Here is a 72089-nt window from a genome sequence, read left to right on the forward strand (position 1 = left end):
GACTACGGCAAAAAGTGAAATGATGTCCAATAAAAAACAGAAAGAGGCACTTGAAGAAACTGCTCTCTGACATGTCCATTCTTTTCACAGGGTTAAAGCTTACTCTACATTTCCCAGTTTGAAAGTCAGTCTTTGAGGGTTCTGCAAAGAGATAGTAAGAGGCGACCAAGGCCTGTGTGAGGCAAGGAAATGTCTTCCATCGAAAATCAGAGAGAAGGTTTCTGCACAACACTTTTGTGATGTTTGTATTAATGTCATAGAGTTAAACCATTCTTTGGATTGAGCAGTTTGAAATCACTGCTTCTGTGGAATCTGAAAAAGGACATTTGGAAACGTTCTTTACAATATCCTGAAAAAGAACCTCAGAGAGAAACCAGAAGGAAGCTTTCTGTGAAACTGCTCTGTGTCATGTGATTTCCACTCGCACAGTTAAGCTTCTCTTTTCATTGAGCTGTATCATAACACTGTTTTTGTGTAGTCTGCAAAGGGATACTTTGGAGGGCTTTCAGTCTTATGGTGAGAAAGGAAACACCTTCAGATAGAGACTGGAGAGAAGCTTTCTGAGGAGCTGCTTTGTGACGTGTGCACTACACTCACAGAAATATACTTTTCTTCTCCTAGAGGATTCGGGAATCCCTTTTGAAGAAAAAGCCATCAAGAGATATTCGGGAGTATAGGGAACGCTAAGGTGAAAAAGGAAATATCCTCAGACAAAATCAAGAAAGAAAATTTCTGTGAAACTGCTTCCTGTTAGATATATTCATTCGTCTTGCATAGTTAAAACTCAAATTATATTACGCAGTTTGGAAACTCTGTCATGCAGAGATCAATGAAGGGACATTCGGAAGAACATTCAGGCCTATGGAGAAAGAGGAGATATCTTCAGATAAACACTGGATAGTAGCTTTCTGAGAAACTACTTTGTGATGTATGCATTCCACTCAGGGAGTTATATCTCTTGTCTCACAAGGCAGTGTTTGAACACTGTTCCTGTGAAACCGAAAAACTGATATTTTGTAATGCATTAGGACTATGGCGAATAGTGAAATATACTGAAATAAAATCGATGCAGAAGCGTTCCAAGAATCTGCTCTCTGGTATGTGCATTCACTTCACAGAGTTAATGCTTTCTCTATGTTGCCCTGTTTCAAAACTCTGTCTTTGAAGAATCTGTGAAGGGATTTTTAGTGACGCCTGGAGGCCTGTGGTGAGTGAGGAAACGTCTTTGGATGAAACCTGCAGAGAAAGATTCTGAGCAACTGCTTAGCGATGTGTGTATTCGTCTCCTACAGTTAAATAATTCTTTGGATTGAACAGCTTGAAATCAGTGTTTTTGTGGAATCTGAGGAAGGACTTTTGGGAACGATCCTTAGAATATGGAGAAAGAAATATCCTCAGATAAAAACCAGAAGGAAGCTTTCTGTGAAACTGCTCTCTGTCGTCTTAATTCCTCTCACTCAGATAAACCTCCCTTTTCTTTGAGCAGTTTTCTAGCCCTGTGTATGTTTAGCGTGTGATGGGATATTCGGGAGCACTTTGAGGCTAACGGTGAAAAAGGAAATATGTTCAGACCGAAACTGGAGAGAAGCTTTCCAAGGAACTGCTTTGTGACGTGTGCATTTCAGTGACAGTGTTATACCTCTCTTCTCATACAGCATCAGGGAAATGCTTTTGGAGATCAGATACCAACTGATATTTGGCAGCATGTTGATGTCGATGGTGAAAAGGGAAATAGCCTCAGACAAAAACTGGAAAGAAGCTTTCTAGGAAACTAGTCTGTGATATGTGAAATCATCTCACATAGATAAAGCTTTCTTTACATTACGCATGTTGGAAACTGTCATGGATGTATCTACGAAGGGACCTTCGGGAGCACATTCAGAACTGTGGTGAAAAAGGAAGTATCTTCAGATAAAAACTGGAAAGTAACTTTCTCTGAATCTGCTTTTTCCTATGTTTATTCATCTCACATAGATGAAGCTTTCTCTACATTATGCAGCTTGGAAACTCCCTCGTGGATGGATCCACGAAGGGATATTTGGGATCACTTTGGGCTTCCGGTGAAATACGAAATATGTTCAGATAAAAACTGGACAAAAGCTTGCTGAGAAACTGCTTGGTGTTGTGTGCATTCCACTCAGGGAGTTATAACTTTCTTCTCATAAGGCACAGTTTGAACACTGTTCCTGAAAAACCAAAAGACTGATATTCGGAGCACATTCAAGACTATGGCAAAAAGTGAAATGTCGTCCTATAAAAATCAGAAACACTCGAAGAAACTGCACTCTGACATGTCCATTCTTTTCACAGGCTTAAAGCTTACTCTACATTTCCCAGTTTGAAAGTCGGTCTTTGAGGGATCTGCAAAGGGATAATAAGTGGAGACTGGAGGCCTGTGAGGTAAGGAAATATCTTCCATCGAAAATAGGAGGGAAGGTTTCTGCGTAACTCTTTTGTGATGTTTGTTTTCATCTCTTAGCGTTAAATCGTTCTTTGGATTGAGGAGTTTGAAATCACTGTTTCTGTGTAATCTGTGAAAGGACATTTGGAAATGCTCTTTAGAATATCCTGAGAAAGAATTAACCTCAGAGAGAAACCGGGAGGAAGCTTTCTGTGAAACTGCTCTGTGTCACGTGAATTCCGCTGACAGAGTTAAGCTTCTCTTTTCATTGAGCTGTATGATAACACTGTTTTTGTTTAGTCTGCGAAGGGATATTCTGGAGGGCTCTGCGACTTACGGTCAGAAAGGAAACGTCTTCAGATAGAGACTGGAGAGAAGCTTTCTCAGGAGCTGCTTTGTGATGTGCGCATTCCACTAAAGGAAATATACTTTTGTTTTCCTAGAGGATTCCGGAATCCCTTTTGGAGAAAAAGCTACAAAACAGACCTTCAGGAGTATAGGGAAGGCTATCGTGAAAAAGGAAATATCCTCAGACAAAAACTGGTAAGAAATTTTTGTGAAACTGCTTTGTATTAGATATATTTATTCATCTCGCATAGTTAAAACTTTAATTATTTTACGCAGTTTGGAAACTCCATCATGCACAGATCCACAAAGGGATGTTCGGGGGCACACTCAGACCTACGGTGAAAGAGGAGGCATCTTCAGATAAAACCTGGATAGAAGCTTTCTGAGAAACTACTTTGTGATGTATGCATTCCACACAGGGAGTTATACCTCTTTTCCCACCAGCAAGTGTTTGAACACTTTTCCTGTGAAACCGAAAAACTGATATTTCGGAATGCATTGAGGACTATTGCGAATAGTGAAATATACTGAAATACAATCGAGTAAGAAGTGTTCCAAGAATCTGCTCTATGATATGTGCATTCACTTCACAGAATTAATGTTGTCCAGCTTCGAATCTCTGTCTTTGACGAATCTGTGAAGGGATATTTAGTGACGCTCGGAGGCTTGTAGTGAGCAAGGAAACATCTTCCAATGAAACCTGCAGAGAAACGTTCTGAGCAACTACTTTGTGATGTGTGTATTCATCTCTTAGAGTTAAACCGTTATTTGGATTGAGCAGCTGGAAATCACTGTTTCTGTAGAATCTGAGGAACGATATTTGGGAACGATCCTTAAAATATGGAGAAAGAAATATCCTCAGGTAAAATCCAGAATGAAGCTTTCTGTGAAACTGCACTGTGTTGTCTTAATTATTTTCACTCAGATAAGCCTCTCTTTTCATTGGGCAGTTTTGTAGCCCTGTGTATGTTTAGAGTGTGATGAGATATTCGTGAGTACATAGAGGCTGATGGTGAAAAAGCGTATATGTTCAGACCGAAACTGGAAAGAAGCTTATTGAGGAACTGCTTTGTGACGTGTGCATCAGTCAGTGTTATACCTCTCTTCTCATGCAGCATCGGGGAAACCCTTTTGGATAAACACGTACCAAGAGATATTCGGGAGCATGTTGATGCCATTAGTGAAAAGGGAAATACCCTCAAAAAAAACTGGAAAGAAGCTTTCTAGGAAACTACTCTGGGATATGTGTAGTCATCCCATATAGGTAAAGCTTTATTTATATTACGCAGCTTGGAAACTGTCATAGATACATCCACGAAGGGACCTTCCAGAGCACATTCTGGACTATGGTGTAAAAGGAAATATCTTCAATTAAAAACTGGAAAAAAGCTTTCTGTGAATCTGCTTTTTGATATGTTTATTCATCTCACAAGCATGAAGCTTTCTTTACCTTACACACCTTGGAAACTTCCACATGGATGGAACCATGAAGGGATATTTGGGATCACATTGGGACCTATGGTGAAATAGCAAATATGGTCAGATAAAAACTGGAGAGAAGCATTCTGAGAAACTGCTTGGTGATATGTGCATTCCACTCAGGGAGTTATAACTTTCTTCTCATAAGGCACAGTTTGAACACTGTTCCTGTGAAAGGAAAAGAGTGATGTTCGGAGCACATTGAACAAGAAGGCAAAAAGTGAAATGGCGTCCAATAAAAAAGAGAAAGAAGCACTCGAAGAAGCTGCTCCCTGAAATGTCCATTCTTTTCACAGGATTAAAGTTTACTTTACATTTCCCAGTTTGAAAGTTGGTCCCCATCAAGCTACCAATGAGTTTCTTCACCGAATTGGAAAAAACTGCTTTAAAGTTCATATGGAACCAAAAAAGGGCCCGCATTGCCAAGACAATCCTAAGTCAAAAGGACAAAGCTGGAGGCGTCACGCTACCTGACTTCAAACTATACTACAAGGCTACAGTAACCAAAACAGCATGGTACTGGTACCAAAACAGAGATATAGACCAATGGAACAAAACGGAGTCCTCAGAAATAATGCCACACATCTACAACCATCTGATCTTTGACAAACCTGACAAAAGCAAGAAATGGGGAAAGGATTCCCTATTTAATAAATGCTGCTGGGAAAATTGGCTAGCCATAAGTAGAAAGCTGAAACTGGATCCTTTCCTTACTCCTGATACGAAGATTAATTCAAGATGGATTAGAGACTTAAATGTTAGACCTAATACCATAAAAACCCTAGAAGAAAATCAAGGTAGTACAATTCAGGACATAGGCACGGGCAAGGATTTCATGTCTAAAACACCAAAAGCAACGGCAGCAAAAGCCAAAATTGACAAATGGGATCTAATTAAACTAAAGAGCTTCTGCACAGCAAAAGAAACTACCATGAGAGGGAACAGGCAACCTACAGGATGGGAGAAAATTTTTGCAATCTACTCATCTGACAAAGGGCTAATTTCCAGAATCTACAAAGAACTCAAACAAATATACAAGAAAAAAACAAACAACCCAATCCAAAAGTGGGGAAAGGATATGAACAGACATTTCTCAAAAGAAGACATTCATACAGCCAACAGACACATGAAAAAATGCTCAGCATCACTGGCCATCAGAGAAATGCAAATCAAAACCACAATGAGATACCATCTCACACCAGTTAGAATGGCAATCATTAAAAAATCAGGAAACAACAGGTGTTGGAGAGGATGTGGAGAAATAGGAACACTTTTACACTGTTGGTGGGATTGTAAACTAGTTCAACCATTATGGAAAACAGTATGGCAATTCCTCAAGGATCTAGAACTAGATGTACCATATGACCCAGCCATCCCACTACAGGGTATATACCCAAAGGATTATAAATTATGCTACTACAAAGACACATGCACACGTATGTTTATTATTTTTTTATTTTTTTATTTTTTTTTGAGATGGAGTCTCGCTCTGTCGCCCAGGCTGGAGTGCAGTGGCCGGATCTCAGCTCACTGCAAGCTCCGCCTCCCAGGTTTACGCCATTCTCCTGCCTCAGCCTCCCGAATAGCTGGGACTACAGGCGCCCACCACCTCGCCCGGCTAGATTTTTTGTATTTTTTTTTTTAGTAGAGACGGGGTTTCACTGTGTTGGCCAGGATGGTCTCGATCTCCTGACCTCGTGATCCACCCGTCTCGGCCTCCCAAAGTGCTGGGATTACAGGCTTGAGCCACCGCGCCTGGCACACGTATGTTTATTGTGGCACTATTCACAATAGCAAAGATTTGGAATCAACCCAAATGTCCATCAGTGACAGACTGGATTAAGAAAATGTGGCACATATACACCATGGAATACTATGCAGCCATAAAAAAGGATGAGTTTGCGTCCTTTGTAGGGACATGGATGCAGCTGAAAACCATCATTCTTAGCAAACTATCACAAGAAGAGAAAACCAAACACTGCATGTTCTCACTCATAGGTGGGAACTGAACAATGAGCTCACTTGGACTCGGGAAGGGGAACATCATACAATGGGGCCTATCATGGGGAGGGGGGAGGGGGGAGGGATTGCATTGGGGATTTATACCTGATATAAATGATGAATTGATGGGTGCTGACGAGTTGATGGGTGCAGCACACCAACATGGCACATGTATACATATGTAACAAACCTGCACGTTATGCACATGTACCCTAGAACTTAAAGTATAATAATAATAAAAAAAAAGATTGGTCTTTGAGGTTTCTGCGATGGTATTGTAAGTGGCGCCCGGAGGCCTGTGTGAGGCAAGGAAAGGTCTTCCATCGAAAGTCGGAGAGAAGCTTTCTGTGCAACTATTTTGTGATGTTTGTATTCATCTCATAGCGTTAAATGATTCTTTGGAATGAGCAGTTTAAAATCACAGTTTCTTTATAATCTGAAAAAGGACATTTTGAAACGCTCTTTAGAATATCCGGAAAAAGAAATAACCACAGAGAGAAACCAGAAGGAAGCTTTCTGTGAAACTGCTCTGTGTCACGTGAATTCCGCTCACACAGTTAAGCTTCTCTTTTCATTGAACTGTATCATCACACTGTTTTTGTTTAGTCTGCGAAGGGATATTTTGGAGGGCTGTCTTTGAGGCTTACGGTGAGAAATGAGACGTCTTCAGATAGAAACTGGAGAGAAGCTTTCTGAAGAGCTGCTTTGTGACGTGTGCATTCCACTCACAGAAATATACTTTTCTTTTCCTAGAGGATTCTGGAATCCCTTTTGGAGAAAAAGCTACCAAGAGATATTCTGGAGTATACCAACGATTATGGTGAAGTTGGAAATATCCTCAGACAAAAACTAGAAAGAAGATTTCTGTAAAACTGCTCTGTGTTAGATATATTTATTCATCTCGCATAGTTAAAACTTTAATTATATTACGCAGTTTGGAAACTCTGTCATGCCTATGTCCGCTAAGGGATGTTCAGGGGCTCATTCAGGCATACGGTGAAAGAGGAGATATCTTCAGATAAAAACTGGATAGAAGCTTTCTGAGAAACTACTTTGTAATGTATGCATTACACTCAGGGAGTTATACCTCTTTTCTCACAAAGCAGTGTTTGAACACTGTTCCTGTGAAACCGAAAAAGTGATATTTTGGAATGCATTGAGGACTATGGTGAATAGTGAAATACACTGAAATAAAATCAAGGAAGAAGCGTTCCAAGCATCTGCTCTATGATGTGTACATTCACTTCACAGGGTTAATGCTTACTCTGTGTAGCCAAGTTTAGAAACTCTGTATTTGAAGAATCTGTGAAGGGATATTTAGTGACGACCGGAGGCTTGTGATGAGCAAGGAAACGTCTTCTGGTGAAACCCACAGAGAAACATTCTGAGCAACTGCTTTGCGATGCATGTATTTGTCTCTTAGAGTTAAATAGTTCTTTGGATTAAGCAGCTTGAAATCACTGTTTCTGTATAATCTGAGGAAGGATATTTGGGAACAATCCTTAGAATATGGAGAAAGTAATATCCTCAGGTAAAATCCAGAAAGAAACTTTCTGTGAAACTGCTCTGTTTCGTGTTAATTCCTCTCACTCTGTTAAGCCTGTCTTTTCATTGAGCAGTTTTCTAGCCTTGTGTATGTTTAGCGTGTGATGGGATATTTGGGAGCACATTGAGGCTAATGGTGAAAATGGAAATATGTTCAGACCGAAACTGGGGAGAAACTTTCCGAAGAATTGCTTTGTGACGTGTGCATCCCGGTCACCATGTTATAACTCTCTTCTCATACAGCATCGAGGAAAGCCTTTTGGAGAAACAGGTACCAGGTGGCATTCGGGAGCATGTTGAAGATGATGGTGAAAAGAAAAATAGCCTCATACAAAAACTGGAATGAAGATTTCTAGAAAAATACTCTCTGATATCTGTAATCATCTCACCTTGATAAAGCTTTCTTTATGTTACACAGCTTGGAAACTGTCATGGACAGATCCATGAAGGCACCTTCGGGAGTACATTCTGGACTATGATGAAAAAGGAAATACCTTCAGAGAAAACTGGAAAGAAGCTTTCTGTGAATCTGCTTTTTGCTATGTTTACTCATCTCACACAGATGAAGCTTTCTTTACATTACACAGCTTGGAAACTCCCTCGTGGATGGGTCAGTGAAGCGATATTTGGGATCACATTAGGGCCTATGGTGAAAGAGAAAATAGAGTCAGATAAAAACTGGAGAGAAGCTTTGGGAGAAACTGCTTCGTGATGTGTGCATTCCACTCAGCGAGTTATGACTTTCTTCTCATAAGGCACAGTTAAAACACTGTTCCTGTGAAACCAGAAGAGTGATATTCGGAGCACATTGAAGACAATGGCAAAAAATGAAATGTTGTCCAATAGAAAACATAAAGAAACACTCGAAGAAATTGTACTCTGACAAGTTCATTCTTTTCACAGCGTTAAACCTTACTCTACATTTCACAGTTTGAAAGTCGGTTTTTGAGGGTTCTGCGAAGGGATAGCAAGTGGCGACCGGAGGCCTGTGTGAGGCAAGTTAATGTCTTCCATGAAAAATCGGAGAGAAGCTTTCTGTGCAACTCTTTTGTGATGTTTGTATTCATATCATAGAGTTAAATCATTCTTTGGATTGAGCAGTTTCAAATCACTGTTTCTGTGGAATCTGAGGAAGGACATTTGGAAACGATCTTCAGAATATCCTGAAAAAGAAATAACCTCAGAGAGAAACCAGAAGGAATCTTTCTATGAAATTGCTCTGTGTCACGTGAATTCCGCTCACACAGTTAAGCTTCTCTTTTCATTGAGCAGTATCATAACACTGTTTATTTTTAGTCTGCGAAGGGATATTCTGGAGGGCTTTGAGGCTTACAGTGAGAAAGGAAATGTCTTTGGATAGAAACTGGAGAGAAGCTTTCTGAGGTGCTGCTTTGTGACACATGCATTCCACACACAGATATATACCTCTCTTCTTCTAGGGGATTCCAAACCCCTTTTGGAGAAAAAGCTACAAAGAGATATATGGGAGTATAGCGAAGACTATGATGAAAAAGGAAATATCCTCAGACAGAAAATGGAAGGAAGATTTCTGTGAAACTGCTTTGTGTTAGATATATTTATTCATCTCGCATAGTTAAAACTTGAATTATATTATGCAGTTTGGAAACTCCGCCATGCACAGATCAGTGAAGGGATATTAGGGAGCATATTCAGGCCAATGGTGAAAGAAGAGATATCTTCAGATAAAAATTGGATAGAAGCTTTCTGAGAAACTACTTTGTGATGTATGTATTCCACTCAGGGAGTTATACCTCTATTCTCACAAGGTAGTGTTTGAACACTGTTCCTGAGAAACCGAAAAAGTGATATTTGGAACGCATTGCAGACTATGGCGAGTAGTGAAATATACTGAAATAAAATCGGGGAAGAAGTGTTCCACGAATCTGCTCTATGATATGTGCATTCACTTCATAGAGTTAATGCTTACTCTATGTTGCCCAGTTTCGAAACTCTGTCTTTGAATAACGTGAAGGGACATTTGTGATGTCCGGAGGCTTGTGGTGAGCGAGGAAACGTCTTCCGAAGAAACCTGCAGGGAAACGTTCTGAGCAATTGCTTTGTGATGTGTGTATTCATCTCCTAGAGTTAAACAATTCTTTGGATTGAGCAGCTTGAAATCATTGTTTTTCTGGAATCTGAGGAAGGACATTTGGGAACGATCCTTAGAATATGGAGAAAGAAATATCCTCAGAAGAAATCTCGTAGGAGGGTTTCTGTGAAACTTCTCTGTGTCGTCTTAATTAGTCTCAATCCGTTAAGCCTCTCTTTTCATGGAGCAATTTTTTAGTTCTGTGTATGTTTAGCATGTGATGGGATATTCGGGGGCACTTTGAGACTAACGGTGAAAAAGGAAATATGTTCAGACCGAAGCTGGAGAGAAGCTTTCCGAGGAACTGCTTTGTGACGTGTGCATTCCAGTCACAGTGTGATATTTCTCTTTTCATACGGCGTTGGAGAAATCCTTTTAAAGAAACAGGTACCAAGTGACTTCGGGAGCATGTTGATGCCGGTGGTGAAAAGGGAAATAGCCTCAGACAAAAACTGCAAAGAAGATTTCTAGGAAACTACTCTGTGATATGTGTAATCATCTCGCATAGATAAAGGTTTCTTTTCATTATGCAGTTTGGAAACTGTCATGGACGGATCCACAAAGGGACCTTCGGGAGCATATTCTGGACTCTGGTGAAAATGGAAATATCTTCTCATAAAAACTGGAAAGAAGCTTTCTGTGAACCTGCTTTTTGTTATGTTTATTCATCTCACATAGATGAAGCTTTCTTTACAATACACAGCTTTTAAACTCCCACGCGGATGGACCCGTGAAGGAATATTTGGGATCACATTCAGGCCTACAGTGAAATAGGAAATATAGCGAGATAAAAAATGGAGAAAGCTTTCTGAGAAACTGCTTGGTGATGTGTGCTTTCCACTCAGGGAGTTGTAACGTTCTTCTCATAAGGCACAGTTTGAACACTGTTCCTGTAAAACCAAAAGAGTGATATTCGGAGAACATTGAAGACTATGGCAAAATTGAAATATCGTCCAATAAAAAACAGAAAGAAGCACTCGAAGAAACTGCTCTCTGACATGTCCATTGTTTTCACAGGGTTAAAGCTTACTCTACATTTCCCAGTTTGAAAGTCGGTGTTTGAGGGTAGCGTGAAGAGATTGTAAATGGCAACCGGAGGCCTGTGTGAGGGAAATAAATTTCTTTCATCGAAAATCGGAGAGAAACTTTCTGTGCAACTCTTTTGAGATGTTTGTATTCATCTCATAGTGTTAAATAATTCTTTGGATTGAACTGTTTTAAATCACTGTTTCGGTGGAATTGGAGAAAGGACATTTGGAAACGCTCTTTAGAACATCCTGAACAACCAATAACCTCAGAGAGAAACCAAAAGGAAGCTTTCTGTGAAACTGCTCTGTGTCATAATTCCTCTCACTCAGATAAGCCTCTCTTTTCATTGAGCAGTTTTCTAGCCCTGTGTATGTTTAGCGTGTGATGGGATATTCGGGAGCACTTTATGGCTAATGGTGAAAAAGGAAATATTTTCAGATCGAATTTGGAGAGAAGCTTTTTGAGGAAATGATTTGTGACGTGTGCATTCCAGTCACAGTGTTATACCTTTCTTCTCATACAGCATCGGGGAAACCCTTTTGGAGAAACAGGTACCAAGTGATATTGGGGAGCATGTTGATGCTGATGGTGAAAAGAGAAATAGCCTCAGACAAAAACTGGAAAGAAGCTTTCTATGAAAGAACTCTGTGATATGTGTAATCATCTCACATCGATAAAGCTTTCTTTACATTACACAGCTTGGAAACTGTCATGGATGTATCCACGAAGGGACCTTCAGGAGCACATTCTGGACTATGGTGAAAAAGGAAATGTCTTCAGAGAAAAACTGGAAAGAAGCTTTCTGTGAAGCTACTTTTTGCTATGTTTCCTCATCTCACATAGATGAAGCTTTCTTTACATTGCACAGTTTGGAAACTCCCTCGTGGATGGATCTGCGAAGGGATATTTGGGATCACATTCGAGCCTATGGTGAAATAACAAATATAGTCATATAAAAACTGGATGGAAGCATTCTGAGACTGCTTGGTGATATGTCCATTCCACTCAGGGAATTACAACTTTCTTCTCATAAGGCACAGTTGGAACACTGTTCCTTTGAAATCAAAAGAGTGATATTCAGAGTACTTTAAAGACTATGGCAAAAAGTTAAATGGCTTCCAATAAAAGCAGAAAGAAGCACTCGAATAAACTGCTCTCAAATATCCATTCTTTCCACAGGGTTAAAGCTTACTCTACATTTCCCTGTTTGAAAGTCAGTCTTTGACAGTTCTGCAAAGGGATAGTATGTGACAACTGGAGGCCTGTATCTAGCAAGAAAATGTCCTCCATCAAAAATTTGAGAGAAGCTTTCTGTGCAAGTATTTTGTGATGTTTGTATTCATCTCATAGCATTAAATGGTTCTTTGGAATGAACAGTTTGAAATCACTGTTTCTGTATAATTTGTAAAAGGACATTTGGAAACACCTTTTAGAATATCCTGAAAAAGAAATAACCACAGAGTGAAACCAGAAGGAAGCTTTCTGTGAAACTGCTCTGTGTCACGTGAATTCCACTCACACTGTTAAGCTTCTCTTTTCATTGAGCTGTATCATAGCACTGTTTTTGTTTAGACTGTGAAGGGATATTTTGGATGGCTTTGAGGCTTACGGTGAGAAAAGAAACGTCTTCAGATAGAAACTGCAGAGAAGCTTTCTGAGGAGCTGCTTTGTGACGTGTGCATTCCACTCACAGAAAAATACCTTTCTTTTCCTAGAAGATTCTGTAATCCCTTTTGGAGAAAGAGCTACCAAGAGACATTCAGGAGTATATGGACGGATATGATGAAAAAGGAAATATCCTCGTACTACAACTGGAAAGAATATTTCTGTGAAACTGCTTTGTGTTAAATATTCTTATTCATCTCGAATAGTTAAAACTTTTCTTATATTATGCAGCTTCTAAACTCCGTCCTCAATGGATCCGCGAAGGGACATTCGGGAGCACATTCAGGCCTATGGAGAAAGAGGCCATCTTCACATAAATACTGGATAGAGGCTTTCTGAGAATCTACTTTGTGGTGCATGAATTCCACTCAGGGAGTTATACCTCTTTTCTCACAAGGCAGTGTTTGAACACTGTTCCTGTGAATCCAAAAAAGTGATATTCGGGGCACATTGAGGACTATGGAGAATAGTGAAATATACTGAAATAAAATCGAGGAAGAAGCATTCCAAGAATGTGCTCTCTGATATCTGCATTCACTCCACAGAGTTAATGCTTACTCTATGTAGCCCAGTTTCAAAACTCTGTCTTTGAAGAATCTGTGAAGGGATATTTAGTGACACCCGGAGGCTTTTGGTGAGTGAGGAAACTCCTTCCGAGGAAACCTGCAGAGAAACGTTCTGAGCAACTGCTTTGCGATGTGTTTATTCATCTCCTAGATTTAAGCCATTCTTTGGATTCAGCAGCTTGAAATCACTCTTTTTGTGGAATCTGAGGAACAACATTTGGGGACAATCCTTAGAATATAAAGAAAGAAATATCCTCAGATAAAATCCAGAAGGAAGCTTTCTGTGGAACTGCTCTGTGTCGTCTTAATTCCTCTCACTCAGTTAAGCCTCTCTTTTCATTAAGCAGTTTTCTAACCCTGTGTATGTTTAGTGTGTGATGGAATACTCAGGAGCACTTTGAGGCTTACGGTGAAAAAGGAAATATGATCAGACCGAAACTGGAGAGAAGCTTTCCGAGGAACTGTTTGTGATGTGTGCATTCCAGTCACAGTGTTATACTTCTCTTCTCATACAGCGTCAGGGAAACCCTTTTGGAGAAACAGGTACCAAGTGATATTTGGGAGCATGTTGATGCCAATGGTGAAAAAGGAAATAGCCTCAGACAAAAACTGTAAGAAAGCTTTCTAGGAAACTCCTCTGTGATATGTGCAATCATCTCACATAGATAAAGCTTTCTTTACATTACGCAGCTGGGAAACTGTCATGGGCGGATCCATGAACGTACCTTCGGGAGCACATTCTGGACTATGATGAAAAACGAAAGTCGGTCTTTGAGGCTTCTGCAAAGGGTTAGTAGGTGGTGACCGGAGGCCTGTGTGAGGCAAGGAAATGTCTTCCATCGAAAATCGGAGACAAGCTTTCTGCACAACCCTTTTTTGATGTTGGTATTCATCGCATAGCGTTAAATCTTTCTCTGGATTGAGTGGTTTGAAATCACTGTTTCTGCGGAATCTGAGAAAGGACATTTGGAAACGCTCTTTAGATTATACAGAAAATAAAAATAACCTCAGAGAGAAACCAGAAGGAAGGGTTATTTAATCTGATCTGTGTCACATCAATTCTGCTCACACAGTTAAGTGTCTCTTTTTATTGAGCTGTATCATAACACTATTTTTGTTTAGCCTCTGAAAGTATATTCTGGAGGGCTTTGAGACATATGGAGAGAAAGGTAACGTCTTCAGATGGAACCTGGAGAGAAGCTTTCGGAGGATCTGCTTTGTGACGTGTGTTTTCCAATCACAGAAATACACCTTTCTTCTCCTAGTGGATTCCGGAATTCATTTTGGAGAAAAAAATCTGCCAAGAGATATTCGAGAGTATAGCGAAGACTATGGAGAAAAAGAAAATATCCTCAGACAAACACTGGAAAGAAGATTTCTGTGAAACTGCTTTGTGTTATAAATATTTATTCATTTCACATAGTTAAAACATTAATTATATTACACAGTTTGGAAACTTTGTCATGCACAGATTTGCGAAGGAATGTTTGGTAGCACATTCAGGCCTACAATGAAGGAGGAGATATCTTCAGATAAAAACTGGATAGAAGCTTTCTGAGAAACTACTTTGTGATGTATGCATTCCACTCAGGGAGTTATCTCTCTTTTCTCACAAGGCAATGTTTGCACACTCTTCCTGTGAAACTGAAAAAGTGATATTTCGGAAAGCATGGAGGACTATGGCGAATAGTGAAATATACTGAAATGAAATCAAGGAAGAAGTGTTCCAAGAATCTGCTCTCTGATATGTGCATTCACTACACTGAGTTAATGCTTATTCTATGTTGCCCAGTTTCAAAACTCTGTCTTTGAAAAATCTGTGAAGGGATATTTAGGGATGCCTGGAGGATTGTGGTGAGTGAGGAAATGTCTTCCCATGAAATCTGCCGAGAAACGTTCTGAGCAACTGTTTTGTGATGTGTGTTTTCGACTCATAGAGTTAAACCATTCTTTGGATTGAGCAGCTTGAAATCACTGTTTTTGTGGAATCTGAGGAAGGACATTTGGGAACAATCAGCAGAATATGGAGAAAGAAATATCCTCAGGTAAAATCCAGAAGGAATCTTGCTGTGAAACTGCACTGGGTCATCTTAATTCCTCTCTGATATGCCTCTCTTTTCATTGAGCAGTTTTGTAGCCCTGTGTATGTTTAGCATGTGATGAGATATTCGGGAGCACTTTGAGGCTAACGGTGAAAAAGACATAAGTTCAGACCGACACTGGAGAGAAGCTTTCCAAGAACCTGCTTTGTGACCAGTGCATTCCAGTCTCAGTGTTATACCTCTCTTCTCATACAGAGTTGGGGAAAACCTTTAGGAGAAACAGGTACGAAGTGATATTCGGGAGCATGTTGTTGCTGATGGTGAAAAGGGAAATAGTCTCAGAAAAAAAAACTGGAAAGAAGATTTTTGTGAAAATGCTTAGTGTTAGATATATTCATTCATCTCGCATACTTAAAACTTTAATTATATTACGCAATTTGGAAACTCCGTCATGCACAGAACCGCAAAGAGATATTCAGCAGCACATTCAGGACTACAGTGAAAAAGGAGATATCTTCAGTTAAAAACTGGATAGAAACTTTCTGAGAAACTAATTTGTGATATATGCATTTCACTCAGGGGGTTATACCTCTTTCCTCACAAGGCAGCGTTTGAACAATGTTCCTTTGAAACTGAAAAAGTGATATTTCAGAACGCATTGAGGACTATGGGGAATAGTGAAACATACTGAAATACAATCGAGGAAGAAGCGTTCTAAGAATCTGCTCTCTGATATGTGCATTCATTTCACAGTTAGTGCTTACTCTATGTTGACCAGTTTCAAAACTCTGTCTTTAAAGAATCTGAGAAGGGATATTTAGTGTCACCCGGAGGCTTGTGGTGAGTGAGGAAACGTCTTCCGATGAAACCTGCAGAGAAACGTTATGAGCAACTGCTTTGTGATGTGTGTATTTATCTCATAGAGTCTAACCATTCTTTGGATTGAGCAGCTTGAAATCACTGTTTTTGTGGAATCTGAGGAAGGACATTTAAGAACGAAGCTTAGAATATGGAGAAAGAAATATCCTCACATAATATCCAGAAGGAACTTTCTGTGAAACTGCTATGTGTTGTCTTAATTCCTCTCGCTCAGTTAAGCCTCCCTTTTCATTGAGCAGTTTTCTAGCAATGTGTATCTTTAGCGTGTGATGGGGTATTCAGGAGCACTTTAAGGCTTACGGTAAAAAAGGAAATATGATCAGTCTGAAACTGGAGAGAAGCTTTCCTAGGAACTGCTTTGTGATGTGTGCATTCCAGTCACACTGTTACACCTCTCTTCCAATACAGCATCGGGGAAACCCTTTTGGAGAAACAGGTACCAAGTGATATTCGGAAGTATGTTTATGCTAATGGTGAAAAGGGAAATAGCCTCAGACATAAGCTGGAAAGAAGCTTTCTAGGAAACTACTCTGTGATATATGTCATCATCTCACATAGATAAAGATTTCTTTACATTACGCAGCTTGGAAACTGTCATGGATGGATCCACGAAGGGACCTTCATTAGCAGATTCTAGACTGCTGAAAAAGGAAATATCTTCATATAAAATGTGAAAAGAAACTTTCTGTGAATCTGCTTTTTGCTATGTTTATTCATCTGACATAGATGAAGCTTTCTTTACATTACGCAGCTTGGAACCTCCCGCATGGATGGATCCACGAAGGGATATTTGGGATCACCTTCAGGCCTATGGTGAAATAGGAAATATAGTCAAATAAAAACTGGAGAGAAGTTTTCTGAGAAACTGCTTGGCGTCATGTGCATTCCACTCAGGGAGTTATAATTTTCTTCTCATAAGGCACAGTTTAAACACTGTTCCTGTCAAACCAAAAGACAAATATTCGGAGCACATTGAAGATTATGGCAAAAAGTGAAATATCATCCAATAACAAACAGAAAGAAGCACTCGAAGAAACGGCTCTCTGACATGTCCATTCTTTTCACAGGGTTAAAGCTTACTCTACATTTCACAGTTTGAAAGTTGGTGTTAGAGGGTTGTGGGAAGTTATCGAAAGTGGCAACCAGAGGCCTGTGTGAGGAAAGGAAATGTCTTTCATCGAAAATCAGAGAGAAGCTTTCTGCGCAACTCTTTTGAGATGTTTCTATTCATCTCATAGAGTTAAATCATACTTTGGATTGAACAGTTTGAAATAACTGTTTCTGTGGAATCTGAGAAAGGACATTTGGAAACGCTTTTTAGAATATCCTGAAAAACAAATAACCTCAGAGAGAAACTAGAAGGAAGCTTTCTGTGGAACTGCTCTGTGTCACGTGAATTCCACTCACACAGTTAAGCTTGTCTTTTCATTGTGCTGGATCATAACACTGTTTTTGGTTAGTCTGCGAAGGGATATTCGGGAGCGCTTTGAGGCTTCTGGTGGGATAGGAAACAAATTCAGATAGAAACTGGAAAGAAGCTTTCTGAGGAGCTGTTTTGTGACACATGCATTCCACTCACAGAAATATACGTTTCTTCTCCTAGAGGATTCCGGAATCCCTTTTGGAGAAAAAGCTACCAAGAGATATTTGGGAGTACAGCGACAACTATGGTGAAAAAGGAAATATCCTCAGATAAACACTGGAAAGTTTTCTGTGCAACTGCTTTGTGTTAGATATATTTATTCATCTCGCATACTTAAAACTTCAGTTATATTATGCAATTTGGAAACTCCGTCATGCACAGATAAGCGAAGGGTCATTAGGGAGCATATTCAGGCCAACGGTGAAAGAGGAGATATCTTCAGATAAAAACTGGATAGAAGCTTTCTGAGAAACTGCTTTGTGATATATGCATTCCACTCAGGAAGTTATACCTCTTTTCTCAGAATGCAGTATTTGAACACTGTTCCTGTGAAAATGAAAAGGTGATATTTCAGAACGCATTGAGGACTATGGCAAGTAGTGAAATATACTGAAATAAAATCGGGGAAGAAGTGTTCCAGGAATGTGCTCTCTGATATGTGCATTCACTTCACACAGGTAACGCTTTTTCTATGTTGCCCACTTTCGAAACTCTGTCTTTGAAGGATCTGTGAAGGGATATTTGTGACACCCGAAGGCTTGTCATGAGCGAGGAAACGTCTTCCGATAAAACCTGCAGAGAAACATTTTGAGCAACAGCTTTGCGAAGTGTGTGTTCATCTCCTAGACGAACCATTCTTTGGATTGAGCAGCTTGAAATCACTGTTTTTGTGGAATCTGAGGAATGACATTTGGGAATGAACCTTAGAATATGGAGAAAGAAATATCCTCAGGTAAAATCCAGAAGGAAGCTTTCTGTGAAACTGACCTGTGTCGTCTTAATTTCTCTCACTCAGATAAGCCTCTCTTTTCATTGAGCAGTTTTCTAGCCCTGTGTATGTTTAGCATGTGGTGGGATATTCGGGAGCACTGTGAGGCTAATGGTGAAAAGGGAAATATGTTCAGACCGAAACTGGAGAGAAGCTTTCCGAGGAACTGCTTTGTGAATTTTGCATTCCAGTAAGTGTTATACCTCTCTTCTCATACAACGTTGGGGAAACCCTTTTGGAGAAACAGGTACCAAGTGATATTCAGTAGATTTTGATGCTGATGCTGAAGAGGGAAACAGCCTCAGACAAAAATTGGAAAGAAGCTTTCTAGGAAAGTGCTCTGTGATATGTGAAATCATCTCACATAGATAAAGCTTTCTTTACATTATACAGCTTGGAAACTGTCATGGAGGGATCTATGAAGGGACCTCAGGAGCACATTCAGGACTATGGTGAAAAAGGAAATATCTTCAGATAAAAACTGGAAAGAAGCATTTTGTGAATCTGTTTTTGCTATGTTTATTCATTTCACATAGTTGAAGCTTCCTTTACATTATGCAATTTGGAAACTCCCTAGTGGATGGATCCGTGAAGGGATATTTGGGATCACTTATATCTCTTTTCTCTCAAGGCAGCGTTTGAACACTATTCCTCTGAAACTGAAAAAGTGATGTTTCGGAACGCATTGAGGACTATGGGGAATAGTGAAACATACTGAAATAAAATCGAGAAAGAAAGGTTCCAAGAATCTGCTCTCTGATATGTGCATTCACGTCACAGAGTTAGTGCTTACTCTATGTTGACCAGTTTGGAAACTCTTCCTTTAAAGAATCTGTGAAGGGACATTTAGTGTCGCCCAGAGGCTTGTGCTGAGCGAGGAAATGTCTTCCAATGAAACCTGCAGAGAAAAGTTCTGAGCAACTGCTTTGTGATGTGTGTGTTCGTCTCATAGAGTCAAACCATTCTTTGGATTGAGCAGCTTGAGCTTGAAATCACTGTTTTTGTGTAATCTGAAGAAGGACATTTGGGAACGATCCTTGGAATATGGAGAAAGAAATATCCTCAGATAAATCCAGAAGGAACCTTTCTGTGAAACTGCTATGTGTCGTCTTAATTCCTCTCGCTCATTTAGGCCTCCCTTTCAATTGAGCAGTTTTCTAGCAATGTGTGTGTTTAGCATGTGATGGGATATTCGGGAACACTTTGAGGCTTACAGTGAAAAAGGAAATATGATCAGCCGAAACTGGAGAGAAACTTTCCGAGGAACTGCTTTGTGACATGTGCATTCCAGTCACAATGTTATACCTCTCTTCTCCTACAGCTCGGGGAAACTCTTTCTCCTACAGCTCGGGGAAATAGCCTCAGACAAAAGCTGGAAAGAAGCTTTCTAAAATCTTCTCTGTGATATGTGTAATCATCTCACATAGATAAAGCTTTCTTTACATTATGCAGCTTGGAAACTGTCATGGACGGATCCAAGAAAGGGTCTTCATTAGCACATTCTAGACTGTGCTGAAAAAGGAAATATCTTCAGATAAAAAGTGAAAAGAAGCTTTCTGTGAATCTGCTTTTTGCTATGTTTATTCATCTCACATACATGAAGCTTTCATTACACTATGCAGCTTGTAAACTCCCTCGTGGATGGATCCATGAAGGGATATTTGGGATCACATTCGTGCCTATGGTGCAATAGGAAATATAGTCAAATAAAAAGTGGAGAGAAGCTTTCTGAGAAACTGCTTGGTGTCGTGTGCATTCCACTCAGGGAGTTATAACTTTCTTCTCATAAGGCACAGTTTGAACACTGTTCCTGTAATACCAAAAGACTGATATTTGGAGCACTTTGAAGACTATGGCAAAAAGTGAAATGTCATCCAATAAAAAAACAGAAAGAAACACTCGAGGAAACTGCTCTCTGACATGTCCATTATTTTCACTGGGTTAAAGCTTTCTACATTTCCCTGTTTGAAATTCTGTCTTTGAGGGTTCTGCGAAGGGTTTGTAAGTGGTAACCAAAGGACTGAGTGAGGCAAGGAAATATCTTCCATCGAAAACTGGAGAGAAGCTTTCTGGGCAACCCTTTTTTGATGTTTGCTTTCATATCACAGAGTTAAATCATTCTTTGGATTGAGCAGTTTGAAATCACTGCTTCTGTGGAATCTGAGAAAGAACATTTGGAAACACTTTTTAGAATACCCTGAAAAAGAAATAATATCAGAGAGGATCCAGAAGGAAGCTTTCTGTGAAACTACTCTGTGTCACGTGAATTCCACTCACACAATTAAGCTTCTCTTTTCATTGATCAGTATCATAACACTGTTTTTGTTTAGTCTGTGAAGGGATATTCTGGAGCACTTTGAGGTTTACGGTGAGAAAGGAAACATCTTTAGACAGAAACTGGAGAGAAACTTTCTGTGGAGATGCTTGTGACGTGTGCAATCCACTCACAGAAATATACCTTTCATATCATAGAGGATTCCGGAATTCCTTTTGGAGAGAAAGCTACCAAGAGACATTCGGGAATATAGGGATGGATATGGTGAAAAAGGAAATATTCTCAGTGAAATACTGGAAAGAAGATTTCTGTGAAACTGCTTTGTGTTAGATATACTTATTCATCTCGCATAGTTGAAACTTTTCTTATATTACACATTTTAGAAACTCCATCATGAATGGATCTGCGTAGGGATATTCGGGCGCACATTCAGTGCTATGGTGAAAGAGGAGGTATCTTCAGATAAAACCGGATGGAAGCTTTCTGAGAAACTACTGTGTGGTGTATGCATTCCGCTCAGGGACTTATACCTCTTTTCTCACAAGGTAGTGTTAGAACACTGTTCATGCGAAACAGAAAAAGTGATATTCAGGGCACATTGGAAACTATGGTGAATAGTGAAATATTCTGAAATAAAATCGAGGAAGAAGCATTCCAAGAATCTGGTGTCTGATATGTGCATTCACTTCACAGAGTTAATGCTTACCCTATGTTACCCAGTTTTGAAACTCTGTCTTTGAAGAATGTGTGAAGGGATATATTTTGATGCCTGGAGGCTTGTGTTCAATAAGGAAACATCTTCCGATGAATCCTGCAGAGAAAGTTAATGAGCAACTGCTGTGCAATGTGTGTATTCGTCTCATAAAGTTATACCATTCTTTTTATTGAGCAGCTTGAAATCACTGTGGCATCTGAGGAATTACATTTGGGAACGATCCTTAGAATACGGAGAAAGAAATGTCCTCAGTTAAAATCCAGAAGCAAGGTTTCTCTGAAACTACTCTGTGTCATCTTAATTCCTCTCACTCAGTTAAGCCTCCCTTTTCATTGAGCAGTTTTCTAACCCTGTGTATGTTTAGCATTTGATGGGATAATCCCGAGCACTTTGAGGTTATCGGTGAAAAAGGAAATATATTCAGACCGAAACTGGAGAGAAGCTTTCAGAGAAACAGCTTTGTGATATGTGCATTCCAGTCACAGTGTTATACCTCTCTTCTCATACAGAGATGGAGAAACCCCTTTGGAGAAACAGGTACCAAGTAATATTAGGGAGCATGTTGTTGCTGACAGTGAAAAGAGAAGTAGCCTCAGACAAAAACTGGAAAGAAACTTTTCAGGAAACTACTCTGTGATATGTGTAATCATCTCACATAGATAAAGCTTTCTTTATATTACACAGCTTGGAAACTGTCATGGACAGATCCACGAAGGGACCTTCTAGAGTATATTCTGGACTATGGTGAAAAATGAAACATCTTAAGAAAAAAACTGGAAAGAAGCTTTCTTTGCATCTGCTTTTTGCCATGTTTACTCATCTCACATAGATGAAGCTTTCTTTACATTATGCAGCCTGGAAACTCCCTTGTGGATGGATCCATGAAGGGATATTTGGAATCACATTCAGGCCTATGGTGAAATAGGAAATCTAATAAGATAAAAACTGGAGATAAACCTCCTGAGAAACTGATTGGTGATGTGAGCATTCCACTCACGGAGTAACAACTTTCTTCTGATAAGGCACAGTTTGAACACTGTTCCTGTAATCCCAAAGGGTGATATTCAGAGCACATTGAAGACTATGGCAAAAAGTGAAATGACGTTCAATAAAATACAGAAAGAAGCACTCGAAGACCCTGGTCTCTGACATGTCCATTCTTTTCACACGGTGAAATGTTACTCTACATTTCCCAGTGTGAAAGTCGGTCTTTGAGGGTTCTGCGAAGGGATAGTATGTGGCGACCAGAGGCCTATGTGAGGTTAGAAATTGTCTTCCATCAAAAATCGGAGAGAAGTTTTCTGCGCAACTCTTTAGTGTTGTTTGTATTCATCACATAGAGTTAAATCATTCTTTGGATTGAGCAGTTAGAAATCACTGTTTCTGTGGAATCTGAGAAAAGACATTTGGAAACGCTATTTAGAATATCCTGAAAAAGAAATAACCTCAGAGAGAAACCAGAAGGAAACTTTCTGTGAAACTGCTCTGTGTCCTGTGAATTCCGCTCACAAAGTTAAGCTTCTCTTTCCATTGAGCTGTATCCTAATTCCGTTTTTGTTTAGTCTTCGAATAGATATTCTGGAGGGATTTGAGCCTTATGGCGTGAAAGGAAACGTCTTCAGATAGAAACTGGAAAGAAGCTTTCTGAGGAGGTGCTTTGTGACTAGTGCATTCCACTCACAGAAATATACAGTTCGTCCCCTAGAGGATTCCGGAATCACTTTTGGAGAAAAAGCTACCAAGAGCTATTCGGGAGTATGGCGACAACTCTGGTGAAAAAGGAACTATTATCAGACAAAAACTGGAAAGAAGATTTCTGTGAAATTGTCTTGTGTTAGATATATGTATTCTTCTCGCATAGTTAAAACTTTAATTATAATACGCACTTTGGAAACTCCGTCATGCACAGATCCGTGAAGGGACGTTCGGGAGAACATTCAGGCCTACAGTGAAAGAGGAGATATCTCCAGATAAAAACTGGATAGAAGCTTTCTGAGAATCTACTTTGTGATGCATGCATTCGACTCAGGGAGTTATACCTCTTTTCTCACAAGGCTGTGTTTGAACACTGTTTCTGTGAAACCGAAAAAGTGATATTTCAGAATGCATTGAGGACTATGGCGAGTAGCAAAATACACTGAAATAAAATTAGGGAAGAAGCGTTCCAAGAATGTGCTCTCTGATATGTGCATTGACTTCACAGAGTTAAAGCTTACCCTATGTTGCCCAGTTTCGAAACTCTGTCTTTGAAGAATCTGTGAAGGGATATTTAGTGACGCCCGGAGGCTTGTGGTGAGTGAGGAAACGCCTTCCGAGGAAACCTGCAGAGAAACGTTCTGAGCAACTGCTTTGCAATGTGTGTATTCGTCTCCTAGAGGTAAACCGCTCTTTGGATTGAGCAGCTTGAAATCACTGTTTTTGTGGAATCTGAGGAAGGATATTTGGGAACCATCCTTAGAATATGGAGAAAGAAATATCCTCAGATAAAATCCAGAAGGAAGCTTTCTGTGAAACTGCAATGTGTTGTCTTAATTCCTCTCACTCAGATAAGCCTCTCTTTTCATTGAGCAGTTTTCTAGCCCTGAGTATGTTTAGCATGTGATGGGATATTTGCGAGCACTTTGAAGCTAACAGTGAAAAAGGAATTATGTTCAGACTGAAACTGGAGAGAAGCTTTCCGAGGAAATGCTTCACTCGTTTGTGATGTGTGCATTCCAGTCACAGTGTTAAACCTCTCTTCTCATACAGCGTCGGGGAAACCCTTTTGGAGAAACAGGTACCAAGTGATATTTGGGAGCATGTTGATGCCGATGGTGAAAAGGGAAATTGCCTCAGACAAAAACTGGAAAGAAACTTTCTAGGAAACTACTCTCTGGTATCTATAATCATTTCATAGATAAGGCTTTCTTTAAATTACACAGCTAGGAAAATGTAATGGACAAATCCATGAAGGGACTTTTGTGAGTACATTCTGGAATATAGTGAAAAAGGAAATATCTTCCGATAAAACCTGGAAAGAATTTTTCTGTGAATCTGCTTTTTACTATGCTTATTCATCTCACAGAGACGAAACATTATTTACATTACGCAGCTCGGAAACTCCCTCGTGGATGGATCCCCGAAGGGATATTTGGAAACACATTCGGGCCTATGGTGAAATAGGAAATATTGTCAGATAAGAACTAGAGAGGCTTTCTTAGAAACTGCGTGGTGATGTGTGCATTCCACTCAGCCAGTTGTAACTTTCTTCTCGTAAGGCACAGTTTGAGCACTGTTACTGTAAATCCAAAAGAGTGATATTCGGAGCACATTGAAGACTATGGCAAAAAGTGAAATGTCCTCCAGTAAAAATCAGAAAGAAGCACTTGAAGAAACTGCTCTATGACGTGTTCATTGCTTTCACATGGTTAAAGCTTACTCTACATTTCCCTGTTTGAAAGTTGCTCTTTGATGGTTCTGCAAAGGGAGTGTAAGTGACAACCGGAGGCCTGTGTCTAGCAAGAAAATGTCCTCCATCGAAAATTGGAGAGAAGCTTTCTGTGCAACTATTTTGTGATGTTTCTATTCATCTCATAGCGTTAAATCGTTCTTTGGAATGAACAGTTTGAAATCATTGTTTCTGCATAATTTGAAAAAGGACATTTGGAAATGGTCTTTAGAATATACTGAAAAAGAAATAACCTCAGAGAGAAAGCAGGAGGAAGCTTTCTGTGAAACTGCTCTGTGTCCCATGAATTCTGCTCACACAGTTAAGCTTCTCTTTTCATTGAGCTATATCATAACACTGTTTTTGTTTACTCTGCGAAGGGATATTCTGGAGGGCTTTGAGGCTTACGGTGAGAAACGAAACCTCTTCAGATAGAACAGGAGAGAAGCTTTCTGAAGAGCTGCTTTGTGACGTGTGCATTCCACTCACAGAAATATACCTTTCTTCTCCTAGAGGATTCCGGAATCCCTTTTGGAGAAAAATCTACCAAGATATATTCGGGGGTAGAGCGATGACAATTGTGAAGAAGTAAATATCCTCAGACAAAAACTGGAAAGAAAATTTCTGTGAAACTGCTTTGGGTTAGATATATTTATTCATCTCACATACTTAAAACTTTAATTATGTTATGCAGTTTGGAAACTCCGTCATGCCCAGATCCGCAAAGGAACCTTCGGGAGCACATTCAGGCCTACATTGAAAGAGGAGATATCTGCAGATAAAAACTGGATAGAAGCTTTCTGAGGAACTACTGTGTGATGTATGCATTCCACTCAGAGAGTTTTACCACTTTTCTCACAAGGCAGTGTTTGCACACTGTTCCTGTGCAACCGAAAAAGTGATATTTCGGAAGGCATTGAGGACTATGACGAATAGTGAAATATACTGAAATAAAATCGAGGAAGAATCGTTAAAATAATCTTCTTTCTGATATGTGCATTCATTTCACAGGGTTAATGCTTACTGTATGTGGCCGAGTTTCGAAACTCTGTCTTTGAAGGATCTGTGAAGGGATATTTAGTGACGTCCGGAGGCCTGTGGTGAGTGAGGAAACGTCTTCTGATGAAACCTGCAGAGAAACGTTTTGAGAAACTGCTTTGCGATGTGTGTATTCATCTCCTAGAGTTAAACTGTTCTTTGGAATGAACAGTTTGAAATCATTTTTTTTTTTTTTTTTTTTTTTTTGTGTGGAATCTGAGGAAGGACATTTGGGAACGATCCTTAGAATATGGAGAAAGAAATATCCGCAGGTACAATCCAGTAGGAAGGTTTCTGTGAAACTGCTCTGTGTTGTCTTAATTACTCTCACTCCATTAAGCCTCTCTTTTCATTGAGCAGTTTTCTAGCCCTGTGTATGTTTAGCATGTGATGGGATATTCGGGAGCACATTGAGGCTAACAGTGAAAAAGGAAATATGTTCAGACAGAAAGTGGAGAGAAACTTTCCGAGGAACTGCTTTGTGACGTGTGCATTCCAGTCACAGTGTGATACCTCTCTTCTCATACAGCGTCAGGGAAACCCTTTTGAGGAAACATGTACCAAGTGACATTCGGGAGAATGTTGACGCCGATGGTGAAAAGGGAAATAGCCTCAGATAAAAACTTAAAAGAACCTTTCCAGGAAACTACTACTCTGTGATATGTGTAATCACCTCACATAGGTAAAGGTTTCTTAACATTACGCAGCGTGGAAACTGTCATGGACAGATCCACGAAGGGACCTTCGGGAGCACAGTCTGGACTATGATGAAAAAGGAAATATCTTCAGATAAAAACTGGAAAGAAGCTGTCTGTGAACCTGCTTTTTGCCAGGTTTATTCATCTCACATAGATGAAGCTTTCTTTACAATACCCAGGTTGGAAACTCTCTACTGGATGGATCCGCAAAAGGAAATTTGGGATAACATTCGAGCCTATGGTGAAATAGGAAATATAGTGAGATAAAAACACGGAGAAGCTTTCTGAGAAACTGCTTGATGATGTGTGCATTCCACTCAGGGAGTTATAACTTTCTTCTCATAAGGCACAATTTGATCACTGTTCCTCTAAAGCCAAAAGAGTGATATTCAGAGCACATTGAAGACTATGGCAAAAAGTGAAATATCATCCTATAAAAAACGGAAAGGAGCACTCAAGGAAACTGCGCTCTGACATGTCAATTCTTTTCACAGGGTTAAAGCTTACTCTATATTTCCCAGTTTAAAGGCAGTCTTTGAGGGTTTTGTGAAGGGATCGTAAGTGGTAACTGGAGGCCTGTGCGAGGGAAGGAAATGTCTTTCATCGAAAATCGGAGGGAAGCTTTCTGCGCAACTCTTTTGAGATGTTTCTATTCATCTCATAGAGTTAAATCATTCTTTGGATGGAACAGTTTGAAATCACTGTTTGTGTGGAATCTGAGAAAGGACATTTGGAAACGCTCTTTAGAATATCCTGAAAAAGAAATAACCTCAGAGAGAAACCAGAAGGAAGCATTATGGGAAACTGCTCTGTGACACGTGAATTCCACTTACACGGTTAAGCTTCTCTTTTCATTGTGCTGTATCATAACACTGTTTTTGTTTAGTCTGAGAAGGGATATTCAGGAGTGCTTTGAGGCTTACGGTGAGATAGGAAACGAATTGAGATAGAAACTGGAAAGAAGCTTTCTGAGGAGCTGCTTTGTGACTTGTGTATTCCAGTCACAGTGTTATACCTCTCTTCTCATACAGCGTCAGGGAAACCCTTTTGGAGAAACAGGTACCAAGTGATATTCGGGAGCATGTTGTTGCCGATGGTGAAAAGGAAAATTGCCTCAAACAAAATGGAAAGAAGCTTTCTAGGAAACAACTCTGTGATATGTGTAATCATCTCACATAGATAAAGCTTTCTTTACATTACACAGCTTGGAAACTGTCATGGACGGATCCATGAAGGGACCTTCGTGAGCACATTCTGGTCTATGCTGAAAAAGGAAATATCTTCAGATAAAAACTAGAAGGAAGATTTCTGTGAATCTCCTTTTTGCCATGTTTATTCATCTTACATAGATGAAGCTTTCTTTACATTACAGAGCTTGAAAACTCCCTCGTGGATGGATCCACAAAGGGGTATTTGGAATCACCTTCAGGCCTATGCTGAAATAGGAAATATATTCAGATAAAAACTGGAGAGAAGATTTCTGAGAAACCGTTTGGCGATGTGAGATTTTCACTCACGGAGAAACAACTTTCTTCTCATAAGGCACAGTTTGAACACTGTTCCTGTAATCCAAAAGGTTGATATTCAGAGGATATTGAAGAGTATGGATAAAAGTGAAATAACGCCCAATAAAAAACAGAAAGAAGCGCTTGAAGAAACTGCTCTCCAGCATGTCCATTCTTTTTGCAGGGTTAAATCTTACTCTACATTTCCCAGTTTGAAAGTCGGTCTTTGAGGGTTCTGTGAAGGGATAGTAACTGGCAACCAGAGGCCTGTGTGAGGCAAGGAAATGTTTTCCATCAAAAATGGGAGAGAAACTTTCTGTGCAACTCTTTTGTGATGTTTGTATTCATCTCATAGAGTTAAATCATTGTTTGGATTGGGCAGTTTGTAATTACTATTTCTGTGGAATCTGAGAAAGTACATTTGGAAACGATTTTTAGAATATCCTGAAAAAGAAGTAACCTCAGAGAGAACCCAGAAGGAAGCTTCCTGTGAAACTGCTCTGTGTCACAGGAATTCTGCTCTCAGAATTGAGCTTCTCTTTTCATTGAGCTGTATCATATCACTGTTTCTGTTTAGTCTGCGAAGGGATATTCTGGAAGGCTTTGAGGCTTACGGAGAGAAAGGGAACGTCTTCAGATAGAAATTGGAGAGAAGCTTTCTGAGGAGCTGCTTTTTGACGTGTGCATGCCACTCACAGAAATATACCTTTCTTCTCCTAGAGGATTCGGGAATCCCTTTTGGAGAAAAAGCTACCAAGAGATATTCTGGAGTGGACTATTGTGAAAAAGGAAATATCCTCAGAGAAAAATATTAGAAAGAAGATTTCTGTGAAACTACTTTGTGTTAGATATATTTATTCATCTCACGTAGTTAAAACTTTAAGTATATTACGCAGTTTGGAAACCATCATGCACATATCCGCGAAGGGACATTCGGGAACACATTCATGCCTACGGTGAAAGAGGAGCTATCTTCAGAGAAAAACTGGATAGAAGATTTCTGAGAAACTACTTTTTGATGTATGCATACCACTCATGGAATTATACCTCTTTCTGCACAAGGCAGTGTTTGAACACTGTTCCTGTGAAACCGAAAAAGTGATAGTTCAGAACGCATTGAGGACTATGGCGAATACTGAAATATACGGAATTAAATTCGAGGAAGAGGCGTACCAAGAATCTGCTCTTTGACATGTGTATTCATTTCACAGAGTTAATGCTTACGCTATGTTGCCCAGATTCGAAACTGTCTTTGAAGAATCTGTGAAGGGATATTTAGTGACGCCTGGAGGCTTGTGGTGAGCAAGGAGACGTCTTCTGAAGAAACTGGCAGAGAAACGTTCTGAGCAACAGCTTTGTGATGTGTGCATTCCTCTCATAGAGTTAAACCATTCTTTGAATTGAGCAGCTTAAATTCACTTTTTTTGTGAAATCGGAGGTAGAACATTTGGGAACGATCCTTAGAATATGGAGAAATAAATATCCTCAGATAAAATCCAGAAGGAAGCTTTCTGTGAAACTGCTCTGTGTCATCTTAATTCGTCTCACTCAGATAAGCCTCTCTTTTCATTGATCAGTTTTCTAGCCCTGCGTATGTTTAGCATGTGATGGGATATTCGTAAGCACTTTGATCCTTATGGGGAATAAGGTTATATATTTAGACCGAAACTGGAGAGAAGCTTTCTGAGGAACTGCTTTGTGACGTGTAAATTCCAGTCACAGTGTTATACCTCTCTTCTCATACGGCATTGGGGAAACCCTTTTCAAGAAACAGGTACCAACTGATATTCGGGAACACGTTGATGCCAATGGTGAAAAGGGAAATAGCCTCAGACAAAAACTGGAAAGAAGCTTTCTAGGAAACAACTCTGATATGTGTAATCATCTCACATCGATAAAGCTTTCTTTACATTACGCAGCTTGGAAACTGTCATGGACAGATCCATGAAGGCACCTTCGGGAGCACATTCTGGACTATGGTGAAAAAGGAAATGTCTTCAGATAAGAACTGGAAAGAAGCTTTCCGTGAATCTCCTTTTTGCCATGTTTATTCATCTCACATGGAGGAAGCTTTCTTTTCATTCCGCAGCTTGGAAACTCCCTTGTGGATGGATCCGCGAAGGGATATTTGGGATCACATTCAGGCCTATGGTGAAGGAGGAAATATAGTCAGATAAAAACTGGAGAGAAGCTTTCTGAGAAACTGCTTCGTGATGTGTGCATTCCATTCAGGGAGATATAACTTTCTTCTCATAAGGCACAGTTTGAACACTGTTCCTGTGAAACCAAAAGAGTGATATTCAGAGCACTTTGAAGAGTGTGGGAAAAAGTGAAATGCCGTCCAATAGAAAACAGAAAGAAGCACTCGAAGAAACTGCTCTCTGACATGTCCATTCTTTTCACAGGTTTAAAGCTTACTCTACATTTTTCAGTTTGAAAGTCTTTCTTTGAGGGTTCTGCGAAGGGATAGTAAGTGGCGACCGGAGGCCTGTGTGAGGCAAGGAAATGTCTTTCATTGAAAATTGGAGAGAAACTTTATGTGCAACTCTTTTGTGATATTTGTATTTATCTCATAGAGTTAAATCATTCTTTGGATTGAGTAGTTTGAAATCACTGTTTCTGTGAATTCTGAGAAAGGACATTTCGAAACGCTCTTTAGAATATCCTGAAAAAGAAATAACGTCACAGAGAAACAGGAAGGAAGTTTCCTGTGAAACTGCACTGTGTCACGTGAATTCTGCTCACACATTTAAGCTTCTCTTTTCCTTGAGCTGTATCATAAAACTGTTTTTTCTTAGTCTGTGAAGGGATATTCTGGAGGGCTTTGAGGCTTATGGTGAGAAAGGAAATGTCTTCAGATATAAACTGGAAAGACGCTATCTGAGGAGCTGCTTTGTGATGTGTGCATTTCACTCACAAAAATATACCTTTCTTCTCCTAGAGGATTCCAGAATCTCATTTGGAGAAAAGGCTTCCAAGAGATATTCGGGAGTATAGCGACGACTATGTTGAAAAAGGAAATATCCTCAGACAAACACTGGAAAGAAGATTTCTGTGAAACTGTTTTGTGTTAGATATATTTTTCGTATCACATATTTAAAAAGTTAATTACATTATGCATTTTGGAAACTCCGTCATGCTCAGATCTGCGAAGGGACATTCGGAAGCACACTCAGGCCTACAGTGAAAGAGGAGATATCTTCAGTTAAAAACTGGATAGAAGCTTTGTGAGAAACTGCTTTGTGATGTATGCATTCCAGTTAGGGAGTTAAACCACTTTACTCACAAGGCAGCATTTGGACACTGTTCCTGTGAAAATGAAAAAGTAATATTTCGGAAAGCATGGAGGACTATGGCGAATAATGAAATATACTGAAATAAAATCGAGGAAGAAGGGTTCCAAGAATCTGGTCTCTGATATATGCATTCACTTCACAGAGTTAATGCTTAATCTATGTTGTCAAGTTTCGAAACTCTTACTTTGAATAATCTGTGAAGGCATATTTAGTGATGCCGGAGGCTTGTGGTGAGTGAGGAAACGCCTTCCAAAGAAACCTGCAGAGAAACGTTCTGAGCAACTACTTTGCAATGTGTGTATTCGTCTCCTAGAGTTAAACCATTCTTTGGATTGAGCAGTTTGAAATCACTGTTTTTGTGGAATCTGTGGAAGGACATTTGGGAATGATCTTTAGAATATGGAGAAAGAAATATCCTCAGGTAAAATCCAGAAGGAAGCTTTCTGTGAAACTTCTCTGTTTCATCTTAATTCCTCTCGCTCAGTTAAGCTTCTCTTTCCATTGAACAGTTTTCTAACCCTGTGTATGTTTAGCGTGTGGTGGGATATTTGGGAGCACTTTGAGGCTTACAGTGAAAAAGGAAATATCTTTAGACGGAAACTGGAGAGAAGCCTTGCGAGGAATTGCTTTGTGACGTGTGCATTCCACTCACAGTGTTATACCTCTCTTCTCATACAGCGTCGGGGAATCCCTTTTGGAGAAACAGGTATCAAGTCATATTCTGGAGCATGTTGATGCCGATGGTGAAAAGGGTAATAGCCTCAGACAAAAACAGGAAAGATGCTTTCTAGGAAACTTCTCCATGATATGTGTTATCATCTCACAAAGATATAGCTTTGTTTGCCTTACGCAGCTTGGAAACTATCATGGACGGATCCAGGAAGGGACCTTCGGGAGCACATTCAGGACTATGGTGAAAAAGGAAATATCTTCCAATAAAACCTGGAAAGAAGCTTTCTGTGAATGTGCTTTTTGCTATGTTTATTCATCTCAGATAGATGAAGCTTTCTTTAGATTACGCAGCTTGCAAACTCCTTCATGGATGGATCCGCAAAGGGATATTTGGGATCACATAGGGACTTACGGTGAAATAGGAAATATAGTCAGATAAAAACTGGAGAGAAGCTTTCTGAGAAACTGCTTGGTGATGTGTGCATTCCACTCAGGGAGTTATAACTTTCTTCTCCTAGAGGATTCCAGAAATCCTTTTGGAGGAAAAGCTACCAAGAGGCATTCAGGAGTATAAGGACGGCTATGGTGAGAAAGGAAATATCCTCAGACAAAACTGGAAAGAAGATTTCTGTGAAACTGCTTCATGTTAGATATATCTATTCATCTCGTATAATTCAAACCTTTCTTATATTACGCAGTTTGGAAACTCCGTCGTGCATGAATCCACGAATGGACATTTGGGAGCATGTTCAGACCTACGGTGAAAGAGGAGACACCTTCAGATAAAAACTGGATAGAAGCTTTCTGAGAAACTGCTTTTGATGTATGCATTCCGCTCAGGGAGTTATTCCTCTTTTCTCACAAGGTAGGATTTAAAAACTTCCTGTGTAACCGAAAAATGTTATTTCGGAGAGCACTGAGGACTATGGCAAATAGTGAAATATACTGAAATAAAATCGAGGAAGAAGCATTCCAAGAATCTACTCTCTGATAAGTACATTCACTTCATACAATTTATGCTTACTCTATGTTTCCCAGTTTCGAAATTCTGTCTTTGAAGCATCTGTGAAGGGATATTTAGTGACGCCCGGAGGCTTGTGGTGAGCAAGGAAACATTTTCCAATGAAACCTGCAGAGTAACTTTCTGAGCAACTGCTTTGCAATGTGTGTATTAGTCCCATAGATTTCAACCGTTCTTTGGATTGAGCAGATTGAAATCACTGTTTTTGTGGAATCTGAGTAAGGACACTTGGGAACGATCCTTAGAACATGGAGAAAGAAATATCCTCAGGTAAAATCCAGAAGGAAGCTTTCTGTGAAACTACTCTGTGTCATCTTAATTCCTCTCACTTAGTTAAGCCTCTCCTTACGTTGAGTAGTTTTATAACCCTGTGTATGTTTAGCATGTGATGGGACATTCGGGAGCACTTTGAGGCTTAAGGTGAAAGGGGAAATATGTTCAGACTGAAACTGGAGAGAAGCTTTCCGAGGAACTGCTTTGTGACGGGTGCATTACATTCACAGTGTTATACGTCTCTTCTCATACAGCGTCAGGGAAACTTTTTTGGAGAAACAGGTACCAAGTGATATTCGGGAGCATATTGGTGCCATTGATGAAAAGCAAAATAGCCTCAGACAAAACCTGGAAATAAGCTTCCTAGGAATCTACTCTGTGATATGTGTAATCATCTCACAGAGATAAAGTTTCCTTACATTACGCAACTTGAAAACTGTCATGGACAGATCCACGAAGGGACTTTTGGGAGCACACTCAGGACGATGGTGAAAAAGGAAATATCTTCAGATAAAAACAGGAAAGAAGTTTTCTGTGAATTGGCTTTTCTCTATGTATATTCTTCTCACATAGATGAAGCTTTCTTTACATTACGCAGCTGGAAAACTCCCTAGTGGATGGATCCATGAAGGGATATTTGGGATCACATTCAGGCCTATGTTCAAGTAGGAAATAGAGTCAGAGAAAGACTGGAGAGAAGCTTTCTGAGAAACTGCTTGGTGACGTGTGCATTCCACAAATGGAGTTTTAATGTTCTTCTCATAAGGCACAGTTTGAACACTGTTCCTGTAAAACAAAAAGAGTGACATTTGGAGCACATTGAAGACTATGGCAAAAAGTGAAATGTTGTCCGATAAAAAACAGAAAGAAGCACTCCAAGAAACTGCTGTCTGACATGCTCATTCTTTTCACAGGGTTAAAGCTTACTCTATATTTCCCAGTTTTAAAGTCGGCCTCTGAGGGTTCTGTGAAGGGACAGTAAGTGGCAACCGGAGGCCTGTGTCAAGCAAGTAAATTTCTCCCATCGAAAATTCAAGAAAAGCTTTCTTCGCAATTCTTTTGTGATGTTTGTGTTCATCTCAAAGTGTTAAATCACTCTTTGGATTGAGCAGTTTGAAATCACTGTTTCTGTGGAATCTGAGAAAGGACATTTGGAAACTCTTTTCAGAATACCCTGAAAAAGAAATAACCTCAGAGAGAAACCAGAAGGAAGCATTCTGTGAACCTGCTCTGTGTCACGTGAATTCCGATCACACAGGTAAGCTTCTCTATTCATTTAGCGTATCATAACACTGTTTTCGTTTAGACTGTGAAGGGATATTCAGTAGCGATTTGAGTGGTACGGTGAGAAAGGAATTGTCTTCAGATAGAAAGTGGAGAGAAGCTTTCTGAGGAGCTGCTTTGTGACGTGTGCATTCCACTCACAGAAATATTCCTTTCTTCTCCTAGAGGATTCCGGAATCCCTTTTGGAGAAAAAGCTACCAAGAGACATTCGGGAGTATAGGGACTGCTATGATGAAAAAGGAAATATCCTCAGACAAAACTGGAAAGAAGATTACTGTGAAATTGCTTCATGTTAGATATATCTATTCATCTCGCATAGTTCAATCCTTTCTTATATTACGCAGTTTGGAAACTCCGTCATGCACGAATCTGCGAAGGGACATTCAGGAGCACATGCAGGCCTACGGTGAAAGAGGAGATATCTTCAGATAAAAACTGGATAGAAGCTTTCTGAGAAACTGGTTGTGATGTATGCATTCCACTCAGGGAATTATACCTCTTTTTTCACAAGGCAGTGTTTAAACATTGTTCCTGTGTAATCGAAAAAGTGACATTTCAGAGTGCACTGAGGACTATGGCAAATAGTAAAACATACAGAAATAAAATCGAAAAAGAACTGTTCCAAGAATCTGCTCTCTGATATGTGCATTCATTTCACAGAAGTTATGCTTACTCTCTGTTGCTGATTTTCGAAACTCTGTCTTTGAAGAAACTGTGAAGGGATATTTAGTGATGCCTGGAGGCTTGTTGTGAACAAGGAAACAACTTCTGATGAAACCTGCAGAGTAACTTAATGACCAACTGCTTTGCAATGTGTGTATTCATCTCCTAGATTTAAACCGTTCTTTTAATTGAGCATATTGAAATCACTGTTTTTGTGGAATCGGAGGAAGGACATTTGGGAACGATCCTTAGAACATGGAGAAAGAAATATCCTCAGGTAAAATCCAGAAGGAAGCTTTCTGTGAAACTACTCTGTGTCGTCTTAATTCCTCTCGCTCAGTTAAGCCTCTCCTTATGTTGAGTAGTTTTGTAACTGTGTGTATGGTTAGCATGCGATGGGGCATTCGGGACCACTTTGAGGCTTAGGGTGAAAAAGGAAATATGTTCAGACCGAAACTGGAGAGAAGCTTTCCGAGGAATTGCTTTGTATCGTGTGCATTCCACTAACAATGTTATACCTCTCTTCTCATACAGCGTCGGGGTAACCCTTTTGGAGAAGCAGGTACCAGGTGATATTCGGGAGCATGTTGATGCCGATGATGAAAAGGCAAATAGCCTCAGACAAAACCTGGAATGAAGCTTTCTAGGAAAATACTCTGTGATATGTGTAATCATCTCACAGAGATAAAGGTTTCCTAACATTACACAGCTTGAAAACTGTGATGGACGGATCCATGAAGGGACTTTCAGGAGGACACTGAGGACTATGGTGAAAAAGGAAACATCTTCAGATAAAAACAGGAAAGAAGATTTCTGTGAATCTGATTTTTTCTATGTTTATTCTTCTCACATAGGTGAAGCTTTCTTTACATTACACAGCTTGGAAACTCCCTTGTGGATGGATCCACGAAGGGATATTTTGGATCACATTCGGGCCTATGGTCAAATAAGAAATAAAGACAGATAAAAACTGGAGAGAAGCTTTCTGAGAAGCTGCTTGGTGACGTGTTCATTCCACTCAGGGAGTGTTCATGTTCTTCTCATAAGGCACAGTTTGAACACTGTTCCTGTAAAACCAAAAGAGTGATATTCGGAGCACATTGGAGACTATGGCAAAAAGTGAAATGTCGTCCAATAAAAAACGGAAAGAAGCACTCGAAGAAACTGCTCTCTGACATGCCCATTCTTTCTCAGGGTTAAAGCTTACTCTACATTTCCCAGCTTGAAAGTCAGCCTCTGAGGGTTCTGTGAAGGGATAGTAAGTGGCAACCGGAGATCTGAGTCGAGCAAGGAAATGTATCCCATCGAAAATTGGAGAGAAGCTTTCTGCACAACTCTTTAGTGATGTTTGTGTTCATCTCAAAGAGTGAAATTATTCTTTGGATTGAGGAGTTTGAAATCACTGTTTCTGTGGAATCTGACAAAGGACATTTGGGGACGCTCTTTAGAATATCCTGAAAAAGAAATAAGCTCAGAGGGAAACCAGATGGAAGCTTTCTGTGAAACTGCTCTGTGCCATGTGAATTCCACTCAAACGGTTAAGCTTCTCTTTTCATTGAGCATATCATAACACTGTTGTTGTTTAGACTGTAAATGGGTATTCAGGAATGATTTTAGGGTTACAGTGAGAAAGGAAACATCTTCAGAAAGAACCTGGAGGGAAGCTTTCTGAAGAGCTCCTTTGTGACATGGGCATTCCACTCACAGAAATATATCTTTCTTCTCCTAGAGGACTCCGGAATCCCTTTTGGAAGAAAAGCCAACAAGAGACATTGGGTAGTATAGGGACGGCTATGGTGAAAAAGAAATATCCTCAGACAGAAATGGGAAAGAATATTTCTGTGAAACTGCTTCATGTTAGATATATATATTCATCTCACATAGTTAAAACCTTTCTTATATTATGCAGTTTGGAAACTGCGTCATGCACGGATCCGCGAAGGGACATTCAGGAGCACATTCTGGTCTTTGGTGAAAGAGGAGATATCATCAGATAGTAACTGGAAAAAAGCTTTCTGGGAAACTACTTTGTGATGTATGCATTCCACTCAGGGAGTTATACCTCCTTCCTCACTAGGCAGAGTTTGAACATTGTTCCTGTGAAACCGAAAATGTGATATTTCGGAGCAGACTGAGGACTATGGTGAATAGTGAAATATACTGAAATAAAATAGAGAAAGAAGCGTTCCAAGAATCTGCTCACTTATATGTGCATTCACTTCTCAGAATTTATGCTTACTGTATGTTGCCAAGTTTCAAAATTCTGTCTTTGAAGAATCTGTGAAGGGATATTTAGTGACGCCCAAAAGCTTGTGGAGAGCAAGGAAACAACTTCCGATGAAACCTGCGGAGTAACTTTCTGAGCAACTGCTTTGCGATCTGTGTATTCGTCTCATAGATTTAAACCGTTCTTTGGATTGAGCAGGTTGACATCACTGTTTTTGTGGAATGGGAGGAAGGACATTTGGGAACGATCCTTAGAACATGGAGAAAGGAATATCCTCAGGTAAAATCCAGAAGGAAGCTTTCTGTGAAACTACTATGTGTCGTCTTAATTCTCCTCACTTATTTAAGCCTCTCCTTATGTTGAGTAGTTTTATAACCCTGTGTAAGTTTATCATGTGATGGTACATTCAGGAGCACTTTGAGGCTCACAGTGTAAAAGGAAATATGTTCAGACCGAAACTGGAGAGAAGCTTTCTGAGGAACTGCTTTGTGACGTGTGCATTCCACTGACAGAAGTATACCTTTCTTCTCCTAGAGTATTCTGGAAACCCTTTTGGAGACAAAGCTGCCAAGAGACATTCGGGAGTACAGGGACGGCTATGGTGAAAAAGGAAATATCCTGAGACAAACCTGGAGAGAAGATTTCTGTAAAACTGCTTCGTGTTAGATATATCTATTAATCTCGCATAGTTCAAACCTTTATTATATTATGCAGTTTGGAAACTCCGTCAAGCACGAATCCATGAAGGGACATTCGGGAGCACATTCAGGCCTACGGTGGAAGAGGAGTTATCTTCAGAAAAAAACTGAATTGAAGCTTTCTGAGAAACGACTTGTGATGTATGCATTCTGCTCAGGGAGTTATACCTCTTTTCGTAGAAGGCAGTGTTTAAACACTGCTCCTGTGTAACCGAAAATGAGATATTTCGGAGCACCTTGAGGACTTTGGCAAATAGTGAAATGTACTGCAATAAAATCGAGAAAGAAGCATTCCAAGGATCCGCTCTCTGCTATGTGCATTCACTTCACAGAATTTATGCTTACTCTATGTTGTCCAGTTTCAAAACTCTGTCTTTGAAGAATCTGTGAAGGGATATTTAGTGACACCCAGAAGCTTGTGGTGAGCAAGGAAACATCTTCCGATGAAACCTGCAAAGTAACTCTCTGAGCAACTGCTTTGCGATGTGTGTATTCGTCTCCTAGATTTAAACCGTTCATTGGATTGAGAAGATTGAAATCACTGTTTTAGTAGAATCTGAGGAAGGACATTTGGGAAAGATCCTTAGAACATGGAGAAAGAAATATCCTCCAGTAAAATACAGAAGGAAGCTTTCTGTGAAACTGCTCTGTGTCAGGTGAATTCCACTCACAGAGTTAAGCTTTTCATTGAGCAGTATCATAACACTGTTTTTGTTTAGACTGCGAAGGGATATTCAGGAGCAATTTGAGGGTTACGGTGAGAAAGGAAAAGTCTTCAGATAGAAACTGGAGAGAAGCTTTCTGAGGAGGTGCTTTGTGACGTGTGCATTCGACTCACAGAAATATACCTTTCATCTCCTAGAGGATTCTGGAATCCCTTTGGAGAAAAAGCTACCAAGAGACATTCGGGAGTATAGGGACGGCTATGGTGAAAAAGGAATTATCCACAAACAAAATTGGAAAGAAGATTTCTGTGAAACTGCTTCATGTTAGATATATCTATTCATCTCGCATAGTTCAAACCTTTCTTATATTACGCAGTTTAGGAACTCTGTCATGCACGAATCTGCGATGGGATATTTGGGAGCACATTCAGGTCTACAGTGAAAGAGGAGATATCTTCAGATAAAAATTGGATAGAAGCTTTCTGAGAAACTACTTGTGATTTATGCATTCCGCTCAGGGAGTTATACTTCTTTTCTCACAAGGCAGCGATTGAACACTGTTCCTGTCTAACCGAAAAAGTGACATTTCGAAGCGCATTGAGGACTATGGCAAATAGTGAAATATACTGAAATAAAATCGAGAAAGAAGCGTTTCAAGAATCTGTCCTCTGATATGTGCATTTACTTCACAGAATTTATGCTTACTTTATGTTGCCCAGTTTCAAAATTCTGTCTTTGAAGTATCTGTGAAGGGATATTTAGTGACGCCCAGAGGCTTGTGGTAAGCAAGGGAAAATCCTCCGATGAAACGTGCAGAGTAACTTTCTGAGCAACTGCTTTGCGATGTGTGTATTCGTCTCCTTGATTTAAACTGTTCTTTTAATTGAGCAGATTGAAATCACTCTTTTTGTGGAATCTGAGGAAGGACATTTGGGAACAATCCTTCGAGCATGGAGAAAGAAATATCCTCAGGTAAAATCCAGAAGAAAGCTTTCTGTGAAACTATTGTGTGTTGTCTAAATTCCTCTAACTTATTTAAGACTCTCCTTACATTGAGTAGTTTTGTAACCCTGTGTATGTTTAGCATGTGATGGGACATTTGGGAGCACTTTGAAGCTTTCAGTGAAAAAGGAAATATGTTCGGACCGAAACTGGAGAGAAGCTTTCCGAGGAACTGCTTTGTGACGTGTGCATTCCACTCACAGTGTTATACTTCTCTTCTCATACAGCGTTTGGGAAGCCCTTTTGGAGAAACAGGTACCAAGTGATATTCGGGAGCATGTTGATGCCAATGATGAAAAGGGAAATAGCCTCAGACAAAACCTGGAAAGAAGATTTCTAGGAAACTACTCTGTGACATGCTTAATCATCTCACATAGATAAAGGTTTCCTTACATTACACAGCTTGAAAATGTCATGGACGGATCCACGAAGGGATTTTTGGGAGCACATTCAGGACCATGGTGAAAAAGGAAATATCTTCAGATAAAAACTGGAAAGAAGCTTTCTGTGAATCTGCTTTTTTCTATGGTTATGCTTCTCACATAGATGAAGCTTTCTTTACATTACACAGCTTGGAAACTCCCTCATGGATGGATCCACGAAGGGATATTTGGGATCACATTCGGGCCTCTGAGAAACTCCTTGGTGATGTGTGCATTCCACTCAGGGAGTTTTAATGTTCTTCTCATAAGGCACAGTTTGAACATTGTTTCTGAAAAACCAAAAGAGTGATATTCGGAGCACATTGAAGACTATGGCAAAAAGTGAAATGTCGTCCAATAAAAAACAGAAAGAAGCACTCAAAGAAACTGCTCTCTGACATGCCCATTCTTTTCACTGGGGTAAAGCTTACTCTACATTTCCCAGCTTGAAATTCGGCCTCTGAGGGTTCTGCTAATGGATAGGAAGTGGCAACCGGAGATCTGTGTCGAGCAAGGAAATGTATCCCATCGAAAATTGGAGAGAAGCTTTCTGTGCAACTCTTTTGTGATGTTTGTGTTCACTTCAAATAGTTACATCGTTCTTTGGATTGAGCAGTTTGAAATCACTGTTTTTGTGAAATCTGAGAAAGGATATTTGGAGACGCTCTTTAGAATACCCTGAAAAAGAATAACCTGAGAGAGAAACCAGAAGGAAACTTTCTGTGAACCTGCTCTGTGTCACGTGAATTCTGCTCACACAGTTAAGCTTCTCTTTTCATTGAGCAGTATCATAACACTGTTTTTCTTTAGTCTGGGAAGGGATATTCAGGAGCACTTCAGGCTTATAGTGAGAAAGGAAAGTCTTCAGATAGAAACTGGAGGGAAGCTTTCTGAGGAGCTGCTTTGTGACGTGTGCATTCCACTCACAGAAATATACCTTTCTTCTCCTATAGAATTTTGGATTCCCTTTTGGAGAAAAAGCTACCAAGATACATTTATGAGTATAGGGATGGCTATGGTGAAAATGTATTGTCCTCAGACAAAAACTGGAAAGAAGACTTCTGTGAAAGTGCTTCATGTTAGATATATTTATTTATCTCGCATAGTTAAAACATTTCTTATACTACGCAGTTTGGAAAATCCATCATGAGCAGATCTGCAAAAGGACTTTCTAGAGCACATACAGACCTACGATGAAAGGTTACATATCTTCAGATAAAAACTAGATAGAAGCTTCCTGAGGAACTACTTTGTGCTGTATGAATTCAACTGAGGGAGTTATACCTTTTTTCTCACAAGGCAGCGTTTGAACACTGTTCCTGTGAAACCAAAAACCTGATATTTCGGAGCACATTGAGGATTATGGTGAATAGTGAAATGTACTGAAATAAAATTGAGGAAGAAGTGTTCTAAGAATCTGCTCTCTGATATGTGCATTCACTTCACAGAGTTATGCTTACTCTATTTTAATGAATATGCTTACTTAATGCTTACACTATGATGACCAGTTTCGAAACTCGGCCTTTGAAGAATCTGTGAAGGAATATTTAGTGATGGTGGGAGGGTTGTGATGAGCAAGGAAATGTCTTCCAATGAAAGCTGCAGAGAAACTTTCTGAGCAACTGCTTTGCGATGTGTGTGTTCATCTCATAGAGTTAAACAATCCCTTGGATTGAGCAGCTTGAAATCACTGGTTCTGTGGAATCTGAGGAAGGACACTTGGGATCCATCCTTAGAATATGGGGAAAGAAATATCCTCAGGTAAAATCCAGAAGGAATCTTTTTGTGAAACTGCTCTGTGTCGTCTGAATTCCTCTTGCTCAGTTAAGCCTCACTTTCCATTGAGCTGTTTTCTAACCCTGTGTATGTTTAGCTTGTGTTGAGATATTCAGAAGCACTTTGAGGCTTATGGTGAAAAAGGAAATATGTTCAGACCGTAACTGGAGAGAAGCTTTCCGAGGAACTGCTTGGTGACTTGTTCATTCCACTCACAGTGTTGTACCTCTCTTTTCATAGGCATCGGGGATACCCCTTTGGAGAAACAGCTAGCAAGTGATATTCAGGAGCATGTTGATGCTGATGGTGAAAAGACAAATAGCCTCAGACAAAAACTGGAAAGAAACTTTCTAGGAATCTACTCTGTGATATGTGGAATCATCCCACATAGATAAAGCTTTATTTACACTACGCAGTTTGGAAACTGTCATGGACGGATCCACGAAAGGACCTTCGGGAGCACATTGAGGACTATGGTGGAAAAGGAAATATCTTCAGATAAAAACTGCAAAGAAGCTTTCTGTGATTCTCCCTTTTGCTATGATTATTCATCTCACATAATGAAGTTTTCTTTACATTACGCAGCTTGGAAACTCCCTCGTGGATGGATCTGCGAAGGGATATTTGGGATCACATTCGGGCCTATGGTGAAATAAAAAATATAGTCAGATAAAAACTGCAGAGAAGCTTTCTGAGAAACTGCTTGGTGATTGGTGCATTCCACTCAGGGAGTTATAACTTTCTTCTCATAAGGCACAGTTTGAACACTGTTCCTATAAACCAAAAGAGTGATATTCAAAGCACATGAAGACTATGGGAAAAAGTGAAACGTCATCCAATAAAAAGCAGAAAGAAGCACCCGATGATACTGCTCTCTCACCTGTCTATTCTTTTCAGAGGGTTAAAGCTTACTCTATATTTCCCAGTTTGAATGTTGGTCTTTGAGAATTCTGTGAAGGGATAGTAAGTGGGAACCGGAGGCCTGTGTCAAGCAAGGAAATGTCTTCCATCGAAAATTGGAGAGAAGCTTTCTGCGCAACTCTTTTGTGAAATTTGTATTCATCTCATAGAGTTAAATCATTCTTTGGATTCAGCAGTTTGAAATCACTGTCTGTGGAATCTGAGAAAGGACATTTGGAAACGCTCTTTAGAATATCCTGAAAGAGAAGTAACCTCACAGAGACCAGAAGGAAGCCTTCGGTGAAACTGCTGTGTGTCATGTGAATTCCGCTCACACAGTTAAGCTTCTCTGTTCATTGCGCAGTATCGTAACACTCTTTTTGTTTAGTCTGTGAAGGGATATTCTGGAGCGCTTTGAAGATTATGGTGAGAAGGGAAATGTCTTCAGGTAGAAACTGGAGAGAAGCTTTCTGAGGAGCTCCTTTGAGACGTGTGCTATCCAGTAATAGAAATATACCTTTCTTCTCAGGGAGGATTCCGTAATCCCTTTTGCAGAAAAAGCTACAAAGAGACATTCAAGAGTACAGGGAGGGCTCTGGAGAAAAAGGAAATATCCCCGAACAAAAATTGGAAAGAAGATTTCTGTGAAACTGCTTTGTGTTAGATATATTTATTCATCTCGCATAGTTAACACTTTTCTTATATTATGCAGTTTGGAAACTCCTTCATGCACGGATACGCGAAGGGACATTCAGGAGCACATTAAGGTCTATGGTGAAAGAGGAGATATCTTCAGATAAAAACGGGATAGAAGATTTCTGAGAAACTACTTTAGATGGATGCATTCCACTCAGGAGGTTATACCTCCATTCCCCAAGGCAGTGTTAGAACACTGTTCCTGTGAAACCCAAAAAGTGATATTTCAGACTGCATTGAGGACTCTGGGAATAGTGAATTACACTGAAATAAAATCGAGGAAGAAGCATTCCAGGAATCTGCTCTGTGATATGTGCATTCACTTCACAGATTTAGTGCTTACTCTATGTTGCCCAGTTTCAAAACTCTGTCTTTGATAAATCTGTGAAGGGATATTTAGTGATGCCCAGAGGCTTGTGGAGAGCACGGAAACGTGTTCCGATGAAACCTGCAGAGAAACTTTCTGAGCAGCTGCTTTGTTATGTGTGTTTTCGTCTCATAGAATTAAACGATTCTTTGGATTGAGCAGCTTGAAATCACTGTTTTTGTGGAATCAGAGGAAGGATATTTGGCAATTATCTTTAGAATATGGAGAAAGAAATATCCTCAAGTAAAAGCCTGAATGAAGCTGTCTGTAAAACTGCTCTGTGTCATGTTAATTCCTTTCGCTCAATTAAGCCTCTCCTTTCATTGAGCAGTTTTCTAACCCTGTGTATGTTTAGCGTGTGATGGGATATTCGGGAGCACTTTGATTATTATGTGAAAAAGGAAATAGGTTCAGACTACAACTGGAGAGAATCTTTCCGAGTAACTGCTTTGTGATGTGTGAATTCCACTCAGAGTGTTATGTCTCTCTTCTCATACAGCATCAGGGCAACCATTTTAGAGAAACAGGTACCAAGTGATATTCGGGAGCATGTTGATGCCCATGGTGAAAAGGAAAATAGCCTCAGACAAAAACTGGAAAGAAGCTTTCTAGGAAACTATTCTGTGATATGTGTAATCATCTCACATAGATAAAGCTTTCTTTACATTACGCAGCTTGGAAACTGTCATGGACGTATTCATGAAGGAACCTTTAGGAGCTCATTCAGGACTATGGTGAAAAAGGATATATCTTCAGATAAAAAATGGAAAGAAGCTTTCTGTGAATCTGCTTTTTGCTATGTTTATTCATCTCACATAGATGAAGGTTTCTTTACATTACGCAGCCTGGAAACTCCTCACTTGGTGACTATCACTCATCAAGTGATATTCGGGAGCATGTTGATGCCGACCATGAAAAGGAAAATAGCCTCAGACAAAAATGGAAAGAATATTTCTGTGAAAATGCTTCGTGTTAGATATATCTATTAATCTCGCTTAGTTCAAATCTTTCTTATATTACGCAGATTGGAAACCATCATGCACGAATCTGAAGGGACATTCGGGAGCACATTCAGGTCTGTGGTGAAAGAGGTGATATCGTCAGATAAAAACTGGATAGAAGCTTTCTGAGAAATTACTTGTGATGTAGGGATTCCACTCAGGGAGTTATATCTCTTTTCTCACAAGGCAGTGTTTAAACACTGTTCCTGTGTAACCGAAAAAGTGATATTTCGGAGCGCATTGAGGACTGGGGAAAATAGTGAAATATACTGCAATGAAATCTAGAAAGAAGTGTTCCAAGAATCTGCTCTCTGATATGTGCATTCACTTCACAGAATTCATGCTTAATGTATGTTGTCCAGTTTCGAAATTCTGTCTTTGAGAATCTGTGAAGGGATATTTAGTGATGCCCGAAGCTTCTGGTAAGCAAGGAAAGATCTTCTGATGGAACCTGCAGAGTAACTTTCTGTGAAACTGCTTTGCGATGTGTGTATTAGTCTCACAGATTTAAACCGTTCTTTGGATTGTGCAGATTGAAATCACTGCTTTTGTGGAATCTGAAGAAGGACATTTGGGAACGATCCTTAGAACCCGGAGAAAGAAATATCCTCAGGTAAAATCCAGAAGGAAGCTTTCTGTGAAACTACTCTGTGTCATCTTAATTCCTCACGCTCAGTTAAGCCTCTCATTATGTGGAGTAATTTTATAACTCTGTGTATGTGTAGCGTGTGATGGGCACTCGGGAGCACTTTGAGGCCTACGGTGAAAAAGGAAATATGTTCGGACCGAAACTGGAGAGAAGCTTTCCGAGGAACTGCTTTGTGACGTGTTCATTCCACTCACAGTGTTATACCTCATTTCTCATACAACGTCGGGGAAACCCTTTTGTAGAAACAGGTATCAAGTGATATTCGGGAGCATGATGAGGCCGATGATGAAAAGGGAAGTAACCTCAGCAAAACCTGGAAAGAAGCATTCTAGGAAACTACTCTGTGATATGTGTAATCATCTCCCAGAGATAAAGGTTTCCTTCCATTACGTAGCATGAAAACTGTCATGGACAGATCCACGAAGGGACTTTCAGGAGCACACTCAGGACTATGGTGAAAAAGGGAGATATCTTCAGATTGAAACTGGAAAGAAGCTTTCTGTGAATCTGCTTTTTTCTCTGTTTATTCATCTGACACAGATGAACCTCTCTTTACATTACACAGCTTGGAAACTCCCTCGTGGATGGATCCAGGAAGGGACATTTGGGATCACATTCGAGCCTATGGTCAAATAGGAAATATAGTCAGATAAAAACTGGAGATGAATAGTTCAAAACTTTCTTATAGTACGCAGTTTGGAAACTCCGTCATGCACGAATTCCCGAAAGGATATTCGGGAGCACATTCAGGCCTACAGTGAAAGAGGAGATGTCTTCAGATAAAAACTAGATTGAAGCTTTCTGAGAAACTAATTGTGATGTATGCATTCCTCTCAGGGAGGTATACCTCTTTTCTCACAAGGCAGTGTTAAATCACTATTCCTGTGAAACCGAAAAAGTGATATTTCAGAGCCCATTGAGGACTATGGCAAATAGTGAAATATACTGAAATGAAATCGAGAAAGATGGGTTCCAAGGATCTGCTCTCTGATAAGTGCATTCATATCACACAACTTATGCATACTCTATGTTGCCCAGTTTCGAAATTCTGTCTTTGAAGAATCTGTAAAGGGATATTTAGTGACGCCCATAGGCTGGTCCTGAGTGAGGAAACACCTTCTGATGAAACATGCAGAGTAACTTTCTGAACACTTGCTTTGTGATTTGTGTATTCGTCTCATAGATTTAAACCGTTTTTGGATTGAGCAGATTGAAATCACTCTTTTTGTGGAATCTGAGGAAGGACATATTGGAACGATCCTTAGAACATGGAGAAGGAAATATCCTCAGGTAAAATCCAGAAGGAAGCTTTCTGTGAAACTACTCTGTGTCGTCTTAATTGCTCTCGCTCAGTTAAGCCTCTCCTTACGTTGAGTAGTTTTATAACCCCGTGTATGTTTAGCATGCAAAACATACCTTTCTTCTTCGAGAGGATTCTGGAATCCCTTTTGGAGAAAAAGCTACCAAAAGACATTCGGGATTATAGGGACGGCTATGGTGAAAAAGGAAATATCCTCAGACAAACCTGGAAAGAAGTTTTCTGTGAGTCTGCTTTTTTCTATGTTTGTTCTTCTCACATAGATGAAGCTTTGTTTACATTATGCAGCTTGAAAACTCCCTCGTGGATGGATCCACAAAGGGGTATTTGGGATCACATTCGGGCCTATGGTCAAATAGGAATTATAGTCAGATAAAAACTGGAGGGAATCTTTCTGAGAAACTGCTTGGTGATGTGCGTATTCCACTCAGGGAGTTTTAATCTTCTTCGCATAAGGCACAGTTTGAACTCTGTTCCTGTAGAACCAAAAGAATGATATTCGGAGCACATTGAAGACTATGGCGAAAAGTGAAATATCATCCAATAAAAAACAGAAAGAAGCACTCCAAGAAACTGCTCTCTGACATGCCCATTTTTTCACAGGGTTAAAGCTTACTCTACATTTCCCAGTTTTAAAGTCGGCCTCTGAGGGTTCTGCGAAGGGATAGTAAGTGGCAACCGGAGGCCTGTGTCTTGCAAGGAAATGTCTCCCATGGAAAACTGGAGAGAAGCCTTCTGCACAACTCTTTTGTGATGTTTGTATTCATCTCCAAGAGTTAAATCACTCTTTGGATTGAGCAGTTAGAAATCACTGTGTCTGTGGAATCTGAGAAAGGACATTTGGAGATGCTCTTTGGAATATCCTGAAAAAGAAATAACCTCAGAGAGAAACCACAAGGAAGCTTTCTGTGAACCTGCTCTGTGTCACGTGAATTCCACTCACACAGTTAAGCTTCTCTTTTTATTGTGCAGTATCATAACTGTGTTTTTATTTTCTCTGAGAAGTGATATTCAGTTGTGCTTTGAGACTCACGATGAGAAAGGAAATGTCTTCAGATAGAAACTGGAGAGAAGCTTTCTGAGGATCTGCTTTGTACCATGTGCATTCCACTCACAGAGACATACCTTTCTTCTCCTAGAGGATATCGGAATTTTTTTTGATGAAAAGGCTACCAAGAGACATTCGGGAGTATAGGGACGGCTATGGTGAAAAAGGAAATATCCTCAGACAAAACTGGAAAGATTTCTGTGAAACTGCTTTGTGTTACATATATTTATTCAACTCTCATAGTTAAAACTTTTCTTATATTTCGCAGTTGGGAAACTCTGTCATGCACATATCTGTGAAGGGACATTCGGGAGCACATTCAGGCCTACGGCGAGAGAGGAGATATCTTCAGATAAAAACTGGATAGCAGCTTTCTGAGAAACTACCTTGTGATATATACATTCCACTCAGGGAGTTATACCTCTTTTCTCACAAGGCACCATTTGAACACTGTTCGTGTGAAACTGAAAAAGGGATATTTCAGAGCGCATTGAGGACTATGGCAAATAGTGAAATATTCTGAAATAAAATCGATGTAGAAGCGTTCCAAGAATCTGCTCTCTGATATGTGCATTCACATCAGATAATTAATGCTTACTCTGTGTTGCCCAGTTTCGAAAATCTGTCTTTGAAGAATCTTTAAAGGGATATTTATGGATGCCCAGAGGCTTGTGGTGAACAAGGAAACGTCTTACGATGAAACCTGCAGAGACTCTTTCTGAGCAACTACTTTGCAATGGGTGTATTTGTCTCTTAGAGATAAACCATTCTTGGATTGAGCAGCTTGAAATCACTGCTTTTGTGGAATCTGAGGAATGATATTTGGAAACGATTCTTAGAATATGGATAAAGAAATATCCTCAGGTAAAATCCAGAAGTAAGCTTTCTGTGAAACTGCTCTGTGTCGTCTTATCTCCTCTCCCTCTGTTAAGTCTCTCTTCTCATCGAGCAGTTTTCTATCCCTGTGTATGATTAGTGTGTGAGGGCATATTCGGGAGCACTTTGAGGCCTACGGTGAAAATGGAAATATGTTCAGTCCGAAACTGCAGAGAAGCTTTCCAAGGAACTGGTTTGTGATGTGTGCATTCCACTCAAGTGTTAGACCTCTCTTATTATACAGCGTGGGGGAAACCCTTTTGGAGAAACAGGTACCAAGTGATATTCAGGAACATGTTGATGCCTATGGTGAAAAGGGAAATAGCCTCAGAAAAAAACTGGACAAAAACTTTCTAGGAAACTCCTCTGTGATATGTGTAACCACCTCACATAGATAAAGCTTTCTTTACATTACACAGTCTGGAAACTGTCGTGGACGCAACCACAAAGGGAACTTCAGGAACTCATTGAGGACTATGTTGAAAAACGAACTATCTTCAGATAAAAACTGAAAAGAAGCTTTCTGTGAATCTGCTTTTTCCTATGTTTATTCATCTGACATAGATGAACCTTTTTAAATTACCCAGCTTGGAAAATCCCTCGTGGATGGATCCATGAAGAGATATTTGGGATCATTTTTGGACCAATGTTGAAATACAAATATAGTCAGATAAAAACTGGAGAGAAGCATTCTGCGAAACTGCTTAGTGATGTGAGCATTCCACTCAGGGTGTTATAATATTCTTCTCATAAGGCACAGCTTGAACACTGTTCCTATAAAACCAAAAGAGTTATATTCGGAGCACATTGAAGACTATGGCCAAAAGTGAAATGTCACCCAATAAAGAGCAGACAGAAGCTCTCGAAGAAACTGCTCTCTGACACGTCCATTCTTTCACAGGGTTAAAGCTTACTCTACAATTCCCAGTTTGAAAGTCGGTCCTTGAGGGTTCTGCGAAGGGATAGTAAGTGACAACTGAAGGCCTGTGTCGAGCAAGGAAATATCTTCCATCGAAAATTGGAGAGAAGCTTTCTGCGCACCTCTTTTGTGATGTTTGTATTCATCTCATAGAGTTAAATCATTCTTTGGATTGAGCAATTTGAAATCACTGTTTCTGTGGAGTCTGAGAAAGGACATTTGGAAATGCTCTTTAGAATATCCTGAAAAAGAAATAACCTCAGACAGAACCCAGAAGGAACCTTGCTGTGAATCTGCTCTGTGTCACACGAGTTCCACTCAAACAGTTAAGCTTCTCTTTCATTGAGCAGTATCATAACACTGTTTTTGTTTAGTCTGAGAAAGGATATTAAGGATTGCTTTGAGACTCATGGTGAGAAAGGAAACATCTGCAGATGGAAACTGGAGAGAAGCTTTCTGTAGAGCTGATTTGTGACTTGAGCATTCCACTCACAGAAATATACCTTTACTCTCCAAGAGTATTCCGGAATCCCTTTTGGAGAAAAAGCTACCAAGAGACATTCCGGAGTATAGAGATAGCTATGGTGAAAAGCAAATATCCTCAGACAAAAACCGGAAAGAAGATTTCTGTGAAACTGCTTTGTGTTATATATATTTATTCATCTCGTACAGTTAAAACTTCTTTTATATTACACAGTTTGGAAACTACGTCATGCATGGATCTGCGAAGAGACATTCGGGAGCACATTCAGGACTATGTTGAAAGAGGCAATGTGTTCAGATAAAAACTAGATGGAAGCTTTCCGAGAAACTACTTTGTGATGTAAGTATTCCACTCAGGGAGTTATACCTGTTTTCTCACAAGGCAGCGTTTGACCACTGTTCCTGTGAAACCAAAAAACTGATATTTCGAGCGCATTGACATCTATGGCGAATATTGAAATATACTGACATAAACTCGAGGAAGAAGCATTCCAAGAATCTGCTCCCTGATATGTGCATTCAGTTCACAGAGTAATGCTTACTCTATGTTGCCCAGTTTTGAAACTCTGTCTTTGAAGAATCTGTGAAGAGATATTTGGTGATGTCCAAAGGTTTGTGGTGACCAAGGAAAGGCCTTCCAATGAAGCCTGCAGAGAAACGTTCTGAGCAAATGATTTGTGATGTGTGTTTTCGTCTCATAGAGTTAAACCTTTCTTAGAATTGAGCACCTTGAAATCACTATTTTTGTGGAATATGAGGAAGGACATTTGGGAATGATCCTTAGAACATGGAGAAAGAAATATCTTCAGATAATATCCAGAAGGAAGCTTTCTGTGAAACTGCTCTGTGTCATCTTTATTCCTCTCCCTCAGTTAAGCCTCTGTTTTCCTTGAGCAGTTTTCTGACCCTGTGTATGTTTAACGAGTGATGGGATATTCGGGAGCACTTTGAGGCTTACGGTGAAAAAGGAAATCGGTTCAGATCGAAACTGGAGAGAAGCATTCCGAGGAACTGCTTTGTGACTTGTATATTGCACTCACAGTGTTATACCTCTCTTCTCATACAGCATCGGGGAAATGCTTTTGAAGAAACACATACCAAGTGATATTCGGGAGCATGTTGATGCCGACGGTGAAAAGGGAAATAGCCTCAGACAAAACGTGGAAAGAAGATTTCTAGGAAACTACTCTGTGATATGTGTAATCATCTCACAAGGTAAAGCTTCCTTTACATTGCGCAGCTTGGAAATCGTCATGGACAGATCCACGAAGGGACTTTCAGTAGCACACTAAGGACTATGGTGAAAAACGAAATATCTTCAGATAAAAACAGGAAAGAAGCTTTCTGTGAATCTGCTTTTCGCTATATTTATTCACCTAACATATATGAAGCTTTCTTTACATTATGCAGCTTTGAAACTCACTCGAGGATGGATCCGTGAAGGGATATTTGGGATCACATTCGGGCCTATGGTCAAATGGGAAATATAGTCAGATAAAAACTGGAGAGAAGGTTTCTGAGGAACTGCTTGGTGATGTGAGCATTCCCCTCAGGGAGTTATAACATTCTTCTCATAAGACACAGTTTGAACAGTGTTCCTGTAAAACCAAAAGAGTGATATTTGGAGCACATTGAAGACGAATGCAAAAAGTGAAATGTCGTCCAATAAAAAACATACAGAATCTTTCAAAGAAACTGCTCTCTGAAACGTCCATTCTTTTCAGAGGGTTAAAGCTTACTCTACATTTCCCCGTTTGAAAGTCACTCTTTGAGGGTTCTGCGAAGGGATAGTAAATGACAACAGGGGGTCTGTGTCGTGCAAGGAAATGTCTTCCATCGAAAATTGGAGAGAAGCTTCCTGTGCAACTCTTTTGTGATGTTTGTGGTCATCTCATAAAGTTAAATCATTCTTTGGATTGAGCAGTTTGAAATCACTGTTTCTGTGGAACTTGAGAAAGGACATTTGGAAACGCTCTTTAGAATATCCTGAAAAAGAAATAACCTCAGAAAGAAACCAGAAGGAAGCTTTCTGTGAAACTGCTCTGAGTCACGTGAATTTCGCTCATAGAGTTAAGGTTCTCCTTTCATTAAGCAGTATGAAAACACTGTTTTTGTTTAGTCTGCAAAGGCATATTCAGGAGCACTTTGAGATTCCTGGTGAGAAAGGGAACGTGTTCAGATAGAAACTAGAGAGAAGCTTTCTGAGGAGCTGCAATGTGATGTGTGCATTCCACTCACAGAAATATACCTTTCTTCTCCTAGAAGACTCCGGAATCCCTTTTGGAGAAAAAACTACCAAGAGACATTCGGGATTATAGTGAACTTTATGATGAAAAAGGAAATATCCTCAAACAAAAACTGGAAAGAATATTTCTTTTTTTTTAATTTAATTTTATTTTATTATACTTTAAGTTCTAGGGTACATGTGCATAACGTGCAGGTTTGTTACATATGTATACATGTGCCATGTTGGTGTGCTGCACCCATCAACTCGTCAGCACCCATCAATTCATCATTTATATCAGGTATAACTCCCCAATGCAATCCCTCCCCCCTCCCCCCTCCCCATGATAGGCCCCAGTGTGTGATGTTCCCCTTCCCGAGTCCAAGTGAGCTCATTGTTCAGTTCCCACCTATGAGTGAGAACATGCGGTGTTTGGTTTTCTCTTCTTGTGGTAGTTTGCTAAGAATGATGGTTTCCAGCTGCATCCATGTCCCTACAAAGGACGCAAACTCATCCTTTTTTATGGCTGCATAGTATTCCTCCCTAACTCATTTTATGAGGCCAACATCATCCTGATACCAAAGCCTGGCAGAGACACAGCAAAAAAAGAGAATTTTAGACCAATCTCCCTGATGAACATCGATGCAAAAATCCTCAACAAAATACTGGCAAACCGGATTCAGCAGCACATCAAAAAGCTTATCCACCATGATCAAGTGGGCTTCATCCCTGGGATGCAAGGCTGGTTCAACATTCGCAAATCAATCAATGTAATCCAGCATATAAGCAGAACCAAAGACAAGAACCACATGATTATCTCAATAGATGCAGAAAAGGCTTTTGACAAAATTCAACAGCCCTTCATGCTAAAAACGCTCAATAAATTCGGTATTGATGGAACGTACCTCAAAATAATAAGAGCTATTTATGACAAACCCACAGCTAATATCATACTGAATGGGCAAAAACTGGAAAAGTTCCCTTTGAAAACTGGCACAAGACAGGGATGCCCTCTCTCACCACTCCTATTCAACATAGTGTTGGAAGTTCTGGCTAGGGCAATCAGGCAAGAGAAAGAAATCAAGGGTATTCAGTTAGGAAAAGAATATTTCTGTGAAACTGTTTTGTGTGAGATATATTTATTCACCTCACATAGTTGAAACTTTTCTTTTATTTTATTATTATTATTTTTTTTTGAGATGGAGTCTCGCTCTGTCTCCCAGGCTGGAGTGCAGTGGCCGGATCTTAGCTCACTGCAAGCTCTGCCTCCCAGGTTAACGCCATTCTCCTGCCTCAGCCTCCCAAGTAGCTGGGACTATGGGAGCACGCCACCTTGCCCGGCTAGTTTTTTGCTTTTTTTTTTTTTTTAGTAGAGATGGGGTTTCACCGTTTTAGCCAGGATGATCTCGATTTCCTGACCTCGTGATCCAACTGTCTCGGCCTCCCAAAGTGCTGGGATTACAGGCTTGAGCCAACACACCCGGCCAAAACTTTTCTTATATTACACAGTTTGGAAGCTCCGTCATGCACGATCTGCAAAGGGACATTCAGGAGCACTTTCAGGCCTATGGTGAAAGAGGAGATATCTTCTAATAAAAACTGGATAGAAGCTTTCTGAGAAACTACTTAGTGATGTATGGATTCCACTCACAGATTTAAACGTCTTTTCTCACAAGGCAGCGTTTGAACACTCTTCCTATGAAATCAAAAAAGTAATATAATGGAGTGCATTGAGGACTATGGCGATTAGTGAAATATACTGAAATAAAATCGAGGAAGAAGCATTCCAAAAATCTGCTCTCTGATTTGTGCATTCACTTCACAGAGTTAATGCTTACTCTATGTTGCCTAGTTTCAAAACTTTCCCTTTGAAGAATCTGTGAAGAAATATTTACTGATGACCGGAGCCTTGTGGTGAGAGAGAAAAGGTCTTCCGATGAAATGTGCGAGAAATTTTTTGAGCAACTGCTTTGCGATGTGTGTATTCGTCTCATAGAGTTAAACCATACTTTGGATTGAGCAGCTTGAAGTCACTGTTTTTGTGGAATCTGAGGAAGGACAATTGGGAAAGACCCTTAGAATGTGGAGAAAGAAATATCCTCAGGCAAAATCCAGAAGGAAGTATCTGTGAAACTGCTCTGTGTTGTCTTAATTTCTCTCACTCAGTTAACCCTCTCTTTTCATTCAGCAGTTTTCTAACCCTGTGTATGTTTAGCGTGTGATGGGATATTCGGGAGCACTTTGAGTACTACGGTGAAAAGGGAAATATGCTGAGGCTGAAACTGGAGAGAAGGTTTCCGAGGACCTGCTTTGTGACGTGTGCATTCCACTCAGAGTGTTATACCTTTCTTCTCATACAGTGTCAGGGAACCCCTTTTTGAAAAAAAGGTACCAAGTGACATTCGGGAGCATGTTGATGCTGATGGTGAAAAGGGAAATAGCCTCAGACAAAAACTGGGAAGAAGTGTTCTAGGAAACTACTCTGTGATATGTGTAATCATCTCACATAGATAAAGCTTTCTTTACATTACGCAGCTTCTAAAGTGTCATGGACGGATCTGCGAAGGGACTTGCTGGAGCAATTTCAGAACTATGGTGAAGAAGGTAATATCTTCAGATAAAAGTTGGCAAGAAGCTTCTTTGAATCCGCTTTTTTCTATATTTATTCATCTCACATAGATGGAGCTTTCGTTACATTTCGCGACTTGGAAACTTCCTTGTGGATGGATCCGCGAAGGGTTATTTGGGATCACATTAGGGCCTATGATGAAATAGGAAATGAAGTCAGATAAAAACTGGAGAGAAGCGTTCTGAGAAACTGCTTGGTGATGTGTGCATTCTACTCAGGGAATTTTAACTTCCTTCTCCTAAGAAACAGTTTGAACACTGTTCCCATAAAACCAGAAAAGTGATATTTGGAGCACATTGAATAGTATGGCAAAAAGTGAAATGTCGTCCAGTAAAAAACAGAAAGAAGCACTCGAAGAAACTGTTCTCTGACATGTCCATTATTTTCACAGGGTTAAAGCTTACTCTACATTTCCCAGTTTGAAAGTCGGTCTTTGAGGGTTCTGCAAGGGAATAGTAAGTGGCAATTGGAGGACTGTGTCGAGCAAGGAAATGTCCACATCGAAAATAGGAGGGAAGCTTTCTGTGCAAGTCTTTTATCATGTATGTATTCGTCTCATAGAGTTAAATCATTCTTTGGATTGAGCAGTTGGAAATCACTGTTTCTGTGGAATCTGAGAAAGGACATTTGGAAACGCTCTTTAGAATATCCTGAAAAAGAAATAACCTCAGAGAGAATCCAGAAGGAAGCTTTCTGTGAAACTGCTCTGTGTCACGTGAATTCCGCTCACACAGTTATGTTTCTCTTTTCATTGATCAGTATCATAACACTGTTTTTGTTTAGTCTGCAAAGGTATATTCAGGAGCACGTTGAGGCTTAAGGTGAGAAAGACAACGTTTTCAGATAGAAACTGGAGGGAAACTTTCCGAGGACCTGCTTTGTGATGTGTGAATTCCAATTAGAGAAATATACCTTTCTTCTCCTAGAGGGTTCTGGAATCCCTTATGGAGAAAACGCTATCAAGGGACATTCGGGAGTCTAGGGACGGCTATGATAAAAGAGGAAATATCCTCAGAAAATACTGGAAAGAAGATTTCTGTGAAACTGCTTTGTGTTAGATATATTTACTCATCTCGCATAGTTAAAACTTTTCTTATATTATGTAGTTTGGAAACACCATAATGCACGGATACACGAAGGGACATTTGGCAGCACATTAAGGCCTACGGAGAAGAGGAGATATCTTCAGATAAAAACTGAATAGAAGCTTTCTGAGAAACTACTTTTAGATGGATGCATCCTACTCAGGGATTTATACCTCCATTCCTACAAGGCAGTGTTTGGACAGTGTTCCTGTGAAACTGAAAAGGTGATATTTTGGAGCACATTGAGGATTATGACGAATAGTGAAATATACTGAAATAAAATCGAGGAAGAAGCATTCCAAAAATCTGCTCTGTGATATGTGCATTCACTTCACAGATTTAATGCTTAATCTATGTTGCCCAGTTTTAAAACACTGTCTTTAAGGAATCTGTGAAGGGATATTTAGTGAAGCCCGGAGGCTTGTGATGAGCACAGAAATGTTTTCCGATGAAACCTGCATAGAAAATTTCTGTGCAACTGCTTTGTTATGTGTGTATTCGTCTCATAGCGTTAAACCATTCTTTGGATTGAGCAGCTTGAAATCACTGTTTTTATGGAATCTCAGGAAGGACATTTGGCAATGATCCTTTGAATATGGAGAAAGAAATATCCTCAGGTAAAAGCCAGAGGAAGATTTCTGTGAAACTGCACTTTGTCGTCTTAATTCCTCTTGCTCAGTTAAGCCTCTCCTTTCATTGAGCAGTTTTCTAACCCTGTGTTCGTTTAGAGTGTGATGGGATATTCAGGAGCACGTTGAGGCTAACGGTGAAAAAGTAAGCATGTTCTGACAGAAACGGGAGAGAAGCTTTCTGAGTAACTGCTTTGTGATGCGTGCTTTCCACTCACAGTGTTATACCTCTCTTCCTATACAGCGTCAGGGAAACCCTTTTGGAGAAACAGGTACCAAGAGATATTCAGGAGCATGTTGATGCTGATGGTGAAAAGGGAAATAGCCTCAGACAAAAACTGGAAAGAATCTCTCTAGGGAACTACTCTGTGATATGTGTAATCATCTCACATAGATAAAGTTTTCTTTACATTACGCAGCTTGGAACCTATCATGAACGGACCCACGAAGGGACCTTTAGGAGCTCATTCAGGACTATGGTGAAAAGGAAATATCTTCAGATAAAAACTGGAAAGAAGCTTTCTATGAATCTGGTTTTTGCCATGTTTATTCGTCTCACATAGATGAAACTGTCTTTACATTATGCAGCTTGGAAACACCCTCGTGGATGGATCTGCGAGGAAATACTTGGGATCAAATTTGGGCCTGTGGTGAAATAGGAAATGTAGTCAGATAAAAACTGGAGAGAAGCTTTCTGAGAAACTGCTTGGCGATGTGAGCATTCCACTCATGGCGAAACAACTTTCTTCTCATAAGGCACAGTTTGAACACTGTTCCTGTAAAACCAAAAGAGTGATTTTTGGAGCACATTGAAGACTATGGCAAAAAGTGAAATGTCATCTAATAAAAAACAGAAAGAAACACTCGAAGAAATTGCTCCCAGATATGTCCATTCTTTTCAAAGGGTTAAAACTTACTCTACATTTCTCATTTTGAAAGTTGGGATTTGAGGGTTCTGAGAAGGGTAGTAAGTGGCAATCGGAGGCCGGAGTCGAACAAGAAAATTTCTTCCATCGGAAATTGGAGAGAAGCTTTTGCACAAATATTTTGTGATGTTTGTATTCATCTCATGGAGTTAAATCATTCTTTGTATTGAGCAGTTTGAAATCACTGTTTCTGTGGAATCTCAGAAAGGATATTTGGAAACGCTCTTTAGAATATCCTGAAAAAGAAATAAACTCAGAGAGAAAACAGAAGGAATCTTTCCGTGTATCTGCTCTATGTCACGTGAATTCCGCTCACACAGTTAAGATTCTCTTTTCATTGAGCAATTTCATAACACTGTTTTTGTTTAGTCTGCAAAGGGATATTCAGGAGTGCTTTGAGGCTAACGGTGAGAAAGGATACTTTTTCAGATAGAAACTGGAGAGAAGCTTTCTGTGGAGCTGTTTGTGACTTGTGCATTCCACTCACAGAAATATACCTTTCTTCTCCTAATGGGGTCTGGAATCCCTTTTGGAGAAAAGGCTATCAAGGGACATTCGAGAGTATAAGAATGGCTACGATGAAAAAGGAAATATCCTCAGACAAAAACTTGAAAGAAGATTTCTGTGAAACTGGTTTGTGTTAGGTATATTTATTCATCTCACATAGTTAAAACATTTCGTATATTACGCAGTGTGGAAACTCCGACAAGGACGGTTCCGCGAAGGGACATTGAAGAGCACATTCGGTCCTACGGTGAAAGAAGAGATATCTTCAGATCAAAACTGGATAGAAGCTTTCTGAGAAACTACTTTGTGATGTATGCATTCCACTCAGGGAGTTATACCTCTTTTCTCACAAGGCAACGTTTGAACACTGTTCCTGTGAGACCGAAAAAGTGATATTTCGGAGCAAATTGAGGACTATGGCGCATACTGAAATATACTGAAATGAAATCGAGGAAAAAGCATTCTAAGAATCCCCTCTCTGATATGGGCATTCACTTCAGAGTTTATGCTTACTCTAATTTGCCCAGTTTCGAAACTCTGTCTTTGAAGAATCTGTGAAGGGATACTTAGTTATGCATGGAGGCTTGTGGTGAGCAAGAAAACGTCTTCTGATGAAACCTGCAGAGAAACTTTCTGAGCAACTGCTTTGCGATATGTGTACTCGTCTCATAGAGTTAAACCATTATTTCGAATGAGCAGCTTGAAATCACTGTTTTTGTGGAAACTGAGGAAGGATACTTGGGAATGATCCTTCGAACATTTAGAAAGAGATATCCTCACGTAAAATCCAGAAGGAAGCTTTCTGTTAAACAGCTCTGTGTCACCTTAGTTCCTCTTGCTTAGTTAAGCCTCTCTTTTCATTGAGTAGTTTTCTAACCCTGTGTATGTTTAGGGTGTCAAGGGATATTTGGGAGAACTTTGATTCTTACGGTGAAAAAGGAAATATGCTCAGAGTGATACTGGAGAGAATCTTTCTGAGGAACTGTTTTGTGACGTGTGCATTCCACTCACAGTGTTATACCTCTCTTCTCATACAGCGTCTGGGAAACACTTTTGTAGAAATATGCACCAAGTGATATTCGGGAGCGTGTTGATTCCGATGGTGAAAAGGAAAATAGGCACAGACAAAAACTGGAAACAAGCTTTCTAAGGAGCTACTCTGTGACATGTGTAATAACCTCACATAGATAAAACTTTCTTTACATTATGCAGCTCGGAAACTGTCATGGACAGATCCAGGAAGGGACTTTCGAGAGACCTTTCAGGACTATGGAGAAAAAGGAAATATCTTCAAATAAAAACTGGAAAGAAGCTTTCTGTGAATCTGCTCTATATTATGTTTATTCATCTCTCATAGCAGAAGCTTTCTTTTCATTACACAGCTTGGAAAGTCCCTCGTGGGTGCATCCGCGAAGGGATATTTGTTATCACATTCAGCCTATGGTGAAACAGGAAATATAGTCAGATAAAAACTGGAGAGAAGCTTTCTGAGAAACTTATTGGTGCCATGTGCATTTCAATGAGGAGTGATAACTTTCTTCTCATAAGGCACAGTTTGAGCACTGTTCCAGTGAAAACAACAGAGTGATATTCTAGCACTTTGAAGACTATAGCAAAGAGTGAAATGGCGTCCAATAAAAAACAGAAAGAAGGACTCGAAGAAACTGCTCTCATTTGTCCATTCTTTGCACAGGGTTAAAGCTTACTCTACATTTCCCAGTTTGTAAGTTGGTCTTTGAGGGTTCTGCAAAGGGATAGTAAGTGGCGACCGGAGGACTGTGTGAGGCAAGGTATTGTCTTCCATTGAAAATCGGATGAAGCTTTCTGCGCACCTCTTTTGTGATGTTTGTATTCATCTCATAGAGTTAAATCATTCGTTGGATTGAGCAGTTTGAAATCACTGTTTCAGTGGAATCTGAGAAAGGACATTTGGAAAGGCTCTTTAGAATATCCTGAAAAAAAATAACCTCAGAGAGAAAACAGAAGGAAGCTTTCTGTAAAACTGCTCAGTGTCACGTGAATTCTGCTCACACAGTTACACTTCTCTGTTCATTGAGCTGTATCATAACACTGTTTTTGTTTAGTCTGTGAAGGGATATTCCAGAATGCTTCGAGGGTTTTGGTGAATAAGGAAACATCTTTAGACAGAAAATGGAGAGAAGCCGTCTGTGGAGCTGCCTTGTGACATGTGCATTCCACTCACAGAAATATACCTTTCATATCATAGAGCATTCCGGAATTTCTTTAGGAGAAAATGCTACCAAGAGACATTCGGTAGTGTAGGGACTGATATGGTGAAAAAGGAAATATCCTCAGACAAAAACTGGAAAGAAGATTTCTCTGAAACTGCTTTGTGTTAGATATACTTATTCATCTTTCATAGTTAAAACTTTTTTATATTACAAAGTTTAGAAGCTCCATCATGAACGCATCCACGAAGGAATATTCAGGAGCACATTCAGGCCTATGGTGAAAGAGGAGATATCTTCAGATAAAAACTGGATAGAAGCTTTCTGAGAAACTACATTGTGGTGTAAGCATTCCATTCAGGGACGTATACCTCTTTTCTCATAATGCAGTGTTAGAACACTGTTCCTGTGAAACCAAAATAGTGATATTCGGGGCATATTGAGTACTATGGCAAATAATGAAATATACTGAAAGAAAACCATGTAAGAAGCGTTCCAAGAATCTGCTCTCTGATATTTGCACTCACTTCACAGAGTTAATGCTTGCTCTATGTTGCCCAGTTTCAAAACTCTGTCTTTGAAGAATCTGTGAAGGGATATTTAGTGATGCCCGGAGGCTTGTGGTGAATAAGGAAACGACTTCCGATGAATCCTACAGAGAAAGGTTCTGAGCAACTGCTTTGCGATGTGTGTACTTATCTCATAAAGTTATACCATTCTTTGTATTGAGCAGCTTGAAATAACTGTTTTTGTGGAATCTGAGGAAGGACATTTGGGAATGATCCTTAGAATATGGAGAAAGAAATATCCTCACATAAAATCCAGAAGGAAGCTTTCTCTGAAAATACTCTGTGTTGTCTTAATTCCTCTCGTTCACTTAAGCCTCTCTTTTCATTGAGCAGTTTTCTAACCTTGTGTATGTTTACCATTTGATGGGATATTAGGGAGCACTTTGAGGCTAATGGTAAAAAGGAAATATGTTCTGATCAAAACTGGAGAGAATCTTTCAGAAGAACAGCTTTGTGACGTGTGCATTCCAGCCAGAGTGTTATACCTCTTTTCTCATACATCGTGGGGAAACCCTTTTGGAGAAACAGGTACCAAGTAATATTCGGGAGCATGTTGTTGTCGATGGGGAAAAGGGAAATAGAATCAGACAAAAACTGGAAAGCTCTCTAGGAAAGTACTCTGTGATATGTGTAATCATCTCACATAGTTCAAGCTTTCTTTACATTATGCAGCTTGGAAGCTCCCTCGTGGATGGATCTGCGAAAAGATATTTGGGATCACATTTGAGCCTAAGGTGAAAGAGGAAATATAGTCAAATAAAAAGTGTAGAGAAGCTTTCTGAGAAACTGCCTGGTGATGTGAGCATTCCACTCACGGAGTCAAAACCTTCTCATAAGGCACAGTTTGAACACTGTTCCTGTAATCCAAAATGGTGATATTCAGGGCATATTGAAGACTATGGCTAAAAGTGCAATGATGTCCAATAAAAAACAGAAAGAAGCACTCGAAGAAACTGATCTGTGACATGTCCATTCTTTTCACAGGGTTAAATGTTACTCTGTATTTCCCAGGTTGAAAGTCTGCCTTTGAGGGTTCTGCGAAGGGATAGTAAGTGGCGACTGGAGGCCTGTGTGAGGCAAGGAAATGTCTTCCATTGAAAATCAGAGACAAGCTTTCTGTGCAACCCTTTTGTGATGTTGGTATTCATCTCATAGTGTTAAATCATTCTTTGGATTGAGCAGTTTGAAATCACTGTTTCTGTGGAATCTGAGAAAGGACATTTGGAAACGCTCTTTAGAATATCCTGAAAAATAAAATAACTTCAGAGAGAAACGAGAAGGAAGCGTTCTGTGAAACTGACCTGTGTCACGTTAATTCCGCTCGCACAGTTAAGCATCTCTTTTCATTGAGCTGTATCATAACACTGTTTTTGTTGGTTCTCCGAAGGTATATTCTGGAAGGCTTTGAGACTTACAGACAGAAAGGAAACATCTTCAGATAGAAACTGCAGAGAAGCTTTCTGAGGATCTGCTTTGTGACGTGTGCTTTCCACTCACAAAAATATACCTTTCTTCTCCTAGAGGATTCCGGAATCTGTTTTGGAGAAAAAATCTGCCCAGAGATATTCGGGACTATAGCGACGACTATGGAGAAAAAGAAAATATCCTCAGACAAACACTGGAAAGAAGATTTCTGTGAAACTGCTTTGTGTTATATATATTTATTCATTTTGCATTGTTAAAACATTAATTATATTACACAGTTTGGAAACTCCGTCATACACATATCCGCGAAGGGACGTTCGGGAGCACATTCAAACCTACAGTGAAAGACGAGATATCTTCAGATAAAAACTGGGTAGAAGCTTTCTGAGAAACTACTTTGTGATGTATGCATTCCACTCAGGGAGTTATACCTCTTTTCTCACAAGGCAGTGTTTGAACACTGTTCCTGTGAAACCAAAAGAGTGATATTTTGGAATGCATGGAGGACTATGGCGAATAGTGAAATATACTGAAATAAAATCGAGGAAGAATCGTTTCAAGAATCTGCTCTCTGATATGTGCATTCACTTCACAGAGTTAATGTTTACTCTATGTTGCCCAGATTCGAAACTCTGTCTTTGAAGAATCTGTGAAGGGATATTTAGTGACGCCCGGAGGCTTGTGGTGAGCGAGGAAACATCTTCTGATGAAACCTGCCGAGAAACGTTTTGAGCAACTGTTTTGTGATGTGTGTATTCATCTCATAACACTGTTTTTGTTTAGTCTGCGAAGGGATATTTTGGAGGGCTTTGAGACTTACGGTGAGAAAGGAAACGTCTTCAGATAGAGACTGGAGAGAAGGTTTCTGTGAAGCTGCTTTGTGAGGTGTGCATTCCACTCACAGAAATATACCTTTCTTCTCCTAGAGGATTCCGAAATCCCTTTTGGAGAAAAAGCTACCAAGAGATATTCGGGAGTATAGTGATGACTACGGTAAAAAGGGAAATATCGTCAGACAAAAACTGGAAAGAAGATTTCTGTGAACCTGCTTTGTGTTAGAAATATTTATGCATCTTACATAGTAAAAATTTTAATTATATTATGCAGTTTGGAAACTCCGTCATGCACAGATCCACAAAAGGACATTTGGGAGTACATTCAGGCTTACACTGATAGAGGAGATGGCTTCAGATAAAAACTGGATAAAAGCTTTCTGAGAAACTACTTTGTGATGTATGCATTCCACTCACGGAGTTATACATTTTTTCTCACAAGGCAGTGTTTGAACACTGTTCCTGTGAAACTGAAAAAGTGATATTTCGGAAAGCATCAAGGACTATGGCGGATAGTGAAATATACTGAAATAAAATCGAGGAAGAAGCCTTCCAGGATTCTGATGTCTGATATGTGCATTCACTTCACAGAGTTAATACTTACTCTATTTTGCCCAGTTTTGACACTCTGTCTTTGAAGAGTCTGTGAAGGGATAATAAGTGACGCCCACAGGGTTGCGGTGAGTGAGGAAACTTCTTCCGATGAAACCTGCAGAAAAACGTTGTGAGCAACTGCTTTGCAATGTGTATATTCTTATAATAGAGTTAAACCATTCTCTGGATTCAGCAGCTTGAAATCACTGTTTTTGTGGAATCTGAGGAAGGACATTTGGGAACGAAACTTACAATATGGGGAAAGAAATATTCTCAGGTAAAATCCAGAAGGAAGCTTTCTTTGAAACTGCTCTGTGTCATCTTAATGCCTCTCACTCAGTTAAGCCCCTTTTCATTGCACATTTTTCTCACCCCGTGCATGTTTAGCTTGTGATGGGATACTCAGGAGCATGTGATTGGATATTCCGGAGCCCTTTGAGGCTTGCGGTGAAAAACGAAATATGTTCAGACCAAAACTGGAGAGAAGTTTTCCGAGGAACTGCTTTGTGACGTGTGCATTCCACTCACAGTGTTATACCTCTCTTCTCATACAGCGTCAGGGAAACCCTTTTGGAGAAACAGGTACCAAGTGATATTCGGGAGCATGTTGATGCCGATGGTGAAAAGGGAAATAGCCTTCGAGAAAAACTGGAAAGAACCTTTCTAGGAAAGTACTCAGTGATATGTGTAATCATCTCAAATATATAAAACTTTATTTACATTACGCAGCTTGGAAACTCTCATGGACATATCCACGAAGGGAACTTTGGGAGCACATTCAGGACTAGGGTGTAAAAGGAAATATCTTTAGATAAAAACTGGTAAGAAGCTTTCTGTGAATCTGCTTTTTCCTAGGTTTATTCAACTCATGCAGATGAAGCTTTCTTTATATTATGCAGCTTAGATACTACCTCGTAGATGGAGCTGTAAAGGGATACTTGGAATCACATTCTTGCCTATGGTGAAATAACAAATATAGTCAGATAAAAAATGGAGAGAAGCTTTCTGAGAAACTGCTTGGTGATGTGTGCATTCCATTCAGGGAGTTATAACTTTTTTCTCATAAGGCAGAGTTTGAACACTGTTTCTGTAAAACCAAAAGAGTGATATTCAGAGCACATTGAAGACTATGGCAAAAAGTGAAATGGTGCCCAATAAAAAACAGAAAGAAGCACCCAAGAAACTGCTATCTGACATGTCCATTCTTTCCACAGGGTTAAAGCTTACTCTATATTTCGCAGTTTGAAAGTCGTTCTTTGAGGGTTCTGCAAAGAGATAGTAAGGGGCGACAGGAGGCCTGTGTGAGACAAGGGGATGTCTTCCATCGAAAATCGGAGAAAAGATTTCTGCACAACATTTTTGTGATGCTTTCATTTATCTCATAGAGTTAAATCATTCTTTGGATTGAGCAGTTTGAAATCACTGTTTCTGTGGAATCTGAGAAAAGACATTTGGAAACGCTCTTTAGCATATCCTGTAAAAGAAATAACCTCGGCCGGGCACGGTGGCTCAAGCCAGTAATCCCAGCACTTTGAGAGGCCAAGATGGGTGGATCACGAGCTCAGGAGATCTAGACCATCCTGGCTAATACGGTGAAACCCCGTCTCTAATAGAAAATACCAAAAACTAGCGGGGTGACGAGGCAGGCGCCTGTAGTCCCAGATACTCCGGAGGCTGAGACAGGAGAATGGCGTGAACCCGGGAGGCGGAGCTTGCAGTGAGCTGAGATCTGGCCACTACACTCCAGCCTGGGCACCAGAGCAAGATTCCGTCTCAAAAAAAAAAAAAAAAAAAAAAAGAAAAAAAGAAAGAAAGAACGTCAGAGAGAAACCGGAAGGAAGCTTTTCGTGAAACTGCTCTGTGTCACGTGAATTCTGCTCACAAAGTTAAGCTTCTCTTTTCATTGAGCTGTATCATAACACTGATTTTGTTTAGTCTTCGAAGGTATATTCTGGAGGGCTTTGAGGTTTATGTTGAGAAAGGAAATGTCTTCACATAGAAACTGGAGAGAAGCTTTCTGAGGAGCTGCTTTATCATGTGTGCATTCCACTCACAGATATATACCTTTCTTCTCCTAGAGAATTCCGGAATCCCTTTTGGAGAAAAAGATACCAAGAGATATTCGGGAGTATAGACATGACTGTGGTGAAAAAGGAAATATCTTCACACTAAAACTGGAAAGAATATATCTGTGAAACTGCTTTTTGTTAGATATTTTTATTCAACTCATATAGTTGAAATTTAATTATATTACGCAGTTTGGAAACTCTGTCATGCACAAATCCGTGAAGGGACATTCGGGAGCACATTCAGCCCTATGGTGAAAGAGGAGATATCTTCCGATAAAAAGTGGATAGAATCTTTCTGAGAAACTACTTTGTGATGTATGCATTCCACTCAGGGAGTTATACCTCTTTTCTCACAAAGCTGTGTTTGAACACTGTTCCTGTGAAACCAAAGAAGTGATATTTCGGAACGGTTTGAGGACTATGGCGAGTAGTGAAATACACTGAAATAAAATCGAGGAAGAAGCGTTCCAAGAATCTGCTCTCTGATATGTGCATTCACTTCACAGAGTTAATGCTTACTCTATGTTGCCCAGGTTCGAAACTCTGTGTTTGAAGAATGTGAGAAGGGATATCTACTGATGCCCAAAGGCCTGTGGTGAGCAAGGAGACATCTTCCAATGAAACCTGCAGAGAAACGTTCTGAGCAACTGCTTTGCAATGTGTGTATTCATCTCATAGAGTTTACCCGTTCTTTGGATTGAGCAGATTGAAATCATGGCTTTTGTGGAATCTGAGGAAGGACATTTGGGAACGATCCTTAAAATATGGAGAAAGAAATGTCCTCAGCTAAAATCCAGAAAAGGTTTCTGTGAAACTGCTCTGTGTCATCTTAATTCCTCTCTCTCAGATTAGCCTCTCTATTCATTGAGCAGTTTTCTAGCCCTGTGTATGTTGAGCGTGTTATGGGATATTCGGGAGCACTTTGAGGCTAATGGTGAAAAAGGAAATATGTTCAGACCGAAACTGGAGAGAAGCTTTCCAAGGAACTGCATTGTGGCATGTGCATTCCAGGCACAGTGTTATACCTCTCTTCTCATGCAGCGTTGGGAAAACCCTTTTGAGAAACAGCTACCAAGTGATATTTGGGAGCATGTTGATGTCGATGGTAAAAAGTGAAATAGCCTGAGATAAAAACTGGAAAGAAGCTTTCTAGGAATCTACTCTGTGATGTGTGTAATCATCTCAAATAGATAAAGCTTTCTTTACATTATGTATCTTGGAAACTGTCACGGAAGGATCCATGAAGAAACCTTAGGGAGCACTTTCTGGGCTATGGTGAAAAAGGAAATATCTTCCAATAAAAACTGGAAGGACGCTTTCTGTGAATCTGTTTTTTGCTATGTTTATTAATCTCACATAGGTGAAGCTTTCTGTATATTACACAGCTTGGAAACTCCCTCGTGGATGGATCCATGAAGGGATATTTGGGATCACCTTGGGACCTATGGTGAAAGAGGAAATACAGTCAGATAAAAACTGGAAGGAAGCTTTCTGAGACACTGCTTGGTGATGTGTGCATTCCATTCAGGGAGTTGTAACTTTCTTCTCATAAGGCACAGTTTGAACACTGTTCCTTTATAACCGAAAAGTGATAATCGGAGCAGATTGAGAACTATGGCAAAAAGTGAAATGTCGTCCAATAAAAAACAGAAAGAAGCCCTTGAAGAAACTGCTCTCTGACATGTCCATTGTTTTCACAGGGTTAAAGCTTACTCTACATTTTCCAGTTTGAAAGTCGGTCTTTGAGGGTTCTGCGAAGGGATAGTAAGTGGCGACCAGAGGACTGTGTGAGGCAAGGAAATATCTTCCATCAAAAATCAGAGAGAAGCTTTCTGCGCAACTCTTTTGTGATGTTTGTATTCATCTCATAGCGTTAAATCATTCTTTGCATTGAGCAATTTGAAATCACTGTTTCTGTGGAATCTGAGAAAGGACATTTGGAAACGCTCTTTAGAATATCCTGAAAAAGAAATAACCTCAGAGACAAACTAGAAGGAAGCTTTCTGTGAAACTGCTCTGTGTCATGTGAATTCCACTCACACAGTTACGTTTCTCTTTTCATGGAACTGTATCATAATACAGTTTGTTTTTTCTGTGAAGGGATATTCTGGAGGGCTTTGAGATTTACAGTGAGAAAGGAAACGTCTTCAGATAGAATCTGGAGAGAAGCTTTCCGAAGAGCTGCTTTGTGACGTGTGCATTCCAGTCAAAGAACTATACCATTCTTCTCCTAGAGGCTTCCGGAATTCCTTTTGGAGAAAACGCTACCAAGATATATTCTGGAGTATAGCAACGACTATGATGAAGAAGGAAATATCCTCATACAAACACTGGAAAGAACATTTCTGTGAAACTGCTTTCTGTTAGATATATTTATTCATCTCGCATATTTAAAATTTTAATTATATTACACAGTTTGGAAACTCCATCATGCACAGTTCTGCGAAGGGACATTCGGGAGCACATTCAGCCCTAAGGTGAAAGAGGAGATATCTTCAGATAAAAACGGTGTAGAAGCTTTCTGAGAAACAACTTTGTGATGTATGCATTCCACTCAAGGTTTTATAACTCTTTTGTCACAAGGCAGTGTTTGAACACTGTTCCAGTGAAACCGAAAATGTGATATTTTGGAATGCATTGAGGACTGTGGGCAATAGTGAAATATACTGAAATAAAATCTAGGAAGAAGCGTTCCAAGAATCTGATCTCTGATATGGGCATTCAATTCACAGAGTTTATGCTTACTCTACGTTGCCCAGTTTAGAAACTCTGTCTCTGAAGAATCTGTGAAGGGACATTTAGTGAAGCCCGGAGGCTTGTGGTGAGCAAGGAAACGTCTTCCAATGAAACCTGCAGAGAAACGTTCTGAGCAACTGCTTTGCAATGTGTGTGTTCCTCTCCTAGACTTAAATCATTCTTTGGATTCAGCAGCTTGAAATCACTGTTTTTATGGAATCTGAGGAAGGACATTTGGGAACGATCCTTAGAATATAGAGAAAGAAATATCCTCCAGTAAAATCCAGAAGGAAGCTTTCTGTGAAACTGCACTTTGTTGTCTTAATTCTCACTCAGATATGGCTCTGTTTTCATTGAGCAGTTTTCTAGTCCTGTGTGTGTGTAGCGTGTGATGGGATATTCGGGAGCACTTTGAGGCTAACGGTGAAAAAGGAAATCTGTTCAGACCGAAACTGGAGAGAAGTTTTCCGAGGAACTGCTTTGTGACGTGTGCATTCCACTCACAGTGTTATAACTCTCTTCTCATAGAGCATCGGGGAAACCCTTTTGGAGAAACCGGTACCAAGTGATATTCTCGAGCATGTTGATGCCAATGGTGAAAAGGGAAATAGCCTCAGACAAAAACTGGAAAGAAGCTTCCTAGAAAACTACTCTGTGATATGTGTAATCATCTCACATAGATTAAGCTTTCCTTATATTAGGCAGTTTGAATACTGTCATGGACGGATCCACGAAGGGACCTTCGGGAGCACATTCAGGACTATCGTGAAAAAGGAAATATCATCAGATAACAACTGGAAAGAAGCTTTCCGTGAATCTGCTTTTTGCTATGTTTATTCATCTCACATGGATGGAGCTTTCTTTACATTAAGCAGCTTGGAAACTCCCTCGTGAATGTATCTGCGAAGGAATATTTGGGATCACCTTTGGGCCTATGGTGAAAGAGGAAATAGAGTCAGATAAAAACTGGAGAGAAGCTTTCTGAGAAACTGCTTGGTGTCATGTGCATTCTACTCAGGGAGTTATTACTTTCTTCTCATAAGGTGCAGTTTGAACACTGTTCCTTTAAAACCCAAAAAGTGATATTCAGAGCACCTTGACGACTATGGCAAAAAGTGAAATGGCGTCCTATAAAAAACAGAAAGAAGCACTCGAAGAAACAGAAAGAAGCACTCGACAAAACCTGGAAAGAAGCATTCTAGGAAACTATTTGTGATACGTGCCATCATCTCACATAGATAAAGCTTTCTGTGCATTACGCAGCTTGAAAACTTTCATGGACGGATCCACGAAGAGACCTTCAGGAGCACATTCTGGACTATGGTGAAAATGGAAATATCTTCAGATAAAAACTGGAAAGAAGCTTTCTGTGAATCTGCTTTTTGCTATGTTTATTCATCTCACAGAGATGACAGTTTCTTTACTTTACGCAGCTTGGAAACTTCCTCGTGGATGGATCTGCAAAGGGATATTTGGGATCACATTCGGGCCTCAGGTGAAATAGGACATATAGTCAGATGAAAACTGCACAGAATCTTTCTGAGAATCTGCTTGGTGATGCATGTGTTCCACTCAGAGGGTTATAACTTTCTTCTAATAAGGCACAGTTTGAACGTGGTCCCTGTAAAACCAAAAGAGTGATATTCGGAACACATTGAAGACTATGGCAAAAAATGAAATGATGTTAATAAAAAACAGAAAGAAACACTCGAAGAAACTGTTCTCAGACATGTCCATTCTTTTCACAGCGTTAAACCTTACACTACATTTTCCAGTTTGAAAGTCGGTCTTTGAGGTTTCTGTGAAGAGATAGCAAGTGACGACCGGAAGCCTGTGTGAGGCAAGGAAATGTCTTCCATCGAAAATCGGAGATAAGATTTCTGCGCAACTCTTTTGTGATGTCTGTATTGATCTCATAGAGTTAAATCATTCTTTGGATTGAGGAGTTTGAAATCACTGTTTCTGTGGAATCTGAGAAAGGACATTAGGAAACGCTCTTTAGAATATCCTGAAAAAGAAATAATCTCAGAGAGAAACCAGAAGGAATCTTTCTGTGAAGCTGCTCTGTGTCACGTGAATTCCACTCACACAGTTATGCTTCTCTTTTCATTGAGCTGTATCATAACACTGTTTATGTTTAGTCAGCGAAGGGATATTCTGGAACGCTTCGAGGGTTACGGTGAATAAGGAAACATCTTTAGACAGAAACTGGAGAGAAGCTTTCTGTGGAGCTGCCTTGTGACATGTGCATTCCACTCACAGAAATATACCTTTCATATCATAGAGGATTCCAGATTTCCTTTAGGAGAAAATGCTACCAAGAGACATTCAGTAGTGTAGGGACTGATATGGTGAAAAAGGAAATATCCTCAGACAAGAACTGGAAAGAAGATTTCTGTGAAACTGCTTTGTGTTAGATATACTTATTCATCTTGCATAGTTAAAACTTTTCTTATATTACACAGTTTAGAAACTCTGTCATGAACGGATCCGTGAAGGGACATTCGGGAGCACTTTCAGGACTACGGTGAAAGAGGAGATATCTTCAGATAACAACTGGATAGAAGCTTTCTGAGAAACTACATTGTGGTGTATGCATTCTACTCAGGGATTTACACCTCTTTTCTCACAAGGCAGTGTTAGATCACTGTTCCTGTGAAACCGAAAAAGTGATATTCGGGGCACATTGAGGACTATGGAGAATAGTGAAATATACTGAAATAAAACCAAGGAAGAAGCATTCCAAGAATCTGCTCTCTGATATGTGCATTCACTTCACAGACTTAATGCTTACCGTATGTAGCCCAGTTTCAAAACTCTGTCTTTGAAGAATCTGTGAAGGGATATTTAGTGACACCCAGAGGCTTGTGGTGAACAAGGAAACGTCTTCCGATGAATACTATGGAGAAACGTTCTGAGCAACTGCTTTGCGATGTGTGTACTCGTCTCATAAAGTTAAACCGTCCTTTGTATTGAGCAGCTTGAAATCACTGTTTTTGTGGAATCTGAGGAAGGATATTTGGGAATGATCTTTAGAATACGGAGAAAGAAATATCCTCAAATAAAATCCAGAAGGAAGCTTTCTGTGAAACTACTCTGTGTCGTCTTCATTCCTCTCACTCACTTAAGCCTGTCTTTTCAATGAGCAGTTTTCTAACCTTGTGTATGTTTAGCGTTTGATGGGATATTCGGGAGCACTATGAGACTAACGGTGAAAAAGGAAATATGTTCTGACCGCAACTGGAGAGAATCTTTCAGAGGAACAGCTTTGTGACGTGTGCAT

The sequence above is a fragment of the Piliocolobus tephrosceles genome, chromosome 15 (assembly GCF_002776525.5).
Source record: "Piliocolobus tephrosceles isolate RC106 chromosome 15, ASM277652v3, whole genome shotgun sequence".
Taxonomy (NCBI): Eukaryota; Metazoa; Chordata; class Mammalia; order Primates; family Cercopithecidae; genus Piliocolobus; species Piliocolobus tephrosceles.